This window comes from Pseudorca crassidens, chromosome 7, assembly GCF_039906515.1.
Source record: "Pseudorca crassidens isolate mPseCra1 chromosome 7, mPseCra1.hap1, whole genome shotgun sequence".
Lineage (NCBI taxonomy): Eukaryota > Metazoa > Chordata > Mammalia > Artiodactyla > Delphinidae > Pseudorca > Pseudorca crassidens.
This window is the reverse complement of record NC_090302.1, coordinates 109442653-109514741: the sequence shown is the minus strand read 5'-3', so window position 1 is coordinate 109514741 and position 72089 is coordinate 109442653. Positions and strand designations below refer to the sequence as shown.

Here is a 72089-nt window from a genome sequence, read left to right as displayed (position 1 = left end):
GGGTTTAAATGGGAATAAATGATGGACAGGTAATCCATTTTTTGATGACCTATGATGTCTCAGGCACTACTCTTTATTTAAATTATTTTACTTAATCCCCACAACAAGCATGTGAGAAATTCAGTTATAGGGGCAGGGAGTTCTTGAAACTCAGTAAATTGCACTCATTGTAAGGGCTACAGATGAGATTTTATGCTAGATATAAATAACTAAATATTCTGTTTTTCTAATATAGAAGTCTTTATGAATATTTCAAGCATACTATTTATTTTTAGTACTATTTTTTCAATCAACAGAATTTATTAAGGACTGAGTGTACACAGTGAATGCATTATGATGGCACTGGAAAAATGAAAAATCTGATTCCTATCTTCAAAGATGGGAATTTGGAGAAAACATACAATCCACGCCTTCGATGACCACACCACTCTATAAAACATGGGAGAGACAAATAGGGGTAAAGACAACTGGGTTAGTTCTTATCTATGGAAGAGGGGTGAATTACACGAGGCCCTCAAGGATGGGCAGGAATATATTGGCAGGAGGATCTATCACCAACTTGGGGTTGGCGCTCAGCATACTGCATTCAGGGGACAGTAGGAAGGTCCCCCCACTAGGGATGTACTCAAATCAAAGAGCTGTGAGAGGGTGGAGGGTATATGACCAATTTGACCAGGACTGGAACGATCGGTAGGAAGTCTGGACTTAAGGATATAAACACAGAAGGTAATATTAGAATTTTATGAGCACCAACGTACCTTAATGATGGAAGTATTTTAAAATATTATAGGTCCAAAAGGGACTAAAATGATGATGCAGTTAGGAAGATAATTGGGGCAATTTAGCCCCGAGGTGATAAAATCTGGTTCAAGATGATAGTGACATATAAAGGAGGAAAATAGAATCCAGTGATTCATTAAAACTATGAGATCCTAGTGGAAAATCCCAGTGGTAATTGTTTGATTTGGAAAGATGTTTTTGCAATTTATTTGATTTTACAGGAGAACCATGTTATCTAATCCAATTGGTACTGGTGTTTGGTTGCACAACCACAGAGTTAAAGAAAAGAATCATTAGGAAATGATATAAACATGTGGTTTGAACATTTAGTTATCTTGAAAACATTTATTGCATAGATGTTCATGCATTTACCAACATTTGGTGCAATTCCAAGCCTTTTCTTTGATGGATATGTCCTTTGGAGTTCTAAATCATCCTTCTTGTATAAATCATACCCTTAGGGCATTACTTACAACTTCAGGTTGTTTTTCTTCGAATGAATTAAAGACTGTTACAAACCAATATGATCAAAAAATTCACCTACATTTTGATTTCCCTCCCAATCTCTCAAAGTTATCTCACCTACACCACCCTTCAACAGCAATCATTTCAGTGACAGTTTTATTAAATCTTTCAAAACGATTCCCTTTAGTTTTCAAAGAAAGATATCTTTCTTTTTGCTCTGTTTCATTGATTTATTTGATATCTAACTACATTACACACATATAATAACAAGTACAACTGCCATAAATAGGTTTAGAAAAAACACAGCTGACTTTTGGTTTAAATATGACTCAACTAGAATCCACAAGAGTGCAAACAAAAGCTCCCAGGTGGGATGGGAGCTTTCAGGGGGCTCCCAGCAGCAGTCACTGTGTTGTTTTGGTAGCATGAGTCACTAGTTAATCCAGCAAGTTAGAAAAGAGAGACTGGCGAAGAGCTTGTATTGTTCTATACGGAACACAATCCTCTAAAAGCTAAATGGTAACATTTATCATAGTTACCATGTGCATTAAAATGGAGCCTGGCGTGAAGGGTTTCTCATTTTATAATGAGTATAGCTTGACTTTAAACATATAGACCTTTCACATTTTCTTTTGGGGAACTTCCAGTTCAACAGAGAGTAAATGCCAACTCTAACAATTTTTAAATTTGTAGCAAAATCAAGGCAGCAAGCAGATAAGAAATGAGATAGAACTTGACATTGTAAGGTAAAAGTTTAAAAAATGTTGGCGCTTCCCTGGTGGCGCAGTGGTTGAGAGTCCGCCTGCCGATGCAGGGGATGCGGGTTCGTGCCTCGGTCCGAGAGGATCCCACGTGCCGCGGAGCGGCTGGGTGCGCGTCCGGAGTCTGTGCTCTGCAACAGGAGAGGCCACAACAGTGAGAGGCCCGCGTACCGCAAAAAAAAAAACAAAAAAATGTGTTTAAGCCACAATTTTATTCATTTCCCACATTCTTTAGAGGTTAATCCACATGAACACCTATTGACTTTTTTAAACTATATCTTTTCCAACATTTAGAAAATTATGAAATATTTATTTGCAAGAACCACTTTAGGAAATTTTTTTAGAGCTTTCAGAAACATGAAATAAATCTATCATTCTGATTTCCCAAATAAGTGAAGTTAAGCTGAAAAGTTATCACTAATTTCCTTGAAGTCATCCATCAGGTTGACAAAAGCAAAGATTATAATGAAGCATAAGATACTTAATCCAAGTATACTACTTGCATTAAGTATCTTATGCCTCATTATATCCATCTTATCCTTTGACATGATACCCCTCTATCTGTTCTCCCATCTCACTCTCTTTTAAATCTAAGACTTTCACTGATAGATCTGAATGGCAGAGCCTCGGTCACATGCCAGCTCCTACTGCATGGCACGCTGGTTAAGTCCATTCCTGACTTCCACTTTGGCATTCCATGTCCATAAATTAGAAAGCACCCAAACACAGGGAGTTAAAATTACAGATTGCGACAATTGAACACTATAGCTGATTTCAAATCATGCCGTCTCATGCCAAAATGAATCTTTTTCAAGGGTAAAGGATAAAAATGTGAATATCTCAACTCTCTATTTTAAAATATAATCCAATTCAACAGACTGAAATATCTTAAAAAAAAATCAGTAGAAGGAACGTTGAGTGTATTCATCATGGAAGTGTATCTCCACCATAGTTCATCTTTCAAACCCCTCTATGTGATAACCATGTCACATCTAGTGTTTTATAAATTGGGTGATTCTCAGAAATCCATTTTAGTGGATATATGTCATTTAGTGAGCATAAGGACGGCCATTTATAGCTTTTAGGTCTCTCGGAGATTTTTAATTATGACAGGATGGGTAGGCATGCAGTGCAATGCCAAAACGCAGCCATACATTACTTGTACTTAAGAAGCAGGGGAGTTTGGAGCTGAGTACTTTAGCTGATAAAACACACATTTTTCACCTACCAGACCTCAGCTCCACTTGGCTCTGATTTCCTAACTAAATTAATTTTGTTCTATCAATGATGCTACCATTAGCTGATAATCCAAGAGGCATGCCATGCATATTTCACCCTTCGCTGGCTTCTTACTGTTTCTGAACATCGGCTGAATATAAAAAGGAGAAATGTTGGATGTGCTTGGAGACCCACTACCTTTAGCTTTAGCTCAGAAATCGTACAAGTTTGGTGAATGTGCCAGCAGTTTTGAGCAGGACCTGGGAGGTAGTTGGAGTGATTATTCTAATTTGTGTAAGGGGAAAAAGATATTAGCAGATTTAACTGAAGTGTCCCATGTTCACTGAATTGAGAATGAATTTGTGTTTCTAATATTAACGTTGTGAGGATACCAATTACTTGTGGAGTTCTAGTGTTCTGTGTTTGTCTCCCACTCGAGCCTGGAAAGCCCCTCAGGTTAGGATGAAAGCCTAACACCTAGTGCAGTGTTTAGCATGTAGTTTCTGCTTAAAAGGGGCGGGGCGGGGTGGGCAGGGGGCGGGGCTTGAGGTGGGAACAGAAGTCTCATGTTTATGAGGACCAGATGAACCCACTAAGAACATTATCAAAGAGGATTTGGGAGTTAATGATCAAACAACAGAATACAAGAATTGAGACTCTGAAAAGATAATACAAGAAGCTTTCCAGGAGTACCTCAGATAGACAAGAAGCTCATGCAGAAAGAAGAAATAGTCAGATGTCTGTGCTTTTTTCCTGGGCTGCTGACTGAGTGGGAGGCCGAGAGTGCAGGGCACATTCAGGTGGGTGCTTTTAGGGTCTACTCAAATACCCCACAACTCAGCCTGGGGAAAACTTATAACAAGTTCTTTGAATGTGGGAAATTAGGAAACTAAAAGAATAAGATCACCCTTCCAGGCATCATCATCAGGGAGGGAGAACCCAGCTGTGAAGGCTTTGGGACCTTTAATAACAGGTTGTAAGGACAGAGAAGGCCCCGTGGTCTACCCCAGTGACACACCCTCGCTACAGGGCTGGCCTTGCAAGGCCAGCAAGGCATTCCCAATCACAGGCTGCACTTGGGCTTGATCAGGAAACAGTGTGACTCACCAGGAGGGGCTATACTGGCTGAATGTGACATTAACCACCCATCATGGCCAACAGTGGTTGAGTGAAGAGAAGTTCCATGGGCAGCAGCAGGGAGAACGCGTGAGCCACTTGGATTCTATCTAGGAATAGGGATGGCCTTTCACGGGAAAGTCCAGTGATGCTTCTGGCCTCCAACCTGTTCAGGGCCACTTTTTTCATCTTAAATGATTGAAAGTCAGGAGGCGTCTTTAGGAGCAACATAATGATGCAATCATGTTTTAGAAGTTTTAAATAGTATTAGTAATTCTAATCACTTTATGTCAAAATATGTACAGCTTTGGGCTTCCCTGGTGGCGCAGTGGTTGAGAGTCCGCCTGCCGATGCAGGGGATGCGGGTTCGTGCCCTGGTCTGGGAAGATCCCACATGCCGCGGAGCGGCTGGGCCCGTGAGCCATGGCCGCTGAGCCTGCGCGTCCAGAGCCTGTGCTCCGCAACGGGAGAGGCCACAACAGTGAGAGGCCCGTGTACCGCAAAATAAAAAAAAAATTTTAAAAAAAGTACAGCTTTACCGAGTAGAGATATATAACTAGTCATAATTCGCATCTGGTCAGACATAGGTTTTAGAGAGAAGAGTGGTGTGACCGTAATAGAAAGCATTCTGTTTTGACTTGATTGTAAGAGACAACTTTTAGGAGGTCAGAGAGAAGAGATGGAAAAGGGATGTTTAATTCCTGAAAACGTTTCTGTCCTATTTGAGACCGTGAATACTAGCAAAAGGGGAAGAAAAAAAAAACTAGTAAAAGGCATGCTCACTTCGGCAGCACATATGCTAAAATTGGAATGATACACAGAAGATTAGTATGGCCCCTGTGCGACACACAAATTCGTAAAGGGTTCCATGTGTTTTTGGATTGGGAGTTTGGGGTTCGTAGATGCCAACTGTCACATATAGAGTGGATGGACAACAAGGTCCTACTGTATAGCACAGGGAACTATATTCAATATCCTGGGAAAAACCATAATGGAAAAGAATATAAAAAAGAATGTATGTATACGTATAACTGAGTCACTTCGCTGTACAGCAGAAATTAACACAATATTGTAAATCAATTATACTTCAATTAAAATAAATAATAATAATAAAAGAAAGAAAATAAAAAGAAAAAAGTTGATATTGATTACATAGTGAAATGAAAATGCTTGGGATATATTGGGCTAAATAAAATATATTAATAAAGTAAAAAAAAACTAGTAAAAGTCACTCTGCTAAAGAATGTAATTCACCTAAATCACAGCATTCCATATTCTGAACCCTTTTTAAACACACGGTTTGCAAATAATTAATAACATGGAAACTGTGACAGATTGTGGATTTTGAAAACAGAAAAACCCTTTTTAGACAAAAAAAATTCTTGAGTATTTCTCTATGTACTGTTCATATTATGTTTTCCTATCTATCCTGTCCCTGGTTGACTTGAATTGGGTGGCAAAAGGATATTTGATTATGTTAGATTTCTGCCCTAAGGTTAATGAGTAATGTTTGTGATCTGAAACAGGTATATCACATTGATAGTGTCAGGAATGCCCCCCGCTGTGCAAAGAAGGTGTCAAAATGCCAATAACCAAGTGTGTGGGGAAGGTGATAGGGACTATATCTGGCTACTTGGTGGGCAGATCATAAACTCTTAATTAAGTGGCACTTGGGCTCAGACAGCATCATAATTCGTCCACATGTCTTTTCCTCTGCACCACCAAACCCCATCAACTCACAGCCTGCGGCTTTAAACGTTTCCCTGAGCAAATCTCAAGGTATTTCTTTCTGACTCCCCTGTAAATAGGTGGTGAAGAGAGAAGTCTCCTTTGCTTTCAAAAGTCTATATTAAAACTCCAATGCAGCTCCTCCATTTTCATCTTCTTAAAAATAAATTACACCTATGAATTGAATATCTTTAAAAATGACATGCCCTTTAGATGCACTGAATCACGAGCTTGCATTTAAACCTCCGGAAGAAGCTCTGAATCACGATGGCCTTCAGAAGGAACTCATAGAATTTCTAATCCAGTTACCTTCTTGGCAGCTGCAAAGACTGCCCTGCTTGTCTGGTTTTAAAGTGGATTTAAATATTCTATGTGGCTTTTTTTTTTTTTCCAAATTAACTTTCATGATATTTTACAAAAATATTTCCTTCTTTCTCTCGTTCAATATTTATTTAGTGCTTACTACGTGTCAGGCAGAATTTTAGGGTTTGAGTTACTATAGTGAAAAGAACAGATGTATTTGAAGTCTGTTTTTGCAGAATGCACTAATGGATTTTCGCTAGTTTTATGCACGGACTATTTCCGTACCACTGGGATTCAGTGCGATCAGGAGATCACTGTGATCTTTTGTGAGAGGACAGCCATGACAATGAATCGCATTATTCTTGTCCAGCCACTGGGCATAGTGCTTCTTTTTTTGTGTTTTTGTTTTTGCTTTTTGCGGTACGCGGTCTTCTCACTGTTGTGGCCTCTCCCGTTGCGGAGCACAGGCTCAGCGGCCATGGCTCACGGGCCCATCCGCTCCGCAGCATGTGGGATCTTCCCGGACCGGGGCACGAACCCGTGTCCCCTGCATCGGCAGGCGGACTCTCAACCACTGCGCCACCAGGGAGGCCCTGGATGAATGATTTTTGACAGCAGTACCATCTCTTTGAATAGTCTGGTAAAACATACTAGAAATAAATTCAAGCAAGTTCATAAAATTGCCTTAAGAGCTAGAAGAGAGTATAAAGTATAATGCTTTTATTACTGTGTGTGTGAGTTAGAATCCAATAACATTAGTGACTGAAACCACGTAATCAGACAGGTGTATTTGATGAGTGAGTATTTTATTGGGGGGTTTCTGGAGCTTATCAAATAGATTTAGAACCTTTAATAACTTTTTCCACATACATATAATCTGGTATAAAACATGTACAAAATATTCTCTCAGAAAAGTAACTGCCAGTTTGTCTTGTTTCCTATTCTGGATTTTCAGTTTTCACCTGGACTACAATTTCAGAATAGCTATCTTACTGAAAATAAAATTCTGTATCAGTTGAAATCCGTGTATTCACAATATAGAAAGCTGAGATACTGATGCAGTAAAAATGGTGACGTCGTTTTTAAAAACATTGTGGCACATCATTTATTTCCCTATTACAGTTTCTGTCTCTCAGGGGAATGAATCAAAGTTGTGACTTAGTTAACTAAAACAGATTATTAAGTTAGCATAAACTCAATCGGTGGGAAACCTGGCAGCTGGCACACTTATTTATGATGTGTCAAATGTAAAATCATGTTCCTACTTTGAAGTTTTGCTAGCAAGTCACATTGCTAATACCAGGAAGGAAAAAAAAAAGTCTCTTCTAAAATATTTGGATGTGAAAATAACTTTACAGTTGTATTTATGAAAAGGTTTCAAGGCTTGTTGTATAAGATATGTTGGTACAGAATTATTTGGCAACCAATTTATAAAATTAAATAATTATACATTGTAACTAAAAAACAAAGCAACTGAGAAAGGGCCATCATTGAATTGTAAGAAACAGATTTTTAGATATTATTTATGAGGCATTTCAAAATGAACAGATTCTTACCCAACTTATTTTACTTATCTATAGTTATTTTTAAATTGTCTCCCTTTTCTTTTTTGCACTTTGTACTTATTCTATTTTTTCATCACTGAATTATGGAAATATTTCTAAACATTACCAGATTAATGAAGCCACCAGGCTTCTTTGTAAAGGTAGATTGTGAAAGTCAATTTTTCTGGTTTAATAACAAAGGAATAATAGAAAATATGAATTCGTGTTGTCTTTGGGTTCATTTAAAGTAGGAGATAAATTTTGTAAAAATGTCTGTGTAGTCATAAAAATATTTTATTATACTGTATTATTCTGTTAGATGATATAGATGATATCTATGCCTCAGTTTCATTATAGGGTAACATTTATTTTCAATAAAAACATGGACTGATTTTAACTGTTATAACTGGGAATTTAAATTTATAACTTAAAAACACTATAAAATATTTCTATGAATATCATTCCTACACTAAAATATGTATAGGTACTGCAGCTGGGTATAAAAGAAGTAGCAAAGGAAAAGTACACATTCAATGTAATTCAATGAGTACTCAGTAAGTCTCTACCATGCACCAAGAACTCATAAGAAAGCACAACATGTGGCACCTGTTATCAAGGAACTTATAATTTGTTAAAAATATAACTTATGCTTCTGTGAATAACATTTATTTATGACAGTACAATGTTTAATGCCATTGAGAGGATGGTGTATTGAAACTTTAGAAAAGAGAACTATAAAGTAAGCTTCAGTGTTTAGGGAAGTCTTCATGGACAAGGAAGGATTCAACCAGAAGGAGTAAGGACATTTTAGGTAGTACAATGAGCCAAGATGCCAAGACCAGATGAAGAAGAACTTGTTTAGGGAGTTGGTGTGAAGAGCTTTTTGCTTAAATAAGGAAAAGTCTAGGGAAGTAACGGACACTAAGCAGAGGAAGGAAATCAGGTTTTGATGCGATCTGGAGGATTTTAAATACTTTCATAACATGATAATTTCTATAATCTAGACCTAACTAGTTGGTTTCTGTCCCATAAGCCTTGGGAGACACGAAAGGACCTGAGGAATGTAGTGTTTTGGAAAGATTGATCCAACAGTAATATTTGGGATGTTTTAGTGGGAAAGATAACAGAGGCAAGAAGGCTAAAATAATGGAAACAAGTAGTTACTACCAGGACAAAGGTGGAAAGCAGAAGTGGTGAAAAAGAAATGGTTTTTAGAGAGGTGTTTAAGAATATTTACCCTCCAATTCAAAAGATGATTGTTTTTCTAGTCCTCTTATAAAACGTTTCTTTTACTTTCTGCAGCTCTGGTAGACTCCAGATGGCTGAAGATCCTTTGCCACACCTCTCACTAAGAAGAGGTGTTTAATTCTCCACCTCTTGAATTCAGGCTGGTTGTGGTGAGACTTGCTTGAACAATAGAATATCACAAGTAGTATTCAGAGACTTTGAGACTATAGGTCATAAAGGACTTAAGACTTCTGCCCAGGCAGAACCTGGCTGCCGGAGGGGTGGCCGACGTGGAGGGAACCAAGGCCTCAAATCAGAGCCCCCGCTGAGCTTTCAGCCATCAGCAGCGCCAGTTTCAGTAGCTGCTTTTTCATAGTCAGGGAAAGAATGTGGGAGAGGTAAGGTGGGCAGTTTAGGAGCTTCGCTTCACAGGCTGACTCTACTTTTGATGGAGGGCGATTACTTCTGCTTGTATATTTGGTTATTAGTATTTCATATTTCTACCCATCGTATCTGCTACAGACATATTACTTTCATTAACTCATTCAAAACATTTCAGTTTAGTCTTAGAAATTCTTGAGACACATGGCCACAATTTCACTTCCTCTTTCCATAACAGATATTCTAATTATTTCTTACTTTGATTACATAAATTCAATGCCAAAAGCAGATTAGAAGTTGATACAGGTCATCAGAATAGAATATAAGTAATAAAAAATTCACGTCATAAGAATTTCATGTGAAGTATTGTAAACCAAAGACTTTTAATAGCCACCATTCATTGAGCCCCTGTGTTAGACTTTCTCCCTTCAAACTAGCATCACTGAATTCTCTGAAAAATAATTTAAATTGTGATTCTGTTACAATGACAATCTAAAAAAATAGCATGTGCATACACTGGGTCATGTAGATGACTACGCCATGTCTGAGTTTTCTCATTTGGGGATGCACTTACAATCCCATTTGCACTCAGGGAAGGCCAGATAATGTCACAAAGTGCTGTAGGAATAAAAATTAACAGTATTCTGAATATAGCAAAATGGAGTGAGGATCAAATAATTATAGGATAATTGTTAATTATTTAATAATTATAATTATAGAGTAGACAGCCAAATGGAAAAGTCAACCCCTAACAATTATCAAGCAAAAACCTTATTTTGTGGCTTTAGGTACCGTACTTGAGCTATAAATGGACAGATTGGGCAATTCCTGTTTGCCCAATTTGCAACAATTCATTAGCAGTAAGTATAATGATAAATGAAGAGTAAAAATATTTCTGTCTAGGATCCGGAAATAATTGGTTTCCATATCCTTTCCATGTTGATTTCAATTACACTCAATTTCATCCTCACTTCAAGTAAACAATATAATTTTACAGAATTATCAAGAACTACCTTGTTAAAATGGAGAATGATTCTGGGTTGCTACCTTTCATTTTATGATTGTTTTTGTAAGTGACAAATAGAATAGCTATCACTTTATACATTAAATAATGTATCCAGCAAACTGGCTTTTTTAAAGAACTGAGTAACTCCTACATGCTCAAAACAGTAGGAAAAGTTAAGAAAACACATTTTTTTTATTTGTTAAATTGTATGTTGTATAAGTTATTTGTCATATGTAAGTAAAAAATTAGTAATTTTTAAAATTTAGTAACTTTTTTTCCTTATATATTAAGGCTTAGAATTTTTTCTTTTTTTCCTTTTAAAACTCCCATCCTAATGGGGTCAATTCCCTAAACACAGGTTTTATAACCATGGGAAAGTTGCATACTTCATGTAATATGTTTGTTTATGGCTCAATATGTCATTTCAGTTTTTTGTGTCTCTCCTCACACTTATAAAGGTACTAAAAGATGCCTCAGAGTAATCAGCAAATATACGACTTCATATCAACTAAAAGCACTTTACAGAAGAGGAGAGACTGCAAGGCAACAGATTTCCTATAGCAGTACTTTCCTAAGTGTGCTAAGGTAATTAGCCTCAATAGGAGATAATTTTGGTTCACAGGGGTTGCTGTTGCTTTAATCCTTTCTGGGAAATTTGGATTTTCCATTGATAGCAGTTTTAACAGGTCACACTGGAGCCAGAGTGAATTAAAGTGAAGAGCTACACAGTCTAAACAAACATTCCTCCCCATTATCAGAAGCCTGACAACATAATAGCATAAACTATAGTCATGTGGCCACATTGACAAGTAATGCAGGAACAATTAAAAATCAAAGAAATGCTACATTTCTTAAATCAGACTTGAGTTGGGGTAAGCATGTTTAAAATGACCACTTTCCTCCCCTCCCCCAGAAATTTTATCTTCTGTTTTAAATTGAAAAAATTATAACACTGTTTATTTGAATCATTCTTGTGATTAGTCTACCTCTCTGTTTTGTAAAATTAAGGCAGACTGTGGTAATATTGCTATACAATTTCAGGTATTTAAACCTTGAAAATACTACGTGATTTGGCATGCTTATTTTTTAAAAATTTTCTATTTTACCAAAATTGCACAATTAAACAAATTTAGAGCTGTAGTTCCACTACATTTTACATTTTCCCCAACGATGTTGATAGAACATGGTTTGTTTATATTTACTGTGAAACCTTTTAAAATATGTGATGGGTAATGTAGTTTACATGTTAAAAGTGAAATATTTTTCTAAGTATTTCTTTTTTGTTTTTGTAACTAGGAGATTTAAAAATAACTCATAAAATGGATAGACATACTTCAGTGGGCTCTAAGTGACAATATTTTGTCTATACTTTTGGTGTTCTAATATTACTTTATTACTTTTAGATGAGAGTTTTAGAGACACTAAAAATTTATCGAAATGCTTTTGCCTACAGAATGTTTGTGTTATAAAGCAGCAACAGATTTTTTTGTTGTTAAGGGAGATTGTATCAACTGTATTTCAAAAATCTTTTACTAGACTTTCTCTGTGTGTGTGTGCGTGTGTGTGTGTGTGAGATATTCATCCGCACAGGAGGAACTTACCTGCACGTGCTTTGAGCTTCATGACCACACAGCCTTCCCTTTCTAAGACCCTCGGTTTCAAATATTCTGTTTCCGTCAGTATATTCAGATTTGCCCAAACTCATTATTTTTGCTCAGAAAAGGAAATAAATCAATTACCACAATATTAAAACATCCTCAAGTGAGGCTTTTTGTTTCTTCTGCAGAAAATTCTTCAAGCAGTGGTCTGGCAAACAACTCACTTTACCCTTGATTTTATCCTGGTTTGGTGTCTCTGAAGAACAACTGACTATTGTTCTGAATTCAGGGTTTGGGGTCAAGTGAGTGAGCAGGAAATACCAAGGTGCACCAAAATGAATGACAGAAGGAATTCAAGTCATCTTATTTTTTAAATACCTACTGTATGCTTAAAACTGTGCAAGGTACTGTATGGGATAAAGAGAAATATCCAGCTCTGTCTTCAGAGAACAGACAAGTAGTGGGGAGACAAGCCACAGGAAAGTAATTACTATAGGAAAGCTATAGGCACAGTGTGAAAATGTTAGAAGAAAAAGTGCTAAGAAAACAACAAAGGAGATACAAGGGCTTGAAAATATCCCCAGTTCCGTGATTCCCAAGCCAGGCCACATGTGAGAAACACCAAGGAAGATCTTGATCAAAAATCAAGTACATTAGTACTTTCCTGGATCCACTAAATGAGAATTTCAGAGGTGAGGGGAAGGTGTAGAAACTAGTAATGCATATTTTAAAAAAATCTCTCCTGATAATTTCGAAGCACAGTTAGATTTGCAAACACTGTCCTGGTGTAGGAGATGACGAAATTTTGTGTAACTGTATGTTTAGCCCTCCTAACTGTTTTCTATTTGAGGCTCATTCACATGGAATGGACTCTTCTAAACTAACTTCCATTGGCAAAATTCCAAACACCCCCTAAGCAGCCCCATGAAGCTCCCGTCACTTCCTTTCTTCAGATAACATTTATAATTTTGTACAGATATTGGTTGACACATGCTTCCATTTTTTAATGCATCCTTAGCAATTTGTTCATGATTTTTATCTCGAGGAAACTATCATTTAAGGTCATTGTGAGAATTTTTTCTTGTACTTAAAAGAATGTATCTAAATGCACGCATATACAGATCTCCATATCATAGTTGATCATACGTGTCTTCACATTTCTACATTTTCCCCTATCAGCCTAGTCTTGTATTTTGTCTATGGTGGTTGTGAATGGCTTACTGATAGAAAACTTTGGAAGGTATTAGCACAGTACTCTTCACGAGCATGCTGATAAAGTTTCAGTATCAACATTGCCCCCCAACTCCAGACCCCTCCCCCCCACTGCCCCAAAGCAATCCTAGCTATAAATGATTTCTGGTAATGTATACTTGTTAAGCTTTAGGGCTATTGCAACCAGATTCTTGGAAATGTTAATGATCTGGGAGAGCAATTCCTGACATTAAGCTCAATATCTCCAGGAGAGTGGGAGGTGGGAACACAATGATTAGAAAGAGGACAACAAACAGAAGGGGACCCAGGAATTTAGAAGAATGGGATCAGTGGGTCATGCATCCTTCTCCCCCCACTTAACAGTTTGTAGACCTAACTTTTTTTTTTTTTTTTTTGCGGTACGCCGGCCTCTCACTGCTGTGGCCTCTCCCGTTGCGGAGCACAGGCTCCGGACGCGCAGGCTCAGCGGCCATGGCTCACGGGCCCAGCCGCTCCGCGGCATGTGGGATCTTCCCGGACCGGGACACGAACCCGTGTCCCCTGCATCGGCAGGCGGACTCCCAACCACTGCGCCACCAGGGAAGCCCTCATTTTATTTTAATTTGCTCAGAATATACTAATTCCACTAAACTGAGTAAACTTGTATAGGTAGTAATAAAGCAAGGAAGCAAAGTTTTCAGGAAAAGGTAAGTATCAGATATTTTTTCATTAATACGTACATGTGGCCAACACCCAATGCCAGTTCATGGAAAATGACAATATTTCATATTTTTGAGGCCATTAGACAAACGGATATAAAAGGATATAAAACATTTCCGACAGTATCACTGAGTTCAACCAGCTGGATTGCAGTGAGAGAGAGAAACTTTAACCAAGAGTTCCCTGTGGGAAATAATAAATGTATCTCCTTCTTGGGTTAAAAACAATAACAACAGCAGCAATAATCCTATGAGGCAGATGACGGGGGAGGGAGGAACAGACTGCCACTGCGGCCTCTGTGCTCCTTCTGTTGAGAACCTTGTGCCGAGGCTATTACATCCTTCCTGGCAAAAAGAACTCAAGTTTACTCACATCGTGCTTCCAGACCATACAGATTTCTGACCCAAGACAACTCTATTCCTGACCCATAACAAATTAAAAATACCTCTGGATCAAGGTGCAGGAAAAAAGTACCCGAGATGCAACGGATACCACATTCTGTAAAAGTTCTCCAACAAAGGAAGGTGCCAATGGAAAGCTGGAACTTTAAAATAGTTCAAAAGGTACATTGAGTGTTGCTAGAATATGCAGTACAGCTCTTAGTTTCTGAGGGTCACCCCTGGAGTAATGACGTTGACAACCAAGGAGATAGGAGTCCATGCTCATCTGATTTTACTTTAGCAGTTATTTCAGGTTTTCCCCTAAATACTACGTGGACAGAAAAAAAATGTTACTTTATGTATTGACTGACTTTGTAAGTTTCTTTTGGTGTTTTTTTGGGTGTTTTTGTTTTTGCTTTAGCCCATCATGAGAAATTTCCCCAGAAAATGTTGACCAGCTCAGGAAAAGTATTTACAGATTTAATAATCATTCAACAAACTTTCAACCAACAAGTATTTACTGGGCATTGGCTACATCCAACCCTGGCTGAAGGATTCTAACATACTGTAATGTCACCTAGAGGGATGGGATAGGGAGAGTGGGAGGGAGACACAAGAGGGAGGGGATATGGGGATATATGTATACATATAGCTGATTCACTTTGTTATACGGCAGAAACTAACACAACAATGTAAAGCAATTATACTTTAATAAAGATGTTAAAAAAAAACTCTACTGGGATTTTGATTGAGGAAAAAAATAAAAATAAAGTACTGTAATGTAAATTTAGAAGACATGGGCCCTGTCCTCAAGGAGTTTACAGTCCCACCAAGAAGATATATGACATGAAAAAGAATACTGTATATGAGGTACTTAGAATAATCAACATCATAAAGACAGAAAATATAAAGGTGGTTTTTGGGGACCGGTGGCAGGCTGCAGTGGGGGACAGAATAGGAAGTTATTGTTTAGCAGGTATAGCGCTTACTATTTTAGATAATGATGTCTTAGGTCTTCATACCAAATTAGAACCAGTTGATTTAAATCCCAGTATGTTCTCCAAATCAGGCAAGTTTCATAATACTTTAAGTTTTGCTATTAATAAGTGAAGTAAAAATGCACAGTAAAGCTTTATTTACTGTGGACAGAACAGCTACCAAGAAGGCCTTTGGACAGGATATTTTCAACTTCATTCGACCATGTACTGTACATATTACATAAATTGCCTGAGGGGTAGTGTGAGTCGGCTGCTACCTGCCTGCTGTGTTTTGGGGGCACCATAGATAACAGCCCTCAACAGCTGGTGTTGGTGACACAAGAAGCACCTGAACCCCATTTAGCTTGAACCTCCCCTCTCACTGCTTTTGTCCTGAAGCCAGTCACTTAGCAGTCTCTTAGTGCCTATTCCCTTAGCAGAAAATGGAGACGATAACTTCCCTCATTCATAGAGATCCTGGTGAGAGATTTAAAAAATGGGATAATATGTCTAAAAATGAGTTTTATTTTTAATCCTCTGGTTTAATTTGGAGCTCACTGAGATTCATTTACTACGTGCAAGGCTCTGTGCTAAATGCTTTATTTTTTTTGAATTCTATTTTATTTATTTTTTTATACAGCAGGTTCTTATTAGTTATCCATTTTATACTGTGCTAAGTGCTTTGATGGGTGTTATGCCCTTCATAGTCAAGGTCGTCTTGTGCATAAATGTCATAATCCTTCCTAAGATATGAGAAAACTGGGACCTAAAAAAGTTAGGTGAAATGTGTGCTAAGGTCACACTCGAGTCAGTGGAAGTGTTAAAATGTAGGTTTTTCTGAAGCCACGGAATGCACTCTTAACCAATATGCCATGTTGCCGTCGTTTTGGTGCTCAAGAAGCAATTGATTTCTAAAGTGTTCGTTATAAATTCATCTCTGAAATTCCTACACATACTCTTAGTCATTCAACATTGTGGTGTCTCTAGAATATCACTGTTGGTGTCTGTGCTCAGAGGGGGAAGAGAACAGGGCTGGCCTCCTAGCCTTCTCCTGTTACGAGATTGGCATATTAAATTGTATGATTTTCATATCAGAAGAAACAGGAAATGTGGTACTGAAGGGATGAAGTGTGTGACCTAAGTGCCCACAAAGAAGAGATGGATAAAACAGTTGGCCCCATAAGCCCCGGAGACAGGCTCCAAGCACCGTCCAGTAGATGAGGGAGCAGGCCTGGGCAGTGGTCTTAGACTTCGAGAGAACTCTCCTCCGTAATTGAATGCAAAGTAGGTACATGAAGAAGATCGACAGATGTGGAAAGGAGGTGAATTTAAAGTGGCCACAAACATTTCCCCTAGTTGACCCTGTGTTGCCTGTTGACGCCCAGCCCTGACTTTGTTATTAATTGGGTAGGGTCAATTACAAAGATGGGAAACGTAGCAAACAGCTGTATCACTTCCTTGGATTAGACTGAAACTATTCAAAATAAGTTTTGATTAAAAAACCCCTGTATACCAAGTTATACAAAAGTAAGGTCACGCAGTCATAGAAAATTGGCTTGTGCATAAAAAGGAGAGCCGTGGTATGTTATTTGTGTACGCTTGATAAATACTTGTATTTTGAGGTCATTGCAACCATAAAGGGATTCTAGCAGAGTGATTCATATGAAGTAGGTTAAGTAATAAAGTCACTACCATTAAAACTTGAATGAGTCTCTCTCTAGAAATTCCTAATGTGGGGCGTAATTTTGATCTGACACTGACCATAAATGATTTCCATTAAACAGTGAACCCCTTGAGAGAAAAGAATTTCTTTTTGGTTTTTTTTTTTATTTTTTTAACATCTTTATTGGAGTACAATTGCTTTACAATGGTGTGTTAGTTTCTGCTGTATAACAAAGTGAATCAGCTATACGTATACATATATCCTCATATCCCCTCCCTCTTGCATCTCCCTCTTTTTGGTTTTGTACAATACTTAGTGCACTTAGAGAGTTTAGTTTTATTAAAAAGCATTCGTTAGGCTAATGAAAAATTATTTATAAAAGGTATGTCTAACGGACATCTCCAGTGTACCATGGCCCAAGTTATATTCTTGATCTTCTTGCCAAACCTGTTCCTCCCGTACTTGGCCACGTCTCAGCAACAGGCAACTCCTTTCTACCTGAACTCAGGTTCCACACTTTGGAGTCATCCTCTCCCCTCTCACATCCACATCCGATCCCTCAGCACTTCTATGAGCTCCTATTAGGGTGGAGGCTAAACTACCCTAATAAGGAGACTGCACGATAGAGGCTTAAGGACCTTAGAAGTTAGTTCTTTGTCTCGTAAAAGTGCAAGAAATACAGTAATTATGATCAGGGCTCTGGGGCAGTGGCAGATCTGCCTTCCTCAAACATCCCAAGGTTCCCAGTCACCACCATTTCCAGAAAGAATGGAGAAAAGATGAGAAGCAAATGTGGGGCAACCGTCTCTAGGAGGATGGCTAGGAGCTGGCATGGAGCACTTCCACTTCCCATCCACTGGTGACAGCCTCATCATGTGGACGCTCTTGGCTGCAAAGGAAGCTTGGAGATGTGGTTTCTAGTTGGGTATCCATCTGCCCAGAAAGAAGGAGGGAACAGGTGTGGGAGGACAGCCAGTGATGTCTGCCACGAGTTTATATTTCCAAAATAAATTCATCTCCAGTTATCTGTCATCTCCCCTACTACACCACCTCTGCACTACTTGATGGTCCCACCATCAACGACCCCATCAAACTGGAGTTACTGTTTCTGCTCTTGCTTCTCTAAATCCATTCACATCGCAGTCTGTGGTGGTGGTCAAACTCACATCAAACCGTGGCGTTTTTCTGCCCTCAACCCTGCAATTACTTCCCATCTCACTGTGAGTAAAGCACATGGGCTGGCCCTGCTATTTCCTGAGCTCAACTCCTACCCACAGAGTGGACCATCTGGCTCCCACATGGCCTGCAGGTTCCCCCCCCCAGGGGACTGGGGTCCCTCAGCCCAGCGCTTCTTCCTCCAGTGCCCCAAAGTCTCCCTCTCACCTTCATCTGGATTCAAATGCAGCTCCTGGCAACACCTCGACAGCCCATCCCGTGTAAAACTGCAACTCTTCTGTCACCTGACACTCCCTATCCTTCTTCCTGTCTTATTTTTATCTTCAGCATCTTCTAACATATCCCATATTTTACTCATTCATCTTATTTTCTCTCCCCACCCACCCTTACCTCCCCAACTCCAGAAGGTAAGCTCTGGACAGTAGATGTCTTCGTCTGTTTTGTTCTCTGTATCGTATATGCGCCCTGACCCATACTAAATGCTCAGTAAATTCCTTGGAGTGAATCACAGGGAAAAAATATACAGCCTCAGGCATCCGCCTGCCCATTGAAAGTACTGCCTTCTTGTAACTACTAAGCAGGATATAAGGAAGCAATCTTATAATAAGAATTGATGTTGTGAGGCTCTATGACTAGGAACTAAATGTTGAATGAGCTATGGAAGGAAACAGAGGCTTGAAATTGGGAGATTTTATGTTTACGGCCATTCTGAGACTAAACTGTTCAGGAAATGAAACAACTAATTTCCACTGTTTGCCTCAGTTTTCTCAGTTCAGTAAGACATAAATATCTACTTTAGGCTTATAGGGATTTGGAAACGTAAATATGTGAAAAAGGCGATGCACTACCTCAAAAGTATTTGCATATAATTTAAGTTTACAACTTTTATTAAAGGAAAAGAGTACCAAAGAATTTGCTAATTTCAGTTTATCTTGGTAATGTGTACAGAACAGTCCTTTTCTATTTTGTGTTTCAGTCTCTATCCCAAAGTTGTACTGAATCCCAAAGATGCCTTGAATGTGTTTAATAAAATAGCCATAGTAATAGTTACTGAGAACGTCTGTATGTAACTTGAATATTTTTACATATTCTATTAAATCCTTATAAAAGCCCTATGAGGTAGATTCTAACAGGTCAAATATAATTTGATCATTTAAAAATACTTCAATTTTGACAATAAAACCCAATTAGCAACAAAAAAATGTGTAAATACACTAAAAAATGAAATTGAGTTATTTGTAGTGAGGTGGATGGACCTAGAGTCTGTCATACAGAGTGAAGTTAAGTCAGAAAGAGAAAAACAAATACCGTATGCTAACACATATATATATAGGATCTAAAAAAAAGAAATGGTACTGATGAACCTAGTGGCAGGGCAGGAATAAGGACGCAGACACAGAGAATGGACTTGAGGACACAGGGGAGGGGTGGGGAGGGGGAAGCTGGGGCAAAGTGAGAGTAGCATCGACATATATACACACTACCCAATGTAAAATAGATAGCTAGTGGGAAGCAGCCGCATAGCACAGGGAGATCAGCTCGTTGCTTTGTGACGACCCAGAGGGGTGGGATAGGGAGGGTGGGAGGGAGGCTCAAGAGGGAGGGGATATGGGGACATGTGTATGCATATGGCTGATTCACTTTGTTGTACAACAGAAACTAACACAGCATTGTGAACCAATTATACTCCAATAAAGATGTATAAAAAATCAATCAATAATAATAATAAATAAAATGAAATAAATCTATTTTTCTGAGATGAGTATTTACTTACATGGACTGCTCCTTCACTTTTCTTCCACAATTGGTTATTTTCTCAAGTTCAACCAACGAAGAATGTCTAGATAGATTTAAAATGTAAAAAGCAATAGCCTTCAAAATAATTTCCTCTTTTATACTCTGATAAAGATGCAGTGCCTAGCAAAGGTCACGCATTCAAATCTCATTGCTCCAGTTTTCTTTCCTAAATTAGAAAGAAAAAAAGAACATGATTTTTTCCCTACATATTAACTACACATGACCCCATAAAAACAAGTTTTTTGTATTTATAAAAGTGACAAACTTAGAAAAAGAAGTAAATCATGAATATAACGACATAGTTTGGAATTATCAAGGCAACAACCCAGATTCCTGCTAATTTAGTTTCAGAAGATGATAATAATGCTTTTTTATCTCAAACTTGGCTCAAGCTTTCGGAAAAAATATTTCCCCAGGAAATTTGAACCCAGCTGAAGCAATTGATTTTTACTGACTGTATCCAGGATCCTCATTTCTGAAGTTTGGTTACTCCCATGATTGCTCAGTCACACGTATACAAACGGTTATTCAGAATTGAATGGACAACTTTGACAGAGTTAATATCTCTGCTGGCCTTTCAGAAAACACCCTTGTTACTCCAGAAGATGGACAAGAACGAGAATAGACATCCCCAGTTTCCTAGCCACAGCATTTTATACAATCAGAAACAGCGCTGGAGTAGCCACTGTTAAGACACCATGGAGGGGGCACAAATTTCAGAGAGAACATCGTACAAATCTTCAGGGAATAGAATTCATCACATTCTAAAAAAAATCTTTAAAAAAAAAATCACATCTCAGACCTTTTTTTATTTTCAGGACAAGGCTGAACAGACTCACGAAACTTGTTATTTCTTCAAAATTCTCAACAGTGGTAGCCATGGTGAAATTCTTGACAGCATTACTCTTAACACAAACAACAGATAACTTCAAATTCATTGAAATAAAAATGAAAAAGGCTTCTGGATGTTAAAAAAAATACTGGCTTTTTGCAAACCTTCTACTTCGATAATTTTACATTGGTTATGGAAGTTTTAGTATCACCATGACTTTTGTTAAGTTTTATAATGGTAGCTAAGATAAGTACAGCTAAAAAATTTCCAGAGTGTTCTTGGGTTGAAAGGGTCACTTCCTTAATAGATTGAGGCTATGTCAAATCTACTTTAAAATGAGACAGCACATATAAAAATACTTTGAAAAGTTAAAAGCATCATATAAATGCAGGACCTTTCATAGATCGAGGCCCTGTTTTGGAAGCACTTAACTATAATTACAAATGCTGATAAATGAAAAAATAGGGCACCCAAAATGCTTTCAATGCCCTTTCCCCCCAGTGCAAATGCACTCACCGACGAGGAGAAATCTATGTCATACATTAACCTGGCAAGACCATTTAAATACCAAGCATGTAACTAATATTCAAATCTGAGGTCTCCTTTGAGCTAAGCCCCAAAATGTATGATCCCTCTTTCTGTTAGCCCTGTATAAATGTATGTTTGTTATAACAATATTTTAAATTATGGTAGTCTAATGAACATAATTATAAAAATTATTTGTCTTTTTAAAAATGATTCACTCTTCCAAAGCTGTAAAACTAATACATTTCTTTGAGACTCTTGTTCTCCTCAAAGGGTCGGGATGGTTATGTTTACTTCTTCACTTTTGTAGGAAAAATAATGTACAATAATTTAGTGTAGGGGTAGCATTAAGAATTAACTTCAGGGACCTCCCTGGCAGTCCAGTGGTTAAGACTCTGCACTTCCACTGCAGGGGGTGCAGGTTCGATCCCTGGTGGGGGAACTATAAGATCCCAGCTCCCACATGCCATGTGATGCGGCCAAAAAAAAAAAGAATTATTAACTTCATACAAAAAAAATTACTCCTTCCTTAGGCTCTGCCTTATAAAGCTGTGAGGTAGCCCTAGCTCCCTCTACTGGCTGAATCATCATCCCATTTTTCTGAGTTCTGTTGACCCAAGACTGACACTCTCCCCCCAGAAACCAGGAGGAAAACCAAGGAGAGCTCTTCTGGCCATGTGCTGGCCTTTCAGAAGCAGCCCTGAGCCAAACAAGCCTGGGAATTTTCTTTCCATCTTTAGGGGAAAAAAGTGATTATCACGAATAAAGAGCCCTCAGTGGAAGAAAGGGAAGTATTTTCCTTAAAAATTAAAAAAAAAAAAAAAAAAAAAAAAAGGACCAAGGCGATTTTTGAAGATGAAAGTACAGATGCACTGTGCTCTGTATGTATAGAGTATGACTTGTCCCAGGATAAATAAAAAGAGACGAAGCAATTTGGAAAATACAGTCACATCAAATCTCGTGGCTGCAATGTATGAATGTTAAAAATCTAATATTTACCTTCTTGATAAATGTCTCATTAGGGCCCTCCTACTAGACAGGGCAGAACTGGATTTGGGGTATTTTAAGTGGCATTACACATTTTCTTTAAGTTCAGAGGGTTAAACAGGTAAGTGGTTTCACATGTAGGTCCTTCCTAAAAAAATGAGGACAAAAAATGATGAGCTAGCCACTTTTTTTAGAGGTGGAAAAAAACGAGTCAGAATACACAATCTCTGGAGACCCAGCTCTGCAGTAAGTGGAACCTTCTGACGGTGGAGGCCAGCAAGGCAGCAGCTGGCTTCTGTCACCCTGACTGGGGCGGCCTTGTTAGTGTAGCGTGACCCCTGGAGGGCCCACACAGATAATACCGGCACCTCACCCCACCCTAATCTCCCACCCGTCTGAGCAATTCAACAGCAGATAGGGGCAGTGAGGCCATATTATTCCAAACAACATTTAGCTGAATGGTAGCTGAAGATTGTGACAGCAAAAGACAAATTCTCCCGGTCAAATACTTTCATTCCCAGAAAAGTTTCCTGTTTTAGTACTTTTAAGGCACAAAAATGTCATTAAAATGAAACCAAAATGGAAATCCCACAGCACCCTGAGTTGAACCTAGGAGGACTTTTTTTTTTTAATTGTATAGTTGCTTTACACTGTTGTGTTAGTTTCTGCTGTACAGCAAAGTGAATCAGCTATATGTATACATCTATCCCCTCTTTTTTGGCTTTCCTTCCCATTTAGGTCACCACAGAGCACTGAGTAGAGTTCCCTGTGCTATACAGTAGGTTCTCAGTAGTTGTCTATTTTATACATAGTAGTGTATATATGTCAGTTCCCATCTCCCAATTCATCCCACACCCACCCCGCACAGGAAGACTTTTAAATCTCAAACAGAATTTGGGGAGCTTCCTCTGCTATAAGGGGCAATGATAAACACCACCAGCTATCCAGATAAAGACTAAATCATTCCTTCATATATTGGCATATTTTGTGGACATAATGCCATACCTCCAGATATATGCAGATAGCCTGTTTTTACAATATGCATCCGAATTCTTGGTGGCCTGAAGCCGTTCTTCCTGGAATGAGACAGTTATGAGCACATAACCTGGGTCAAAACTCTGAAGGCCAGTGACATAGTACTGCTTCATTATACAACAGACCCTACATTTAGGTATCATCAAATGTGTTTTCTCACAGCACAAATGAGCAAAAGAAAAAACTTTCCTGAATTCTTACAGCTAATTTTTAGGGCTAGAACTGTACCCTGACATTATTTCATATTTCAAAGTGTGAACCTAAGCAAATTGATACTTGATGTATATAAGGAGAATTAAGAGCAGTGCCTCTGGTTGCTTTTTCTACTTCTGTAGTTTTTCCTTTCAAAATATACAGCTCCAGGATTTTGCTATGATGTTCTAATAATCCAATTTGGGTTTTAAATTCTGGCAATGGGACTTATGGGAAAAAAAAATAAACTCTCTCTCCGGTAATCTGCAATGCCTGGTGCTTTCAAATAAGATCAGACAGTGATCGGAGATGATGTTTTCCTGTGACAGGGCTCTGTGTTTTGGGAAAGACTGATTATTCTTTTCATTTTGCTTGCACCAAACATGACCTGGCTTATATGCTATAGTTTGACTGAGTGCTATAGCCAGGGTCTCTCACACCTTTGAGGTTCACAATAGCTATTAATTATGAAGGATGCTAATCATTTTTTTAAAATCTCTTTTCAGAAAAATATGCATTCTACACACTTCAGAGGAGGTTAATATCTCAATAAAGAGCTGTTTTCCATATCATTCTTTTAAACAATATTGACAGACTTGTTTAATGATAAGGATGATATTTCCTTTATTGAATAACATAGCTTTGAAATTCATAATTCATCTGAGAAAAATATATTTCTTTCATGTCAGCGGAAATTGATTCATTAGATGTTGTTATCTTGGTCAAAGAAAGTAAGCTCATTCTGTGTGGGTGTGTGTGTATAAAGGAGGGAAACGTTGGTGAGCAGTGGAGGTGGTTATTCACTCTTGTACACCAAAGTAATTCATTTGTTGAATCTGCCCATAAGTCTCAATAGGTTATGAAACAGAAATGAATGAATCCATTCTCATTAGAACAGTTTCACCAGTTTATTAAGAGCTATGTCTTTGTGTTCTTTTTGTCACAAAGACAAAGGGAGAATTTATTAATGATAAACATGCACACTATTTCAGCCTAATGAGAAGCATGTCACTTTACTACTGGAACTTGGTCATTTTCAAGTCAATCCCTTTATTTTACTATTTTGGAAACAGAATCAAGAAGATGAAATAATTCTTTTAAATTCACCTAATTGGTTGTCAGGGGAGTTCATAATCAAACCAAGACTGCTGAATGAGTCTGTTTGCAGTACCCACTTCCACCTGTTGTACTGGACAATTTTTAAACTATTCATTATTCATTATAAGTCTGTTAGTAAATAAATGTAGAAGTAGAAGTATGAACATCCTTCTATTATTAAAATGTATCCCAATAGGATTGTAGGAAGAGCCAGATTAAAAAATAGGCAAATCAGGCAATCTATATAAATCACTGCAATAAATCAGAACTATGATGCCAGGAAACTAGGGTTTCTGCAGAACACTTTGTACACAACTGATAAACTGCAACTTGGTTTGCTCTTGGTGAAAATAAAAGCATTCCTCACCCACACTAGCCTATCTCTGAGTATTTCATTTTGGCTGTGATTCACAAGTTGGCAGGAAGTGCCAGGGACAGTTAGCTAAAGTTCATAAACAAGTAATACAAGGCTTTACTGGAACAGTGATTTATTTTATTATTGAAATAATTATTTAAATTTTAAATTGTTTAACATACTTCCTGAGAAATTGTCTATCCTAGAACATTGAAAATGCAAACTGAAGAATGAAAAATGCAGATAAATGAGAAGATTTTACAGACATGAAATCCAGGAGAAAACAAACATTTACATTATTTGTAACAAAACTTCATAATTCTATCTATGCACAATATAGCTTCCTGTAGTTAGTGATGGAGAAATTTAGATAAAAGACAAATTCCAGACTCTTAAAATGTTATCTTTTTAAAGGATAAGAAAATCCCATTTATGATAGCAGCAGCATCAAAAAATGCTTAGAAATAAATTTAACAAGAAATAGTCTAATCCTACATAAAGAAAACTATAAAATACAACTGAAAGCAAAGTATTCTTGAAAATATGAAAGATATTCCTTGCTCTAGGATTGGTTGTCTCAGTATTAATATGCTACACCTTGGTTAGTTAATTTATAAATTTAATGTGACCCTAATGAAAATACCAGTGGCCTTTTGTAATAACAGCGTTAGATGAATTCGTACTTAAGTTCACACGAAACAATATGAAAGACTAGCTAAAGAAACACTGAAAGAAAGAGGGAGAACTAACGATAAGAGAACCTACTACAAAGCAGCTATAATTTAAAAAGTATGATATTGGCATGTGAATAGATAGATAACCAATGGAATAGAATGGAAAATCAAGAAATAACTGCACTATGTACAGAAATCCAGTGAATGGTGCAGGTGGTTCTGTAATCACTGGGACAAAGGCTTTTGTTTTGTTTTATTTTTAATAAATATGGTGGGATAACTGGATAGCCATTTGAGAAAAGATAAAATTAGATCCATTTCGTGCATTATATACAAGAATAAAAAAATTTATCAGAGATCTGGAAGTAAACATGACATACAGTGACCAGAAGAGAACGTGGGTAAATTCTTCTCTAATCTGACTGAAAGGAAAGACCTCACTATGATCAAGACTCCGGGTGCCACAAAACAGAATGATAAGATGGACTACATAAAATTAAAAATTGTATAGCAAAAAACCCCCCAAAACAAAGAAACAAAACCCAAACGCCTGGGAGACCCCACAACCCCACCCATTAGCAGAGAGGCTGCCTAAAATCATAATAAAGTCACAGATACCCCAAAACACACCACCAAATGCGGTCCTGCTCACCAGAAAGACAAGATCCAGCCTCATCCACCAGAACACAGGCACTAGTCCCCTCCACCAGGAAGCCTACACAACCCACTGAACCAAACTTACCCACTAGGCAGACACCAAAAACAACAGGAACTACGAACCTGCAGCCCGCAAAAAGGAGACCCCAAACACAGTAAGTTAAGCAAAATGAGAAGACAGAAAAACACACAGCAGATGAAGGAGCAAGATAAAAACCCACCAAACCTAACAAGTGAAGAGGAAATAGGCAGTCTACCTGAAAAAGAATTCAGAGTAATGATAGTAAAGATGATCCAAAATCTTGGAAATACAATGGAGAAAGTACAAGAAACTTTTAACAAGGACCTAGAAGAACTAAAGAGCAGACAAACAATGATGAACAACATAATAAATGAAATTAAAAATTCTCTAGAAGGAAACAAGAGCAGAATAACTGAGGCAGAAGAACAGATAAGTGACCTGGAAGATAAAGTAGTGGAAATAACTACTGCAGAGCAGAATACAGAAAAAAGAATGAAAAGAATTGAGGACAGTCTCAGAGACCTCTGAGACAACATTAAACATACCAACATTTGACTTGTAGCGGTCCCAGAAGAAGAAGAGATAAAGAAAGGGACTAAGAAAATATTTGAAGAGATTATAGTTGAAACTTCCCTAATATGGGAAAGGAAATAGTTAATCAAGTCCAGGAAGTGCAACGAGTCCCATACAGGATAAACCCAAGGAGAAACACGCCAAGACACATATTAATCAAACTATCAAAAATTAAATACAAAGAAAAAACATTAAAAGCAGCAAGGGAAAAATAACATACAAGGGAATCCCCATGATCTTCTGCTGATCTTTCAGCAGAAACTCTGCAAGCCAGAAAGGACTGGCAGGACATATTTAAAGTGATGAAAGGGAAAAACCTACAACCAAGATTACTCTGCCCAGCAAGGATCTCATTCGGATTCGATGGAGAAATTAAAACCTTTACAGACAAGCAGAAGCTAAGATAATTCAGCATCACAAAACAGCTTTACAACAAATGCTAAATGAATGTCTCTAGGCAGAAAACACAAGAGAAAGAAAAGACCTACAATAACAAACCCAAAACAATTAAGAAAATGGTAATAGGAATACACATATCGATAATTACCTTAAATGTAAATGGACTAAATGTCCCAACCAAAAGATATAGACTGGCTGAATGGATACAAAAACAAGACCCATATATATGCTGTCTACAACAGACCCACTTCAGACCTAGGGACACATGCAGACTGAAAGTGAGTGGATGGAAAAAGATATTCCATGCAAATGGAAATCAAAAGAAAGCTGGAGTAGCAATTCTCGTACCAGACAAAATAGGCTTTAAAATAAGGACTATTACAAGAGACGAAGAAGGACACTACATAATGATCAAGGGATCAATACAGGAGAAGATATAACAATTGTAAATATTTATGCACCAACATAGGAGCACCATAGGATACACAAGGAAAATTCTAACAGCCATAAAAGGGGAAATTGACAAGTAACACAATCACAGTAGGGGACTTTAACACCCCACTTTCACCAATGAACAGATCATCCAAATGAAAATAAATAAGGAAACACAAGCTTTAAATGATATATTAACAAGATGGGCTTAACTGATATTTATAGGACATTCCATGCAAAAACAACAGAATACACTTTCTTCTCCAGTGTTGATGGAACATTCTCCAGGATTAATCATATCTTGGGTCACAAATCAAGCCTTGGTAAATTAAAGGCAATTGAAATCGTATCAAGTATCTTTTCTGACCACCACGCTATGAGACTAGATATCAATTACAGGAAAAAATCTGTAAAAAATAGAAACACATGGAGGCTAAACAATACACTACTAAATAACCAAGAGATCACTAAAGAAATCAAAGAGGAAATCAAAAAGTACCTAGAAACCAATGACAATGAAAACACGACGACCCAAAACCTATGGGATGCAGCAAAAACAGCTCTAAGAGGGAAATTTATAGCAATACAATCCTACCTCAAGAAACAGGAAACAGGTCAAATGAACAACCTAACCTTACACCTAAAGCAGTTAGAGAAAGAAGAACAAAAACACCCCAAAGTTAACAGAAGGAAGGAAATCATAAAGGTCTGTTCAGAAATAAATGAAAAAGAAGTGAAGGAAACAATAGCAAACATCAATAACACTAAAAGCTGGTTCTTTGAGATGATAAACAAAATTGATAAACCATTAGCCAGACTCATCAAGCAAAAAAGGGAAAAGACTCAGATCAATAGAATTAGAAACGAAAAAGGAGAAGTAACAACTGACACTGCAGAAACACAAAGGATCATGAGAGATTACTACAAGCAACTATATGCCAATAAAATGGACAAGCTGGTAGAAATGGACAAATTCTTAGAAAAGCATGACCTTCTGAGACTGAATGAGGAAGAAATAGAAAATATAAACAGACCAATCACAAGCACTGAAATTGAAACTGTCATTAAAAATCTTTCAACAAGCAAAACCCTAGCAGCAGATGGCTTCACAGGCAAATTCTATCAAACATTTAGAGAAGAGCTAACACCTATCCTTCTCAAACTCTTCCAAAATATGGCAGAGGGAGGAACACTCCCAAACTCATTGTATGAGGCCACCATCACCTTGATACCAAAACAGACAAAGATGTCACAAAGAAAGAAAACTACAGGCCAATATCACTGATGAACATAGATGCAAAAATCTTCAACAAAATACTAGCAAACAGAATCCAACAGCACATTAAAAGGATCATACACCATGATCAAGTGGGGTTTATCCCAGGAATGCAAGGATTCTTCAGTATATGCAAATCAATCAATGTGATAAACCATATTAACAAAATGAAGGATAAAAACACTATGATAATCTCAATAGATGCAGAAAAAGCTTTTGACAAAATTCAACACCCATTTATGATAAAAAACTTCCAGAAAGTAGGCATAGAGGAAACTTACCTCAACATAATAAAGGCCATATATGACAAACCCACAGCCAACATCGTTCTCAATGGTGAAAAACTGAAACCATTTCCTCTAAGATCAGGAAGAAGACAAGGTTGTCCACTCTCACCACTGTTATTTAACATAGTTTTGGAAGTTTTAGCCACAGCAATCAGAGAAGAAAAGGAAATAAAAGGAATCCAAATCGGAAAAGAAGAAGTAAAGCTGTCACTTTCTGCAGATGACATGATACTATACATAGAGAATCCTAAAGATGCTACCAGAAAACTACTAGAGCTAATCAATGAATTTGGTAAAGCTGCAGGATACAAAATTAATGCACAGAAATTTCTTATATTCCTATATACTAATGATGAAAAATCTGAAAGAGACATTAAGGAAGCATTCTCATTTACCATTGCAACAACAAAAAATAAAATACCTAGGAATAAACCGACCTAAGGAGACAAAATACCTGTATGCAGAAAACTATCAGACACTGATGAAAGAAATTTAAGATGCTACAAACAGATGGAGAGTTATACCATGTTCTTGGAACATTGTGAAAATGACTATACTACCCAAAGCAATCTACAGATTCAATGCAATGCTTACCAAACTACCAATGGCATTTTTCACAGAACTAGAACAAAAAATTTCACAATTTGTATGGAAACACAAAAGACCCCGAATTGCCAAAGCAATTTTGAGAAGGAAAAAAGGAGCTGAAGGAATCAGGCTCCTGGACTTCAGACTGTACTACAAAGCTACAATAATCAAGAGAGTATGGTAGTGGCACAGAAACAGAAATATAGATCAATGGAACAGGATAGAAAGCCAGAGATAAACCCTCATACTTATGGTCACCTTAGTTTTGATAAAGGAGGCAAGAATATACAATGGAGAAAAGACAGCCTCTTCAATAAGTGGTGCTGGGAAAACTGGACAGCTACAGGTAGAAGAATGAAATTAGAACACTCCCAACACCATACACAAAAATAAACTCAAATTGGATTAAATACTTAAATGTAAGGCCAGACACTATCAAACTCTTAGAGGAAAACATAGGCAGAACACTCTATGACATAAATCACAGCAAGATCCTTTTGACCCACCTCCTAGACAAATGGAAATAAAAACGAAAATAAACAAATGGGACCTAATGAAACTTAAAAGCTTTTGTACAGAAAAGGAAACCATAAACAAGACAAAAAGGCAACCCTCAGAATGGGAGAAAATATTTGCAAATGAAGCAACTGACAAAAGATTAATCTCCAAAATTTACAAGTAGCTCATGCAGCTCAATATCAAAAAAACAAACAACCCTATCCAAAAATAGGCAGAAGACCTAAATAGACATTTCTCCAAAGAAGATATACAGACTGCCAACAAACACATGAAAGCATGCTCAACATCACTAATCATTAGAGAAATGCAAATCAAAACTACAATGAGGTATCATCTCACACCAGTCAGAATGGCCATCATCAAAAAATCTGCAAACAGTAAATGCTGGAGAGGGTGTGGAGAAAAGGAACCCTCTTGCACTCTTGGTGGGAATGTAAATTGATACAGCCACTATGGAGAACAGTATGGAGGTTCCTTAAAAAACTACAAATAGAACTACCATACGACCCAGCAATCCCACTACTGGGTACATACCCTGAGAAAACCATAATTCAAAAAGAGTCATGTACCACAATGTTCATTGCAGCTGTATTTACAATAGCCAGGACATGGAAGCAACCTAAGTGTTCATCGACAGATGAATGGATAAAGAAGATGTGGCACATATGTACAATGGAATATTACTCAGCCATAAAAAGAAATGAAATTGAGTTATTTGTAATGAGGTGGATGTACCTAAACTCTGTCATACAGAGTGAAGTGAGTCAGAAAGAGAAAAACAAATACTGTATGCTAACACTTATGTATGGAATCAAAAAAAAACATGGTTCTGAAGAACCTAGGGGCAGGACAGGAATAAAGACACAGACATAGAGAATGGACTTCAGGACACGGAGAGGGGGAAGGGTAAGCTAGGTTGAAGTGAGAGAGTGACATGGGCATATATACACTACTAAATGTAAAATAGGTAGCTAGTGGGCAGCAGTCGCATAGCACAGGGAGATCAGCTTGGTGCTTTGTGACCACCTAGAGGGTTGGGATAGAGAGGGTGGGAGGGAGATGCAAGAGGGAGGAGATATGGGGATGTATATATATGCATGGCTGATTCACTTTGTTATAAAGCAGAAACTAACACACCATTGTAAGGCAATTATACCCCAATAAAGATGTTAAAAAAATAAAAATAAAAAATCCAGATGCCATAAACAAACACAAAAGACAGGGCAAACTGAGAAAAAAATATTTGCAAAAATACTATTGAGAAAGCTAATTTCACTAATACAAAAAAAAGTTATACCGTTGAAGAAAAGAACAAAAATCTTACAGAAAAAAGAAAATCAAATGACATGAACAGACAAGTCACAAAAGTAGGTATTAAAAATAACCCTTACACATATGAAAACATGTCTAACTTCATTCAAGTTAGAGAAATTCAAATTAAATTGCACAGAAATATTTTTTCTCACAGGTTAGACTGGCAAAAAAATCAAAGCTTGACAAATGCACTCTTCTGATGATGATGTTGAGAAACTAACATTCTCATACATAACTGGTGGAAATGCACAATACTTATAGAATGGATTTTGCCAATATCTAACAAAACGACTTATTCATTTAACATTCTAAGAATTTACCGTAAATACACCTCCAACTACAGGAATAAAAAAAAAAATATATATATATACACACATATATATATACACACATATATATATATATGCATGCACAAGAGTATTCATTACAGCAATTATAATGACAAAATATTGGAAATTATTTAAATGTCTAAGCATAAGAGTTGGTTTAATTAACCATATTACAAACACTCAAAGGAGTACTATGCAGTTATTAATATATATACACTACTATATATAAAATAGATAAACAACAAGGACGTACTGTGTTGCACAGGGAACTATATTCAAGATCTTGTAATACCCTATAATGGAAAAGAATCTGAAAAGAATATATATATATATGTATACATATATATGTATAACAACCACTTTGCTGTACACCTGAAACTAACACAGCACTGTAAATTAACTATACTACCATTTTTAAAAAAAAGAAAAAGAAAATGAAGATGTTTGTGAATTCATATGCAGTGATTTCTAGGACACATTGTGAAGTGAAAAATACAAATGCAAAACAGCATATACAGTACACTACTTTTGTGCTAGAAAAAAGGGAAAGTAAGAAAGCATACATATTACTTTTTACCTTTAAAAAAAAGCATACACACACAGGAAGTGTAAACCAGCAGACAATGAGGTTGATTACCACAAAGTGTGGCAGGAACTGAGATGGGCTGCAGAAAGGAGTGACAATTCTCTGAGTTTTTGTAAATTTTGACTTTCTGGAAGCATGTTAATGTTGTTAGTAATCACAAAGTAAAACTAAATTAAGGATGAGAAGGGAGTTCCTGATATTAAAGCAAATAGAAATAAATAAACCAGGATCTATTTCAAATGAATAACACAGTCACACTGGAGGAGGGTACTGTCTTGGGCAGACAGACAGGACAGATGAGAGAGAAAACTGCAAACAAATTCTGAACTCCCTCTAGTATAATAGATTTGTTTATTGTAAGGATATAAGGGAAGCCATTCTATTAGGTATATCACAGGATTGAGCAAATAAGCAAATGTATTTACATTACTGGGAGCCAGAGATCTCAAGTGGGAGAAGGGATATACCAGCCAGAAATAGAGGTGGCAACCCTGTAGGAACTCACGATTTCTAATAACCATATATGTGTGCGTGTGTGTGTATTGGAGTGTGCGTATGCATACATATATACACATATGTCTGTGTGTATATATGTGTGTATGTATACATATGTATACATGTATATAAATGCACATGCTTTTTAGTTTTCCTAGAAGCAAAGACACGCAGAAGCAATCAGTAGACCTAGTGCCCAGATGTATTGGGGTCTAATGCCATTATGCTCTAAAAGAAGCCAGTGCTTCCTTGAGAAATGTTTGATTCTAGGACTGAGGCAGTGGGTAAATGAACAACAGGGAAAACCATGTTCCAGAAAGTAAGAAAGCACTCAAAATATGAGGAGGCATGTCACAAGAACACAGGACCCACCCTGAAGGGGCTTCAACTGGAGAAACCTGGAAAAATATGAGGAACACAATAATTAAGGAACAGCAATAGAGTATAGATAGTTGAAAAAGTGGAACCATGAGTCCATACCAATAATAAGTAGATAATAAAGTGAAGAAAGGAAAGAAGGAAGAAAGGAGGGAAGGAAGGAGGGAGGAAAAGTGAAGGGAGGGCTCTTATAGAATATTGCAAGACAACTGGTAAATGTGCAGGGCGTGATAAAGAATTGGAAAATCATAATTTTTCAGCCAAAGACTAGTTCAGGCAAAAATCATCAATGGGAGCTAAATCAAGAGGAGGAAATTTGATGCGGAGCAGAGTATTTGCATGGACTTGAAACTCTTCTCCACAAATTGCTATTACTTGCAAGGAAAAAAAAAAGTAATAGGGTCTTGCAAGGTAAGAATGGCAGGGCCTCTCTGCAGGACTCTATTTCAGGATCCCAATTCTTCGCCATCCTAACCGGGAGGGTATGAAGTCAACAACTGCAGGGATCGGACACTCCCAGGGCCGTTTGGGGGGGCCTCCCAGACGCTTCATTTCTCTCGCTTGGGTTTAACGGTGGGGCACGAAGAGCGTGGGATGGGATGCTATAGAGGCCCCGGGGCTGCGGTTGCTCGCCACCCTCCGGGGCTGGGGAAACAGGGCCCCTCCAGGCATCCCTAGCGGGCCAGTGGGGCAGCAGGGACAAGGGCGGCTGCACGCGCTCCGATTCCTGGACCTGGGTTCCAAAAGACGACGCCGACCTCGTCTCCGCCACGTTGTGGATTTGAAGCTGAGGACAAATGCAGTTTTTCTCATCTTCCCACGTCTGCGGCTGGAAGTCTCCTGGGCTTTGCACTTTTTTCAGTTTGGCCTGAGTTTGGGCCATCTGTGTGTGTGTGTGTGTGTCTTCCCCTCCTAAACCGAATTTCTTGAATGAGACAGTCTGATAAGAGCAAAAGTCCTGAAAGCAAATGGTTTCAAGTTCCAGCCTCACTGCTCCCTGGCTGGGGAGATTGTTAAAGCTAAGTCTAGGATTTCTAATTCGCAAAAACAGAAATAATGGAATAGGGACTTGTGACCACTAAATATATGTAGCAAACAAATAATAGTTGTGAGATATATTCAAATCGTCAAGAAGGTTATACTGTATTGGGGAGACAACCCAAAAGTTAACTATGAATGTTGCTGCAGATGTGTGGCGATTTGGAGGAAGGCCTATATCTTATAGTGGGAGGGATGAAAAGGATGTAGAAAGAGGATGAGAACTTGTAGTCTGGTAGGCCTATCGCTGTATAGCTATGAGATAATTGGTGAAATGCCTTTTTAAAAATATATGTATTGGTAGATGGCGGGTGAAAATGCTGAGAAGCCAGATACTAAGGAGAAAAAACCTGAAGCCAAGAAGGCTGATGGTGGTGGCAAGGTTAACAAGGTGAAGCAGGGGAAGCCCCGCTGCTGCCAAAACCCTGTCCTGGTCAGAGGAATTGGCAGATATTCCCTATCGGTTATGTATTCCGGAATGGCCTTGTACAAGAGGAGGTATTCAGCAGCTAAATCCAAGGTGGAAAAGAAGAAAAAAGTGAAGGTTCTTGCTACTGTCACAAAACCAGCTGGTGGTGACAAGAATGGTGGTACCCGGGTGGTTAAACTTCGCAAAATGCCTAGATATTATCCTACTGAAGATGTGCCTCGAAAGCTGTTGAGTCACAGCAAAAAACCCTTCAGTAAGCACGTGAGAAAACTGCACGCTCACATCACTCCTGGGACTATTCTGATCTGCCTCTCTGAGCGCCACAGAGGCAAGAGGGTCATTTTCCTGAAGCAGCTGAGCAGTGGTTTGCTACTTATGACTGGGCCTCTGTCCCTCAGTCGAGTTCCTCTGCGGAGAACACACTAGAAATTTGTCCTTGCCACTTCCACCAAAATTGATATCAGTGGTGTGAAAATCCCAGAACAGCTCACTGACGCTTACTTCAAATAGAAGCTGCGTAAGCCCAGGCACCAGGAAGGTGAGATCTTCGACACAGAGAGAGAGAAATACGAGATTACAGAGCAGCTCAAGGTTCATCAGAAAGCTGTGGACTCACAAATTCTGCAAAAAATCAAAGCTGTTCTCAGCTCCAGGGCTACCTCTGCTCTGTGTTTGCTCTCGCAAACGGAATTTATCCTCACAAAGTCGTGTTCTGAACGTCTTACAAAGAACCTCATTAAAAAACTGTCCCATTTCAAAAAAAAAAAAATAATAGCTATACAATGGAGAAATGAGACAACACCCTGATAGGATCATCAAAGTTAACGCCACCAATGAGAGGCAGATGGGCATGATGTCTTGAGAAGGATATAGCTTCCTCTATGTGATATTTCAGCTGAGACTGTATAACTTCAATCGAATAATGAAGAAACAGTAGACAAATAAAAAATGAAGAGTGCTCTGTCTTTTAAATGGGGGATTATACTTCAAAAATGTCAATGTTGTTAAAAGATAAAGAAAAGCTGTGGAAATGTTCCAGGTCAAAGGAGGTTAAAGAAACATGAGAACTAAATGCTATATTAGATCCTAGAGTGATCCTTTGCTAGAGGAAAAATAATGTTATATGGGAAATTATTAGGTCAATTGACAGGTTTGAATACAGCTGAGGAATTAGACAACAGTTAAATACATTACAGAACGTGGTTACATAAATGAATATCCTTATTCTTTTTTAAAAAACACACCTAAAGTATTAGGGGTAAAGGGCCATAATACATGAAATATGCTCTCAAATGGCTCAGAAAAATATGTAAATAGATGATGGACAGATTAGATTGGCAGATTAGAGGTATTAAATGATAGATGATACAGATAGATGATAGATTGACAGATAACAAATAATAAAGCAAATGGGGCTAAAAGTTAAGAATAGGTGAACCTGGGTAAAGGCTATCCAGGCATTCTCTATATGATTCTTTTTCTTGCAACTTTAAGTTTGAAATTATTTCCAAATTAAAAGTTAAAAAAATATAGCTTATAGATGGCACATTTAATACATAACTTTGAATATAAAGATTGAAACATTTTTTATATAAAATCAATTTATTCACCCCACTCCCAACCAAGTAAATACTGAACAAATAATTAGCAAATGTTAATTTGAGGAATACCAAACAGGGGCCTGCTTGGAATCCATGTCTCAGTGTAGCTCTTGATATTAAGTTGTATTAAGTACAACTTAATATCAGTGTTAATACTGTTAACAACTTAATACTGTTAATACTTAATACTGTTCAGTGTAGCTCTTGATATTAAGTAAGTTAAGTTGCTTTTGGTATCATTTGCACCTCCCAGAAATTAGAATAAAAAACCAGTAGGAACAAACTTCTGCAGCAGTTCTTACCAATATGAAAAACCTGCTTGGTTATCAAAAAAGAAATGTTAAAATCCCAGAAAAAAAACAAACAGTAAGTTCATCTTAGAGTCCTTGACAGCCAGCAAGTGAAAATATGGAGATGGTTACATTTGGTACCCAGAGAGCCAGAAGAGCAGAGTTCAAAAGCATTCAGAGAAAAAATAAATTTGACCCCCAAACATGAATTTCTGGAAGAGAGTCTAAAATGTTTGAGAAGTTATGAAGGCCCCATAAATGCAATTCTAGTTGATGAGGAATAAAAAGGGAGGTATAAATAGGTTAGGATTACAATGTGTAATAATACATGACCTCAACAAATTTTAATATAAGCATAAACATTGAAAAGAAACCCAACTAGGTGTATAGCCAAAGATGAATGGAAAGGGTGATGAGGACATATAAAAATAACGTCAGGAAGACTAATTCTCTAATAAATTTGGGGTGCTTACCTCGCCCCACCCCGAACAGAGCAAAAGGAAACAAAAAGTTTTCTGCTGCTGTATTTGAAGCAAAAAATAAAGGAATAGAGGACCTTTGCTCAGCCTGAGGGGTCATGGATGAGACATTGCCTGGGCTGAATTTTGCAAGAAAAGTTTCAGAAATAAGAGAATCAGGAGGGCTTTCTACGCAGAGGATAGCCACCAAGAATGCTGCAAAGTTATGGCGTTAAGAAGGAGTCATAAGGCTTCTATTAAGAGAGGCCGAGGAGGATCAGATGTCTGAGACAGAGCCAGGGATGAGAGCCTAACGTGTCACACCACAGACTTGGGAATTTGTGCTTCAATTGTAGGAGATGGAGACCTTAGGAAAATTTTAATATTAGCATTTATAATCATGTAGTTCCTCGAAACACTGCTTTTGCCACATCCCACAATTTTTCTTTTTTTTTTTTTGCGGTACGTGGGCCTCTCACTGCTGTGGCCTCTTCCGTTGCGGAGCACAGGCTCCGGACGCGCAGGCTCAGCGGCCATGGCTCACGGGCCCAGCCGCTCCGCGGCATGTGGGATCTTCCCGGACCCGGGCACGATCATGCGTCCCCTGCATCGACAGGCTGACTCTCAATCACTGCGCCACCAGGGAAGCCCCCACATCCCACAATTTTAATATGCTACATTTCCCTTATTATTTTGTTCAAAATATATATTTTTTCCTTTGTGATATCTTTTTTGCCCCAGGAATTATTTAAAAGTGGGCCACTTAATTTGTAAATATTTTGTGTCTTTCTAGGTAGGGCATTGTTATTGCTTTCTAAGTTAATTCCTTCATCATCAGGGGACATTCTCTGCAAATTTACATCTTTTAAAATCAATTTGGAAATTATTTTGTTGCCCGGGATGTGATCTAACTTGGGGAGCATTCCACATTCACTTGAAAAAAACTATGTATTTTTTAGTCGTTAAGTGTGATGTTCTATGACTGTCCATTTGGTAATGGTTGGTCATTTAGATCTTCTACATCCTTACTAATTTTTTATAGGGCTGTTCTGTCAACTACTAAGAGAAGGGTGTTAAAATCTTCAATTATAATTGTGGATTTAACTATTTCTCCCTTTTTGTCTGTGAGTTTCTGCTTATGTTTTTTTATTAGTAATATATTTGCGCTTATGGCTCATTGTGTGACTAGTAATCTCCTGTCTTGAAGTCTGAAGGGGCCGTCAACTCCCAGATTCACCCAGTGTACTTTGTCTTTCCAAGACAGACTCCTCTCCCGTTTCTGCCTGCTGTTTCCCGAGCCCCCTGCAGTAATCCCCACACATGTGTAGATGCAGTTATCCAGGAATTTGAGGGAGTTTATGCTCAGGTTCCGTGAGTCATCCCTTCTGCAACTTTCTCATTTCCAGGATTTCGCTCCTAAATTTCCAGCTGCTTTGTCAACCCTAAACCCTGTCTGTTTGACAGCTAGGTGCTAGGATATGACTTAGAAGCTCATCATTAAGACTTTAGATACTGTTCTAAATGCGATGGGATGCATTGCAGATTTTGAAAGAGGGCCGTGATGTGATGCAAATTTTATGGCAATAAGATTACTCTTAATGCTCTAGGGAGAGTGTGTTGTCAAGTAGCAAGAATGAAAGTTGGGAGAGACCAGCTAGGGCGTGATTGCAGTAGTCCAGACATGTACTCTGAGCTTCATTGTCGACTGGCTATCTGCAGGAATAAACACACACTCTGGGAAACTGAAAGTAACATTTTTCACAAGGAATCAATCTTTGTAAATGTCTCTGCTTCCGGGTATGTCAGGCCTGATTCACTATATATTGGCTTATAAAGAGTAAGCAAATGAGCAGTCCTTTTAATGAAGAAAGAAGCAGTTGAAAATACCATATTTCATTTAACAGATATTAACCGAGGGACTGTCAAGTGGCTGGCAGGCTCTGATCTAAGTCAGGGGACATACTAGCCGAAGTCCCCAGCTTCAGAGAGGTTACAGTCTAGAGGGGGAGATGATAACAAAGAAATAAGCTAATGGACCTGGATTTGGCAGGTGGAGGTAAGTGTGCTGAAAAAAAATAATGAGGGGAAGGATTAGAGCAAGTGGGGTTTAACTTCAGAGTACTCAAGTAAGTCTTCTCCAAGGAGGTTACATCTGAACAGTGACCTCAGTGAGGGAAGGACAGAGCCATGTACAAATCCAGCAACAGCGGACATCAAGATGGAAGAGTGCTTTGGTGTCCAGGTACTGCAAGGGGAACAGAGTGCTGGATTCAGAAAGATGGCATCTGAGACACAGCCAGGGCCAGGGAATGTCAGGCCTTGGGGGTCACGGTTAAGAGTTTGGATTTTATTCGTAAGCATGACTGGTAGTCATGGGAGCAAGGAAGTAACATGAGCTGATTTATATTTTGAAAGTATCACAAAGAGTTCGTTAGGACAATCCTTCTTGATCAATTCCTTTTGGGGAGAAAATGATCCGTGGCTTCTTGCATTTCTGTATACCTTGAGAGTAGAAGTACCTGCCACCTAGGTTGCAGAGTATCTTTCTAGGGATGTCTGGGTGAAGAACAGCCTTGGGGGTTAGAGAGAGCGTCTTCCTCTGGAGCACGTACCTTAAGCACAGATTCCTCCCCTGTAACGCAGCCCATTGTGTGTATCTCCTGGCTCTCTTTGAGTTTCCCCGGAGGACTGGGGGCTCAGGAAACAAGAGCAAACATTGATTTTGGGGCTCCTGCTATTTCCTTGAGCAATGAAGTTCTTTGTCTGTGACTCGGGAGAACTGTATCTTTTTCCAGCATCCATGAAACGGCGGCGGGCTAACTTATTAGCTTATAAGTCAGGTCAAAGCTCATATCCTTCACATTTCTTGACCTTTTGCGCAAGGAGGATGGAATGCTGCCAGGATGTTCTGGAAGAGGAGAGGGGGAGATGCTCTCAGCCCAATTCCCAGGAACGTAGGGAGGGAAGTCTGTGGGAATCAGAAGTGAACAGGACCAAATCCTACAGTCGACTTGACAATAAATGGTGTCCTTCTCTTCACTGCTTGTTAATGAGGGGAGATTGGGGAGGTGGCTGCAGGTTGACCACAGGGAACTGGGTTTAAAGACAGACTCTAATCCCCAATTCCCCTTCATTAACAAGCAATGAAGAGAAGGGCAGCATTTATTGCCAAGTTGACTATACGATTGGCGGGGGCAGAGGGGCAGGGTGACAGGAAAGGAGGACTTCTTTCCCATCTGGCCATCAGTTATGTGTTTGTGGAATGTGGAACCTAGGACCAAGATTCATCTTGGGTGGGTGAAGTTTCCACCCGCCGGCAGATAGCAGTGACAGTGATACTCACATTTAGTGTGAAAAGTGGGAAATTGGCACCCAGTATGAGCAGAAAACAGGCAAATTGTAGACCTTTGGCTGGTTCGGTGAGAGAGGAGAGGTGGCAGTGTGTAACACTCAAAGAAGAGGGGCAACATCTGGTCCATCGTACAGCTCCACCATTTTGCCGTCTACTGTGCCAGCCTTGAAAGCCTTTCAGAAAGGACAGTAAAACATCTCAAGAGGGTTGTTTCCATTGAGTCTTAGCTGCTGTGAGAGAGATTTGGCCCCCTGGGAGAAATTCCCAGGAGACACTAAACTCTAGTGGGAAGCCATAGATGAGGCATCGACTAACATTTGGACTCACTGTGGCTGCAGATTTTTTTTTTCAGAAAGATATCCTTTGAGCATCTATTGAAGTATAACTTTATGGTAGACCCTTCAATAAAGTAGTTGTGCTCAAGGTAACTGAGTGACTCTCTAAATAACACATTGCTATTAATCACCCAGGGGGCCCTCATCCTTCCTCTTCCCAAAAGCCATGTCTCTGTCCATATCCGGTCTGCATTGCCAAAAGTGTGAAGCTACATTATTTCTTAGAGATGCTAAGTAAGAGGCCAGTTAAATGTTGGGGGCACATCCAAGAAAATTATGACTCTGGCTTTGAACGAGTCGATCCAGAGGTTTGCTTTCATAGGGGAATTTCATAGAGAATTTTCATAGAGAAATTCCTAGAAATAGAGAGCCAGTTATCTTTTGAGGCTAGTCCTAGTTTATTATAATGCAACCATATCATCCTATTTTTTCCAGTACACTATGGTGGGATGGGAGGAAACAGGACTTGATACAGTGTTTGATTTCTTGATTTCTCCTCCTCTTAACTCTCCAAGGAGGTAATAATTCCATTTGGCTAATGGGTCCTGGAAGGGAAGGAGACTGACCTATTGTTGCAGTCTGCAGCCTGTGGGTTCCTGTGATGCAGAACAGGTGAGAACACTTCAGGCCCACCTGCTGCACAGTTTGCAGAGTGTTCCATAGAGAGATGGTGATCTAACGCCTTGGTAAATTCTGGAGTGAAGACAACTAACCCAGTGGATTCCTCAGGAGGTCCAGCTATTCTGAGTAATTCTTAATAAATATTATGATGTCTTGCTTACTTGTTATACAGACTCAAGGGAGAAACTTTCCAATGCTGCTGATACGGCTTCTTTTGAATAACTCTTCCATACTGAATCGTTGCACTCTTATAAAACCAGGACGACAATCACTCTCTAAGGCTGAACTTTCCTGAGAAGTGCCACAACCCACTGGCTCCCTAGGTGCTGCCCTCTAAGTAAGAAACAGATTTGTAACTTTTATTTCCCCATCTGCTCACCCTCCACTACCAGGCTTTCCTATAGACAAAGTTAAATGAGTTCAGAAGAAATAAATAACTAAGATGTTCCTCATTGGCCTGGTGAGTATCAATGATAATCAGAAAATGAAAAACGACCAAACATTTAAGAGTAATCCACACTTTTAAGGATGGAACTGAAATTGAAATAGTTAGAACACATAGATCCCATTGAAATAGGGGAAAGTTTTATGGCAGTAATGTAATGAAGGAAACAGGAAAGAACTAAAAATAATTCAATGAGATCTGAGGGAGAAGTTCTACAAAAAAAGAGAAGAAATCTTAGAATGATAAAGAATTTTTGCTAGTAAAAATTGTAATAAGTTTAATTTAGAAATTCAACAGAGGCAGTAAAAACATAGAATGGATACTGATGAAAGCCTCATTAATAATATGGTAAATGAACTGGAAATTATCTTAAGATAAAGAGTAGTAATTAGGAGAAAAAAGATAAACATAATGGAAGAATCGACCCAGGAGATCAAATAACCCAAGAATTCAGAAACAGATAAAGAAATAGATGGGGAAAGAGAAATAGTCAAAGAAATAATAGAATATTTTTCTGACTTGAGTTTTTAGATCAAGTCTCCTGATTAGCAGGCCAGATTAACAACAACAAAAGACATTCTTCATAACCTGGACATTTTTGTGAAACTCTAAGGATAAAAAGAAAATCTTTCAAACTTCCACGTAGTGAGAAGATTTACCAATCATGAGTCAGAAAAGGGAGAGATATTCCCGCTGCAACTCAGGAAGCTGCAACAGAGTAAAAAAAAATGTTTATGGCTTTCTAGAATTCAAGGGTCCTACAGGTAGCCAAGATATAACTAAGGGGTGATGGAGAGAATGTAAAACTTATCTCACAGAAATTGAGTGCAGTGATTAAGATGACAAAGTTATAGAAGCATATAAAGAACTTAAAGAATATAAGGTGATATATGAACTGTCTACATCATAAAAACTCAGAAAAGTCATTTTTTCTTATGCCCATGGAATATTTTTTTTAAATGGATATGTATTTGGTCACAGAGTAAATCTTAATCGATTCCTGCAATGCATATTTTATGGCAACATCTCTGGACTAAAATAAAATAGAACAAAATGTTAAATTTCTGGTTATTTAGAGATAATAAGCATAAGAATACTCTACAGCAAAACCCACAGGATATAGCTTAAGGGAAATCCACAGCTTTAAAGGATTTCACTATGAAATAAGAAAGATTTAAAACAAATGGAATAGCCATTCAATTTAAGAAAGAGGAAAAATACAGGAGCTGGAAATTAATAAAGATAAAAGCAGAAATTACTGATTTAGGAAACGATAATGAGTTAACATTTATAGAGCATTTGCTATATACCAATTACTGAATAAGTGCTTTGTGAGCATTGTGTTATTTAATCTTCATAATAACTCTAAAAGATAATATTCATCATGAAAATTAACAGTCATAGATCTTTATGAGGCAAATAACTACATCAGACTCTATAAAGAAAAATAGAATTACAATTGTCGCAGAGGTCTTTTAAAGAGCTCTTTCAGCCTTTGATGAGTTTAGAAAAAAAAAGGCCAACACTCCCTGAAAAACTAAACAAAACCAAAACAAAGCTCAGAGAATTTGAATAAGTAGACAAGGTAGAGTACATGCATATTTAGATCTTTCTCTTATAAACCTGCTGTATGCTTGGAATTAATAAATATAACTGAAAATTAAATCTGAAAAGCTGAATCTCGTACAGGTCACTGTCTTTGTCTAGAATTTAATATATCAAGGAATTAATAAGCATTTCTCAATAGAAACATCTTGAAATTTTAAATATATCCTCATCTGAAATCACATAATATTAAGCAAATAACAAATGAGGATTTTTTTTTCAAATATTTATGAGATGAGGCCAAATCCATCCATACAAGCAAATTTTAACAGCCTGAAATATTCTGAATAGTAAACAAGAAAAAGTTGAAATAAATAAACTAATTGTTCAACTCAGAAGGTTCTGATATGTAAAAACTAAGGAAAACCAGCAAGGGAGGACTTCTGAAAACAAAGTAAAACAATTATTTTAAAAGACTTAAAAAGAATTGTTAAATCTTTTTGCTTACTTTTTATTTCTTTTGTCTATTCTGATTTATTCAGAGTAAACTCAAGCTTGGATCATAACTGTATTTTGGATCATAACTGAAATTCCTTCCTGTTCTCTCCCGATCTCATTCAGCTATCTTTTCATATGTCCTTCCTTAGGACCATATGACGATAATCTTTCGTGGGCTCTATTGTATCACAGGCCTGTTCCTTTCCATGAATTGCCTACTCCTTCAAAGAGGTTGCACTAGGAGTTGGCTGGTTTGCGCCAGATGAAAAGTGGGGCAAATCAGTCCCTTTTCCCTGAGGGCAAGAGACCAGTTAGGCTCTATCTGGGTAGGTGGACCTTTAAACTGTAAACCCTGTGTGTGCTTCTGGCCACCTTCCACGCCACGTGGCCTGGTCTGCCTGCACTGAGAGAGCAGAATGAAACTGATGCACGGACCAGGGTGGGGGCGGGGGGGTGGGCAGAGGGCAGAATTAAGAGAGAAGCAGCCTGGGCAGAGCTCACGGGGTCCTCTTCCTGCGCGGTTCCGTCCCAGACCTGGTATAACTGAGCTGCCCCAGCATCTCTCTCTGTCTCTCTATTAACCCCGTTTTTGGCTGGCTGGAACCAAAAGAATCCTTTATCAACACATTGTCTTTTCTTGCGTTTCTTATTTTGTTTCTAGTCATTATTGTTCAGTGACTTTACTGAAAAACACAAAGCAGATTCTTTAAATATCTCGTCTTGCTTTCTTTAGTCAATCGCCTCATCTTTCTTTTAATAAGCTCCAGGGAGGTGCTTTTTAAAATTTTTGAAGTAATGAGTTCTTGAAGAAGGACAGGTCCGTCCAGCTGTGGGTGGCTTCTCTTTGATTCTTTCTACTTTCCTCAGTCAGCTATCTGAAGGGTTCTAACCCTTTCTCCCTGTGACTCGGCTGGCCGGTGTAGGACTCCGCCGGACCTCTCACTGTGAGCAGTAGAGTTCACTTCCAGTCCTTCTGAAGCAGCCTTCCACCTTGTCTTGCCAGAATCAGCAGATGAAGAACCATAATCCCTACGTGAGCCATTTTCAGCTCTTCCAGGCTCAGCTTGTTCTGCAGCTGATTTCATATCTTGGAATGTCGAGTGCTACTCCCTCTCCAGCCAGCCTCCTGAGCTTCAGTGCATCCTGGCAGTTCTTTATCCTCCCTCTAGTCCTGGAGGATAAAGGTTCATGTCAGGCTGTGCTTGTTTGTAACACAATGATACACTTTGCCAAAACCACTGGTTCTACATGTCAGAGACCACAGATATGGAAATAGGCGGTTTCAATACAAAGACTGCATAGTATGGAAAATACATAGTGTTAGAAAGTATAGAACTTGTATAAAGAGAATAAATTGCCCTATGGAGACTTAATATGTAGGTCCCTGTGCATCTCAGGGTTAGTATTTTTTTAGGGAAATAATTATAAAAGGGATTAGAAATCAATTGAGGAAACTGGATAAAAGGCTATAGGGAGAACTAAGGGAGAGGTCCTCCAGCCTCCTGTTTGCAGTGTGAGGTCTCTCTGTTGCTGTCACTCTCTGTACTCATGCTTTTTGTAGGTCATTATAAAACCTGAACATAAAGCACAATATCAGAGAAGAAAAAGTTAAAATGTGTTAACGTATAGCTAATTAAAAGTGAGATAAGAATAATGTATGGTAAAATGAGAAGATTTAACATTGTCTAAAGCAGTCACTATTTAGCATAAGAGAATTTAACTACAATGCAAAAAATCAAAACCTTTTAACATTTTTAAAAAGATTAATGGGATAAAGATTGTTTCTATCACCACATCAACATGAAATGAATAGTATTCTACAAGTGTTTAACTGGAAGACGTTTAAAGAAGGGTCAATGACAGAGAAATGGGAAGAGAACCAGAGGGATTGGTGAAAAGTGGGGACCACGACCACTTCTAGACTTGAAAGGGGAAGGAGTGTCTTAAAAATTTTGTCTCCTGAACCCGTGAAGGTCACCCTCCACGGAGTGGGGGTCAGCCCAGGGAAAGGAACAGTGTGGCCAAGTGAAAAGGGAACTCTCTCCTCCACCACCCCACCTTCTTCCTCTCAGGGCACAAAATGGGGCAGAGGATAGCAGAGAATGAACCTGGAGAGGCAAACAGAGAAAACCAACCAGAAGAAAAATTAAATTCTTAAGGCTAGGAAATGATGACAAAGATAAAACCATGAAGGTAAAGGGGGGAATTATTGATAAGATTAATCAATAAATTTAAAACACTGAAGCTCTTTAAATAAAAACTAAGAGAGAGTAGTCCCAGTGGGATTATAGACTAAGAACAGAACTATAGAACTAAGAAATCTGAGTAAAAGTATGAAATAATTTGTTTTAGAAAACAAAACCAAGGAAGGAAGTTTGAATGTTAGAAAAAGATGATAAAAGTAGAATGCAACAATGAAAATAAATTAACATAAATCAAGGCAATAATATACACAAACAGGTAACCTAAGTATGAACATTAGCAGAATTACTTTCATTAGTTTTATTTGTATACTTTATATATTTTCAGATTTTTGAAATAATAACTATGGCTTATTTTTATAATCAAAAGGGGGGAAAGTATTTAGAACATAAACACACACACAGCCCACCTGGCCAAATTATATTCAGAGTGATACAGCAATTAAAAGAATGTATTACAGATGAGGAAACTGTTCAGAATTAAGTAATTTGCCTAAAATCACATTAGTAGTTAGTTATCGGTTATTTATTTGTATGAATAAAGCTTTGAAGGAAAAAAAGTAGTGAGGAAGTAAAGTTTTTCTACTGTGCTGTACCCACTCTCAGCTACATTTAAAACTCAATGGCAGTAGTGCCTCTCTCTCAAGGTTTCTGCCACAGTTATTTTGCCTTTTCCCCTCTCAGGTAGAGAAGAGGCAGGAATCTCTATCTTTTATTATATGCCATTTCGGAGAACTTAGGGAAGCAGAAACAGTACATTTGGTAAATCCCTAATATGAATGTTCTAACATTCTAAAACAAATGTAAGAATGTCATCATATTACTTTCCCAAGGCAGCCAATTGTGTGATACCAGCATTGAATGGAAAGAGGGAATATGATGGAGATAAGTATGTTCTTGCTTCCCCTCCAGCGAGGGCGGTACCCTCAGCTTCCCAGCCCCACAATTGCCCCTGCCTCCCACTCTCTTGGGATTCTTATATTTCTCCCACTACCCACCTTATGCACCATGGAAGACATGTCTGTTGAGAATCACCACACTTTTTTGTATATTTCAACCCCCCAATTTTTTTTTAAACTTTACTTTCAGTAGTTTAAATGATAAAATCAAGGGTTTTGTCTTCCTTCTAATATAATAAACAATGATTCAATATTTTTAGAAACTGTGCCAGTTACACTGCCTGAAAGTTACAGAAAATTCTCCTAGCTGAGAAAAGTAGTGCCTATACTGAACTTTCCTGTCATTGTCATCTCCACCAAAGCACCCCAGAGAAGCCACAGTCAGTAGCTTTTTTTGTATGGAAGCAAAGGGTATTTCCACTGCCCTGTACTTCTGCTCTTGACATTTTACATTAAGAGAAAGTCCAGACATCAAAAAGAAATATAAGGGGAAGCTGAAAACTGAATATGGATAAATGAAGGAAGCCCTGACTAATGGGAGTTGTTGATGGTAAATGGTATAATTGGTCCTTGCAACTTTATGGAACAGATGGGATTCCTAAAAGATCTTAAGAAAAGATAACTGGAGGGTGGCATATATTATATAACTGTCATGTTCTGAACTCAAGGAGAGCGCTGGGGGAAAATAACTAAATTAGGAGCATGTAAAACAAATGTGTTTATTGTTATCTATTATTTATGGCCCTCTGGATAGCTGGTAGCTCATTTGACTATACTTCTGCCTAAACCAAGTTACATTAATCTAGCTGGCAAATTGAATAATGTTGTATCAACTGCTTTGCTGCAATCAAGATATATTGCATAGAACCCAACTCTCTTAATCTAGTAACCATATTTTCCAATGTTGATGGATAATTGCCTTTAAGTGCATCCCCTGCTCCCTCTGCTTTTAGGTCTGGCTGATAGGACCATTACTGGAAGTGGTGTGTTCCCAGAACCATTTTGAGAATGCAATTTGGCTTAATTCTCCCATCAGTAATATCAGTATGATCTGAGAGTTCTAAAGGCTATTAGCTTTCTGTGATGGTCTTGGACTCCCTTAAATAGTGATCCAAAAGGATCCAACAGACAAGAGGAAACAAACTTCAACTCCCTAATATTTTCTCCGTTTCAGTCATTTCAGGATGAATGTTCACTGTAGTTCATAAGCACATACTCCTAAAGGAAAAGAGCACCTCTGTAAAGATTTGTGTGCTCTCTCAGTGACTACAGAGCATACAGCTAATCGAATCTGTCATTTCCAAAAATAAATTTGTCACTGTTGTCCATCTCTTTCCAGGTATACTTTCCTCGGACGTTTGTACTGTGACATATCAAGAAGCTATGAAGAAACAGAATGTTGGTGAGTCTTGCTTTGTAGACCTGTATTAACAACTAAGCTAAAAACATTTCAGTAGTGCACAAAATCCCAAGTCTCTTTCACCAGTAGGACAGGCTCAGAATTATGAGTTATTTGCACTTCCTGTTTCCTTTTAAACAGTTGGTAGATACTAAGTTTGGCTTTAAAAATCTCAGCTTGCGTACGCTTCTATTCCAGCCTGGAAATCTTTTCTTTTAGTTTTTATCAGTGATTACTTATTCTTTAATGTTCCATATTAGAGCTGTGATTTTGTGAATTTAGCTTAGATGTTGTCTTCACTTTTTTTTTTTTTTTTTTTTTTGCGGTATGCGGGCCTCTCACTGCTGTGGCCTCTCCTGTTGCGGAGCACAGGCTCCAGACACGCAAGGTCAGTGGCCATGGCTCATGGGCCCAGCCGCTTTGCGGCATGTGGGATCTTGCCGGACCAGGGCACGAACCCGTGTCCCCTGCATCGGCAGGCGAACTCTCAACCACTGCGACACCAGGGAAGCCCAGTCTTCACTTTTTAAGATTAGGCTCCCAGTCTTCCAGTGGTCATGATTATCGATAACTATAAAGGTAGACTTGAAGATGGCCCTGTTTCCCCACGGTGGGGCGAGCCCTGGAAGGGGTTTTCCAGGTGTGGGTACAGCTAACTGTGGGTCCACCTTTGTTTGCTGTTCCCCTTTGTGATCAGCGAAACTAAATGTTGGCACAGCATTTAGTTCTGGCAGTGTCGTTCTAGACAAGACAGAAGGGGCTGCCTGTTTTATATCATAGAAAAAACTAGATGTTTCCAAGAATTGTCCTTTTCAGTTGAAGAATAAAGGACACCCAGAAAACCTTGGGGGTTAAACGTTGTGAAGATAATCTCTAAATGATCATACCTTAAACTCTCATGCCAAGGGAAAAACAAAATATATAAACAGACAAAAAATAAATGCTTCTGTGTGTTATATTTCATCAAATGAAACTGTTAATATATGAGTATATTCTGTTTTATCTTGATATGAATGTGTAATCTAGTACATGCATATGTAATAGAAATATATTTATATGTGTTTGGACCAAAATCAAAATGAGATCATATTTGGGAAAGTACTTTATGCTTTGCAATACATTTAAAATATAAGATTTATTATGCATAGAATTAGGTAGTCCTAAGGAGCAAGATGTTCCTTCACTATCGCATTGACTTATCCAATTAGAAGTACGTTATCTGATTCTTCACTGACATTTTTAGGTAATCATTTGATCACTGTATAGTTTCCCAGCCCCAATCCTTCCTTAAACGGAAAACTGTAAATCAGAAAATATTTACCAGAGGAGCCAAGATGACTGTCTCAAATCATCTCTGGTTTTCAGATGCATGTGTTAGGCAGTATTTCAAAAGGCATAAATATGTATAAATGCTCTGTAAAAATCCGCTTGAGTTATTCATATGTTAGCTAATTCTCTATCTTTATACACACAAACATACATACATACACACATACATATCCACACATACACATATATATGAGTTTTTAAAAGAAAAAACTAGGTATAGGCTTTGTACAGTGGCCAGTTTTTATACCTTACCCAAAAAGTCATTTTAAGAAACAAAGATGCTTTGCATTAATTTTCTGACAAGTGTTCTAACTCACACTTGAAGCATATAAAATACAAATGAATTCAACTGTACGTACCTTGAGGGCAGAAATTATGTCTTTCGCTCCTTGCACAATTTTACTACAGATTTTAGGATACTGCTAAATCCAAAGTGGGTATTTAATAGAGGTTTACATTGAATGGCTGACTGAAAAATATCTTTCTAATATATTCCCAAATAGAAATCTGTGTTTGACTAGGTTCAGTCACCTCTAATAATAATGAGAGATATATGCTTACAGCATACAGAGCACTGGTCCAGGAAGAGCTGAGAAAAGGTAAAGTCAAGCCATAAAACCATCAAAGACCATCCAACCATCTGTAGACTGAATAACTTGGAGTGATGGAGAAGCACTTCTCTTTTCCCAAAACAGACATGAGTTGTAAAGCGATGCCTGTTTATCCAGGTCACCCTTGTTTTATTTCAGAGTGTGCACTTACTCTTCCCCACTGCTGCCAGACGTGACTAGCATGTGATAGTGACAAATCAGTTACACAGCATCTGAAGTAACGAGACACTCTTGTCAAGTAGATCTTATGAGTCTGGAATGTTCCAGATATGGAGCCATGATATTAATCCAGTAAATGCTCTACTTAGACTCAAGTCAGCAGATTTTTATACAGTGACACTTACATACTTAGCATTTTGATAAGGATTTCTGAGGAGTTTCTATCCCTGGGGATTTGCTCTTGTTGGGGAGGACAGAGCTATAGATTAAAAAACCAACAACTAGAGAACAAAACAATTATATGACCCAGTAATAAAATGAATGGTACAGATTATAAGTGTCTGAGGAATAAAGAAATCAGTGTGAACAGCTGTGCTCAGAGGTAGGTTTATGAGAAGAGTGGGTCCTGGGAAATGAGCCGAATTGGGGTTGGTGGAAAAGATGGTAGAGACTTAGGGAGGGGTGTGGCTCATACAAAGGCGTAACTATGGAGTGTGAACATCTGAGTGCCTGTACTACAGCGTGATCACAGCAGGAGCAGTGGAGTCAGATTTCCTGCTCAACTCAGAGCCTGACCCTGGGTTACCTCACCTGACTTTATCTCAATTCTCTTACCTGTAAAATGAGGGAAATAATAGTATATATGTATAAATTTATACCGTATATATTATATGAATAATGTGTATAATTTTATGGCTTCTAGATCTCTTATCTCTCTGAGGATTTTTTTTTTTTTTTTTTTTTTGGCTAAGTTGGGTCTTCGTTGCTGCGCACGGGCTTTCTCTAGTTGCGGCGAGCAGGGGCTACTCTTCATTGAGGTGCATGGGCTTCTCATTGCAGTGGCTTCTCTTGTTGCAGAGCATGGGTTCTAGGCACGCAGGCTCAGTAGTTGTGGCTTGTGGGCTCTAGAGCACAGGCTCAGTAGTTGTGGCGCATGGGCTTAGCTGCTCCATGGCATGTGGGATCTTCCCGGACCAGGGCTCGAACCCGTGTCCCCTTCACTGGCAGGCAGATTCTTAACCACTGTGCCACCAAGGAAGTCCCTATTTTTTTATTTTTATTTTTTAAACACAACATGATTATCTTTTAATACACAACCAAAACAAAACACCATAGTAAATTGATGGCAATAAAATATGGTATTTCATTTGCATTGCATGACTAATGGTTAACATTTTTAGTCATAAATGAGTTCTTAGAAACCAGCAACAAAGACATTGGTATACCAAGGAAAGTGGGGAAAAAAACCCCAAAAAGCAGAAGACAATGAAATAACACAAGTGACTAGTAAGGATTAAGCATATCTGAAGATGACTGAGCTGAACAATAACAGAAGAAAAGCAATTTCTTTGTAATATCATATTACAAAAGATTAAAAATCTAACATTTATACAGCTTTAGGAAACAGACCCACATATACTTTTAGAATCTTTTCTTCTCTGCCCTCCATTATATCCGTTTCCTCCAGGTTTCTTTCATCTGTTTGGTGTTTGTTTATTTCTTTAGTGTTTTCCTTTTTCATGTTAGACTTTCCTCAAATATCTGGTAATCCTGAGCTGCCTAGGTCTAGAATGAAGTACTTAAAGTTCATTGATTCAGTATTCAATAAATATTTATTGAACGCCTATGATGTGTCAGGCAGTGTTCTAGGTGCTTGACATTCTAAAATTAAATAAATTAAAGCTCCCTCATTACTATTATAGTTCAACATTTTACTCACGAAGAGCAAAGAGTTTACCCTTCTTTCGTAATCCTAATATATACCAATGACTAATATATGTTTATAATTATAAACATATATTTTAAAAATTATTTTTCCATCCTCTAAGTGTATGTTTTTGCTCCACTGCACAGTACATTGTTTCTTCCTATACATCATTCAGTAAAATCTTTGCTGAGTAATTAATATGTCCCAGGTGCCCATTTCAGCAATATGTAAAACAGAAAAAAAGATTTCTAAACAATAACAAGAAACATGGCCTATCTCCTTGAAAAAAGGAGGTGACATTCTGGTTGCAGAAGTGGGGCATCAAAAAATACTTAACAGTATAATTATGACAGAAATGGTGTGGAAATTATTATAAGGCAGCAAAGGAGATGAACCATAAGCTGAGCAGGCCATGAAGGTGTGGCAATTCTAACTCTATAGTGTAGTAATTAAACCCTCCATGCAATAGAGTCAGAAAGAGCTGGACCCTGACTCTGCTACTATTAGCTGTGCAACCCTGGGTGAGTTACTGCAACCTTATAAGCTCCAAGTACCTTGTCCTTAAAGTAAGTATCAGAATATTACCTAATTTTTACAGTGACGTTTGAGTGTCTACCATAGGCCAGGCTCCAGGGATACAATGGTGATTAAGACAGCTTTGGTCTCAGCCCTCATTAAACAACAAACGAGTCAAAATTGTGATAAGTATTCTGAATGGGAGATACGAGAATGCAGCTAACAAAACAAACCCTAAAAGAACTGGTCCTCAGAAAGGAGACCAAAGTTCTGTGCTGCCTGTAGTTGACCTGGAGGGTTAGAAATGACCAGAAGGCCTGTGGTGAAGGGGTACGTGCAGAGATGGGGGCATGGGGAGGGGGGCAGAGAGGCAGACAAGGATTTTGACGGACTGTGGATTACAGAGGACCGTAAACCACATTGAAAGGTGTAGACTTTAACCCAAGCATGATGAAAATCTATTGAAGGGTTTTAAATATACTTCACTTAAAGAAGTGTTACAAGGATTACATGAGAAATTGCACGTAAAATCTCCTTCCTTCCTTCTTTCCTTCCTTCCTTTTGTTCTTTTTATTTCTTTTCTTTCTTTCTTTTTTTTTTTTTTTTCAAATTATGGGCCTTTTCTACTTCAGGGGAAGTAGTACTAATTTACATCTCACTCATTTTATGAAGAGCTTTGTGGTAAGAACCTTAAGTTATTAGACTGGCCTCTTTCTGATTCTTTCTGTGCATCCATAGGGCTGCATTCCCCAGAGAGTTGTCCAGATGACTCACCCCTTCACTCAATTCTCATGGGAATAAATTGAAAACACTATTTTAAAACAAATATGACATTTTTAAAGAAATACATAAGACACGCCCCACTCCCACCCACCCTTGGAATAGCTTTCATTCTTCTCTGATAAAAGGAAGACCTTGGTGGAAAAGTTTTACAAGCTCTGATGGTGTGAGCTCTTCATAAATGTCCATGTTATTATTATTTAAAGGAAAGAGAGAAGAGATTGAGAGAGGCCTTGAAGACACAGGGCAGAAGGAACTAGGGTTTGCAGGAGGGGGAGGACAGATGAATGGAGAGAAGAGAAACACGTTCCAGGCTGAGGACTCACTTATTGTGAGTGATGGAAAATTCACAGCATCAGTTCACACACAGTAAGTTGGAGGGATGAACAGCAGAGTAATCTGGATAGGACAGGGTCAGGGCCAGGGGGCGGGAGGGGTGGAGAATCCAGTGAGATCCAGAGAGAGAGGCAGAATTAGGCTACAGGGTGATAAATAACTCCAGGGTAGAAAGCAAACAAACAAACAAACCAAAACTATGATTTTGATTCATTAACCTCCCACCCTTTCGAAGATACAAAATAAATTTTTTCAAAGTTGTAAATATAAAAAAGTAAGGAAATCCCCTGGCAGTCCAGTGTTTAGGACTCCATGATCTCACTGCCGAGGGCCCAGGTTTGATCCCTGGTCAGGGAAATAAGATCCCACAAGCCCTGGGGTGCAGCCAAAAAAGAAAAAAAAAAAAACTAGGCTCAGACATTCAATAAAATCGCTAAGTAGATTAAATGCATTTCCCCTCCTACACACGGATGAAGAAAACAGTTAATTAATACAGATGAATGCTGTTGCCTGCCAAACCAGCTTCTGTTCGACCAAATGGGAAAAACGAATCTGGGGTCAGATCCCTTCAAATGAAAATGCGTGGTTGTGAGCTTCTTAATAAGCCTGGAAGGGGGAGAGTACATTGAGTAATTAATACAGTACATGGTAGCAGAAATAGAGGCACAGATGTAGAGAACTGACGTATGGATATGGGGGTGGGGGGTAGGTGGTGGGGAGCAGGGAGGAGGGGGTGGTGGGATGGATTGGGAGATTGGGACTGACATATACACACTACTATATATAAAATAGATAACTAATGAGAACCTGCTGTTTAGCACAGGGAACTCTACTCAGTGGTCTGTGGTGACCTAAATGGGAAGGAAATCCAAAAAAGAGGGGATAGATGTATACACAGAGCTGATTCACTTTGCTGTACAGCAGAAACTAACACAACATTGTCATGTAACTATAATCCAATAAAAAATTTTTTAAAATACAGTATGTGGTATTGTACTGTATAGTACATTAATTCATATCATATAAAAATAAGTTGATCAGTTATACAGTGGTTTGTTCATTTATAGAGTATTAAGTCAGTCTGAAAGAACCTAAGATAATCATAAAATTAAATGAATGATACTAATAAAACAAACAAATAAATCTATTAAAAGAAAACTAGCAGTGATCTACTAACAGAAAACTAGCTCCATAAGTTTAATAGACTTCACACAACTAGCACAAAGGTAGTTCAGTGTTAGAGTGCTATTTCCCCACTTGTATTCTGGCCTGAAATCTGAAGTCAACCATGTTAATTTTTTTTAGAAAACTGGAATAATTTTCTTGTAACTACAAAAGTTATTAGATGAAATGTTTCCCATATTGCCTCTAAAATGCTAGAAAAAGAGCTGCTGTGCCATAGATAATTTGTAACTGTCTTTGCTTATATAAATTCCGGTTTAGCGATCTTCCCCTATTTTTGATAAATGTGTTAAATTTTTGAATGTGAAGTTTTAGGAGAAAGCATTTGTCTTACACTATTCTTAGTTTATACATCGTTGTGAAAGCCAGTCAAAAGAAAGACAACAGAGCTATTTTTAGGAGGTTTTCCTACATTTTTATTGCCTTTTAATGAAAGAGATCCTCACGTTTTGAGGAGGAGATGATGAATGGTAGGGAGTGTGAAGTTTAAAAGAACATATATCTCGGCTATAAATTCCATAATGTGGATACAATCCCTTTTGTTTAGATCTCTTAACTTTTCTCCAAGCAATGGATAACCCATTTGGGAAACCTTCACGTATTTAAGCTATATTTACATATCAGAATCGTGTTTTGGTGAAGCAGGTGATAAAGACATGGGAATCTTCCAGAATGTAAAGAGGAAAAATAAATAAATAGGAATCAAAAAACACCCCGAGCTTGTAAAATATTCACTCATACTCAGACTGGGACAGCACACAAAAGGCTGAGCACATCCATCTTGATGAAATTTTGTTAATTGCAAAAAATAAAGAGAAAAACTCTACAAGCTTCCTGGAAGAGAGGGAGGGAAGGAGGGAAGAGAGAGAGGGAGAGAGAGAGAGGGAGGGAGAGAGAAAGGAAGAAAGAAAGAAAGAGAGAGAGAGAGGGAAAGAGAGAGAGAGAGCCTACAAAGAAACAAGAATCCAAATGCATTAGATTTTTACGAGTCAGATGCTAGATGACAATGAAGCAACTTACTCAGATATTCAGATTTTCAGGGGAAGTATTATGAATCTAGAATTTAAAATTATATATAGTGCATATATATTATGTGTACATATATGTGCAATTTTGTTTTTGAAGATGTATGTTCATATGGTTCAAAAATCGAAATAATATAAAAATATATAACATACAAAGAGAGGACTCCCACCTCTGTCCCTTCCTCTCCTTCAAAGGTGGTAATTTTATTTTTTTTGTGTGTGTATTCTTTTAATATTTCTTGGTAAATACATAAACAAGTGTGAATATATACATATATTTTCCCTTTTCTTACACAATTTATAGCTTTATGATAAATACAGTTCTATTAGTTTTTAATCACTTAACCAAAAATTTTGGAGACTTCACCTTTTTGGTACCACTATCTTGGTCAGGTCACTCTTTTTTATAGCTTCCTAGGACTGTGCTGTGTGGATACATCAGAGTTCATGCCACTAGTCCCCTATTGCTGGACTTTAGCAGTTTCCAAACTTGTAGTGTTATAAACTGAGGGGATGGAAAAAGCTATTCCATGCAAATGGAAATCACAAAATTCTGGAGTAGGAATTCTCATATCAGACAAAATAGATTTTAAAATAAAGACTATTACAAGAGACAAAGAAGGACACTACATAATGATCAAGGGATCAATCCAAGAAGAAGATATAACAATTGTACATATTTATGCACCCAACATAGGGGCACATTGATACATAAGGAAAATGCTACAGCCATAAAAGGGGAAATCGACAGTAATACAATTATAGTAGGGGACTTTAGCACCCTACTTTCACCAATGGACAGATTGTCCAAAATGAAAATAAATAAGGAAACACAAGCTCTAAATGATACATTAAACAAGATGGACTTAATTGATACTTATAGGACATTCCATCCAAAAACAGCAGAATACACTTTCTTCTCAAGTGCTCATGGAACATTCTCCAGGATAGATCATATCTTGGGTCACAAATCAAGCCTTGGTAAATTTAAGAGAATTGAAATCGTATCAAGTATCTTTTCCAACCATAACGCTATGAGACTAGATAACAAATACAGGAAAAAAATCTATAAAAAATACAAACACATGGAGGCTAAACAATACATTACTAAATAACAAAGAGATCGCTGAAGAAATCAAAGAGGAAATCAAAAAATACCTAGAAACAAATGACAATGAAAACAAAACCTATGGGATGCAGCAAAAGCAGTACTAAGGGGGAAGTTTATAGCAATACAATCCTACCTCAAGAAACAAGAAACAGCTCAAATAAACAACCTAACCTTACAGCTAAAGCAATTAGAGAAAGAAGAACAAAAAACCCCAAAGTTAGCAGAAGGAAACAAATCATAAGGATCAGATCAGAAATAAATGAAAAAGAAATGAAGGAAACAATAGCAAAGATCAATAAAACTAAAAGTTGGTTCTTTGAGATGATAAACAAAATTGATAAACCATTAGCCAGACTCATCAAGAAAAAATGGGAGAAGATTCAAATCAATAGAATTAGAAATGAAAAGGGAGAAGTAACAATTGACACTGCAGAAATCCAAAGGATCATGAGAGATTACTACAAGCAACTATATGCCAATAAAATGGACAAGCTGGTAGAAATGGACAAATTCTTAGAAAAGCATGACCTTCTGAGACTGAATGAGGAAGAAATAGAAAATATAAACAGACCAATCACAAGCACTGAAATTGAAACTGTCATTAAAAATCTTTCAACAAACAAAACCCTAGCAGCAGATGGCTTCACAGGCAAATTCTATCAAACATTTAGAGAAGAGCTAACACCTATCCTTCTCAAACTCTTCCAAAATATGGCAGAGGGAGGAACACTCCCAAACTCATTGTATGAGGCCACCATCACCTTGATACCAAAACAGACAAAGATGTCACAAAGAAAGAAAACTATAGGCCAATATCACTGATGAACATAGATGCAAAAATCTTCAACAAAATACTAGCAAACAGAATCCAACAGCACATTAAAAGGATCATACACCATGATCAAGTGGGGTTTATCCCAGGAATGCAAGGCTTCTTTAATATATGCAAATCAATCAATGTGATAAACCATATTAACAAACTGAAGGAGAAAAACCATGTCATCATCTCAATAGATGCAGAAAAAGCTTTCAACACAATTCAACACCCATTTATGATAAGAAGTCTCTAGAAAGTAGGCATAGAGGGAACCTACCTCAACATAATAAAGGCCATATATGACAAACTCACAGCCAACATCATTCTCAGTGGTGAAAAACTGAAACCATTTCCACTAAGATCAGGAAAAAGACAAGGTTGCCCACTCTCACCACTATTATTCAACATAGTTTTGTAAGTTTTAGCCATAGCAATCAGAGAAGAAAAAGAAATAAAAAGAATCCAAATTGGAAAAGAGGAAGTAAAGCTGTCACTGTTTGCAGATGACATGATACTATACATAGAGAATCCTAAAGACACTACCAGAGAACTACTAGAGCTAATCAATGAATTTGGTAAAGGAGCAGGATACAAAATTAATGCACAGAAATCACTTGCATTCCTATACAGTAATGCTAAAAAATCTGAAAGATAAATTAAAGAAACAATCCCATTTACCACTGCAACAAAAAGAATAAAATACCTAGGAATAAACTTACCTAAGGAGACAAAATACCTGTATGCAGAAAACTATCAGACACTGATGAAAGAAATTAAAGATGATACAAACAGATGGAGAGATATACCATGTTCTTGCATTGGAAGAATCAACATTGTGAAAACGACTCTACTACCCAAGGCAATCTACAGATTCAGTGTAATACCTATCAAGCTACCAGTCGCATTTTTCACAGAACTAGAACAAAAAATATCACAGTTTGTATGGAAACACAAAAGACCCTGAATAGCCAAAGCAATCCGGAGAAAGAAAAACAGAGCTGGAATAATCAGGCACCCTGACTTCAGACTATACTACAAAGCTACAGTAATGAAGACAGTATGGTACTGGCGCAAAAACAGAAATATATATCAATGGAACAGGATAGAAAGCCCAGTGATAAACCCACACGTATATGGTTACCTTATCTTTGATAAAGGATAAAGTGCTCTAGAGCCTGCAAGACACAGCTGCTGAGCCCGTGCACCACAACTACTGAGCCTGCACTCTAGAGCCCACGTGCCACAGCTACTGAGCCCATGAGCCACAACCACTGAGCCTGCGTGCCACAACTGCTGAAGCCCACGCAGCTCAAGCCTGTGCTCTGCAACAAGAGAAGCCACCACAATGAGAAACCCGCACAACGCAATGAAGAGTAGCCCCTGCTCACCACAACTAGAGAAAGTCTGCACGCAGCAATGAAGACCCAACGCAGCCAAATAAATAAATAAATAATCAATGAATTAAAAAATATTATTCCACTCAAGATCACTTTGGAAGACCATTTTCATCTAATGGATGGGCCACAGGAAACCAAGTGGAAAGATGGAGTCTAGCTGGCTCTCGAGGGGACATTAGGATAAGGAGAGCTTCAATAAAAGAGTCGCAGCAGGAATACCCTAAGAAACTCAGTTCTACATATTTCCAGCAGCAGGGCCCCCTAGGCCTGATCACACGTGTACAAAGAGCAGTTAGCGAGTGGAGAAGGAAGTGGGCGAAGAAGAGGACAACCATGCCTTCCTTCCCACACTGTGGTATTCTCCGCTTAGTCAGGCCTTAGCTTTGGGAAGGAGAAATTTAAATTGGGTAAGAGTTTAGAATTTTGAATTACCCTCTACTGGGCCAGTCTTCCTATTTTCAAATAATGTCCAGAAGTTAAGGAATCAAGCCTGCAAGTCATCCCGGGAGTAGGGAAAAATAAGTTGTGAAACTGATCTGAAAGAACAAAGGGAGAAAATACATAAAGTTCGTTTCTGGTTATCATTCCAAAATCCAATTTTTAATAACTCAGCAACAAATATACACCTCTTTTTTTAGGTCTTTTCTACATATATGTACATTCCAGCAAAACTGAACCAAGGTTCCTATATTTAATGAAGACCCTATTGGCATTTTGCTCAGAATAACTCATCTTTTGCAGGGTTGGCTCATGTATTGCAGAACTTTTGGCATTCTACGTACTTGCCCGTTAAACATCATTTAAGCTCTCCAGTAATTTTGACAAATGTTTCCTAAGACCAGTACCTCCACAAATTGAGAAACACTAACTCAGGGTAAATGCATTAATGCTGACAACCTAGGTATCTTCAAATGACATGGTAACCCCCAGGCACATATGGCAAAAGGTGAACCTTGGGTGGAAAACTGTAGATTCTCTCCCCAGTTCAGATCTCACAGATTTAATAATTTACATCTCTGTAGGAATAAAAGAAGAATTCACTGAAACCAATTAAGTTCTTTGGGATGCACTATACCCCTTGAAATGGAACCTACGGCCCAACTATGAATCTAGAATAAATTCCATGTTGGAAATCCTACCCAAACATAATATGCTACAAAAGTTTATGATCCCAAAGTGCCATCTGCAATAATATGGTGAAAATGAAATCCAAGAGAGTTATCAACTGTGCACAGTGGCAAGTGCTGATTTGTCAGAGATCATATTTGCTGCAAATATTGCCAAAGAATTTTGAACCTGTAAATAAGAATGTCTAAAATACAACTCTCTACGACATTAAGAATTTACGATGGGACTTCTTGCAAGTGGGGCCTGAAAAGATGGCATCGTCAAAAAGAGGGATTCAAATATAAGAAAATTAAATAAGGAAATAAAAATAAAACACGTCGCACTGTGTCAGGAACATAGATGTTTAAATAAACCAAAACACACACAAATGCACACACATACACACACTCACACAAACTAAAGAAAGAGGAGGTCTAGGAGGAGGAATAGATGAAGGAAAAGGAAGAGGATGAGAAAGATGAAGAGGAGGGAGGAGGTTAAGTAGAAGGAGGGAAGGAAGGGGAAGTAAAACCAGCAATTATACATCAAAGAATTAGTCCTCTGTCTCTCAGGGATTTGAGAGATGACCTGCCATCGGTTATCAAGGAGTGAGAATCTGAAAATAAAGGGGATAAGATCAGCACTGGCTATATTAAAAATTAAAATGGATCCAGCTTGAAGGAAATAAAACTAGAGGCAAAAGTATTCTATGCAAGAAGTTCTTGAACCGAATCACTCAAAGGTAAATAGACATCAAAGGCAGATGTTGAAAAGTATACTTAGCCTCCAAGTTCCCTCAAAATAGCAGGTTTATGACAGTCACTAAATAAATAAATAGATGCAACGGAGACCGTAAAATAAGTGATCCCAGGGGACTAGTCCTGTAAGCTAGAGCTTTGTCTACAATAAATGCACTATGGCCGAACGTATAGAGACTCTTTTGACAAAGTAGAGAGATGAACTATTTACGTGAAATACAACATCTAAACTACTATGACATAAATACTATAGAAATAAGAAATTTTAATAAAATACACCTTTAAAAGTCTCTACTCTCATTATTTGGTGGAAGTGCACAATGCAACAGCCTTCACTCAGCTTACTCTTCTCCCTTTAAGAAAACAACTCTGGGAAAATAACAACGAAAACATGATTTTAAATTAAAATTTTAAATAATGAAACGAGCCTCAGCATTCTTTCCAAAACTGAGAGTGTAAGACTTAGCAGACGGGTTGGACCAAGAAAGGAAGATGGAGTGTACATATCAGCCAGTTGTTGATACTTTTTTGCTTGTTTCCTCTTCATTTCTTACTCACAGCCCCTGAAATCTTCTCATTCTGCCTGTGAGGATGATTACACAAAGTGCTACGTCTCCCAGAGATGTCTTTGAGCAAGCTAATTCATGCTTAAGAATCGCTAATGCATCAATAAAATAAATTTTAAAAAAAGAATAGTTAATGCAAATCAAGCACTTACCAAACACTCAGCCCCTTACATGTAGCAATTTATTTAATTTGCACAACACTCATATGAGATTGATATTCTTGTCAGCCATATTTGACAAATGAAAAGTTGAGAAGACTGAGTTACCAGGAGATGAAATAACTTGCCCAATGTATGCAGCCAGGAGGAAGGGGGAGAGCCAACTTTTAAATCTGTAATGCCTCTCCACTCCCAGGCAAAACAACTAACTGCTGATGTGCTTGCATGAATAGAAAAAATGAGACACACCTAGTGTCTTTCATAAACAAGCTTAGAGACTTGACTTGGGGGACCCGTGAAGGAATGAAGACCCTCAGAAGGTAGAGAGTGTTGACTTGGAGAAGAGAGATGCGATGTGTAGAACACGTGGGAGGCTCCCGGCTGTGTGGAGTGGTTGCCATGTCATTTCTCATCAGATGTGTAACTTCCAACCCTTCTTTTCTTCTGACCAGGAGGTGTAGCAAGGGGAGAAATAGTACTGAAAACGGAAAATCAATTTTGAGAAGATAGATGGTCGTTTTGGGGCACAATTATTACACAGATTAATTAAGATAAATCTGGACCAGCTGAAAAAATAAAAGTTAAAAATATTCTAACATTTCTTACTAGGAAGAAAATTTTGAAGGACAAAAACCCATTCTAGAACACCTCTATGCTACACTTTTATGCAGATGTGACATAACACAGTCTTTGATTGTTTCTAAATTGTCGTATCTCTAATGACTTTTGAAATTACTAAAAGAGGTAGAAATAATTTATTTCTCATTTTACAAGTTTGTAAATTACTCCTTAATTTATCTTACAGAATTGTAATGATCAAAAAATAATAATTTTATCTGTAAATTTATTCAATTAAAACCCTTGAATTCTTTTTTCATTGATTTCCCAATTTTCAAATTTGCCAAATGTAGCATTTGTTTATATTATATACCTTAAATATAGATATTGTTTGCCTGTTGATATTTTAAAGATGCACTAAGGAAGGAATCTATAAGGCCTGAAATTGTTTACCCCCAGAAAAAATAAATAGGTAAAACACTAGATTGATCAACCAATGTTTTATTGATCATTTGTTAAATGGACATTTTATAAATGTTCACTGAACATTTTCTATATGCTAGATATAGGGTGGAGTACAAGATTACAGAAGGCATGCTGGCCCATGCTCTCCAGAAAGGGCTATAATAAACACACAGTCATCATAGGAGGAGAGTTGGTTTTTTTTTAAAGATTTATTTATTTGACTGCATTGGGTTGCTGCTGTAAATTACTGCGCGCTAGTTTTCTCTAGCTGCGGCGAGCAGGGGCTACTCTTCATTGCGGTGCATGGGCTTCTCATTGTGGTGGCTTCTCTTCTTGCGGACCATGGACTCTAGGCACATAGGCTTCAGTAGTTGCAGCACTTGGGCTCAGTAGTTGTGGCTCGTGGGGTCTAGGGCACAGGCTCAGTAGTTGTGGCATGCAGGCTCAGTAGTTGTGGCTTGCAGGCTCACTAGTCGTGGTTCGTGGGCTCTAGAGCACAGACTCAGTAGTTGTGGCATGCAGGCTCAGTAGTTGTGGCATGCAGGCTCAGTAGTTGTGGCACACGGGCTCAGTAGTTGTGGCTCACGGCCTCAATAGCTGTGGCACACGGGCTTCAGTAGTTGTGGCACACAGGCTTAGTTGCTCCGCGGCAGGTGGGATCTTCCCGGACCAGGGCTTGAACCCATGTCCCCTGCATTGTCAGGTGGATTCCTAACCACTGCGCCATCAGGGAAGCCCCAGGGATGAGGTACTGACAAGTACTTTGAAAATGGTATACAATGGGTCAGAGAACAGGGAGGAAGTTATTTGTGCTGGTGGGCAAAAATAAAAGAAGACAATCTGGGAGCTAAAACTAAGGAATGGAGGAGGCAGAAAAATAAATTTTCCAGATTCGCTGAACTATAGATTATTATTTGGGGAAAATGGAAGCATAAAGAAAAATGTAACTTGGATCAAGGTGATGAAGGGCCTAGAAGGCCAATCTAGATCTATTTATATTACACAGATAAAACATCTGGATGACTGATCTTTTCATCCAGATACGTGGCATTATTCCAACACTTGACTAGGAATTTTCAAATAACAAATGTCAAGAAAACATAATCCTTGGGTAAAGGTCAAGGAATATCTGAATTTGATTTTGGAATTTTTTCCCAAGGGGAAGTCTTACTACTATCCCTTGAGACTTAAAAGAAATCAAGGTTAAGAAAATAAATCCTGACAAGATGTCAAAAGAGTCAGATGGTCTGTAACATAAAATGGGTCTACTCCAATTCTCACTGACATAATTTTATGGACATGAATATTTTAAATGGTCTCTAAAGTGGTATAGTACCTTCAACCCACACACAACCAAGACGCGAGGTTGTTGCATTGGCTATTCCTGGATCAGTATTTTAAATGGTAAAATGCACACTGGTGTCCCCTGAACTTACTTTGAGGTTCAGGAGTCTTTATTTATTAGTGCATGCACTTAAATCTGTAAGCTGGAAAGTCGTGAGTTCAATCATAAATTCTGGAGTCATGAATTTGTAGGCAGTCTAGAGTTCAATCATAAATTCTGGAGTCATGAATTTGGCATTGGTTTCAGTCTTACCAAAATGTATCTTCCTAACTCTAATCCAGAGACATCACTGTGGCCTCCAAACCTTAATCCCTAAGTAGGCACAACTCCAACTATAAACACTGGGAGTTTTTCACATTTTAAACTGTAAACCACATATAACCAAGAGTTTGCTTGTGACTTTAAATGTGTATGAAACTCAGATTTTGACCCCTATAAGCATAAAGTAAAAATAAAAATTCTTCAAGCACATATTTTAGCAAAAAAGACTGTTTTTCTCTTTCTTGAGTGGGGCATGAGTTAAGGATAATCTGTCACCATAACTTTGAAGTACTTGATCTTGGTATGCTTTTTTGGTCTAGTTTTAATGTTTCTTAAACTCAATTTCTCTTGTCTCCTTTAAAATGGACTAATCTCCAATCATCATGGAAATAAGTCAAGTAAATGAAAAATCATAAATTACATTGGGACTCACTAATTCAGTCAGTTTATTTGGAAACAAATGCCTGGGGCTTCAAAGAGAAACAACTGCCTTAGCTCCAATTCATTGTATTCATTGGCCAATTTAACTTGCCAGGGAAATGATAGATGATTTAGCAAAGTGAGTGGTCAATGTGACTTTCTGTTCCATCCACAGAAGTGTCAGGGGTGGGAAGGAGGTGGGAGTGGGGAGGATGGAAAAAGTCTGGAGCATTCATTCTACATCATGGTTTTTATGAAACATTCAGGTTAGTTACATCTCCACCCCCCCCCCCCCAAGGAAGTATCCTAAAACAACCCCAACATTTTCAAAGTTAAATGCTTTCAATTCAATTCTTCTTTAATTATACATACTACAAAGCATTTTTAGGAAGGTACGAATCCCCAAAGGCTATGAAATATCAAATGAGATATGTACCAATCAGAAAATAATTGAACCCCCTTACAGTTTAAGTTACATTGTTAGAAACGAAAACCAGAGGATATCAACAAGAAGAACAACACCAAAATGAATTCAAGAAGTAAATGATATTTCTCTTATAGCCATATTGTGGTTTCTAGGTGTAAATGTATGTCTGTATTATGACCTAGTCATCTGAGATCTGAGAGAGATTTTATTGTTCCCATTTATCAGAAAAAGAAAACTGACAAATGGAAAGATTTAATGATATATTCAAGACCACACACTTGATAAATAGAAAACAGATATCCATAATTGATGCAACTTTCCACTATAATTCACTAATTATTAAAATATAAGTGAGGGAAAAGAGCTATAGACAATGAGATATTTTGTAGAATCCAATATAATATTTATTCATTCATTTGTTTAAAAATGATTTCATATATTCACTGTCTCACACTTTATCATGAACTAGTGAATAGGTAAAATGCAAAATAAAATATAGTTTTGAAAGAAACAGGTTGTCAAATATAGAATTTCTAGAGTGGCAACTAGTTAGATAAAACTGATATTTTCTCATAACTTTTGCCTCTATACCATTTAGAGAGTTGTTAAATTCTTCCTTGCTTACCCCTTTTTAATTTTTTCTGCAGATATTTGGAATGAGAACTCCAAAATAGAATTCCACTTTGAATTTCAAAGTTTCATTATAGGAGATTTTCTACAATTCTTAGCTCACTATCAAGTAGTTTATTTGAAATATAGTAATGTATTATTGGGCCAAAATACTTAAAAAATTAATAACTGAATTACGGTGAATTGACAATAGTGGAATCAAGGTGGAATTTTAACTTTTGTTTTTAACTCCCAAATTCTGGGTGAATATAGTATGGATTGGCAAGTGTAGACTTAGCCTAAGGGGTAATTTGGAAAAAGATTCCTGAATCCTTGTATTGATATACAGGAAGTAGAAAGCAAATGTCAAATATAAATGTAAAACAGGACGGAATAAACTATGACAGCTGACCACGAAAGGGGCTCAGTTCAAATGGGCTTGTCTGGGAATTTTGTGCTCTCCAGATGGGTCAATTTGATACATGCATTTATATACATCCTACGAGAATCAACTAAAGTCTCTTATAACTGGAATGTATCACAAGCTGACAGCTTATGAAATTCCAAAGTATTGAAATACAAGCATGGTGTGATGAAAATTAGAATAACATACAAAAAATCAACTTTAATTAAATTGTGCATTAATTGGATCCAAATTAGTTGTATACTCACAAGTCCATTTGGATGGATGAGTGGACATCTGCTAGTTGTGTAGGCAAAGGCCGAAAGATAATTTTATTTTTAGTCACTTTAGGAGGGAAACAGAGAAAATACAGCAAATATGACAGGCTGATTAAATAAAATAGATATTTTCAATTACCGTACAGTGAATTATCATGTTAACCAAAGAATGACCATGTTATTTTGAGCAAAGTCATTAGAAAACAAAACAAAAATTTTAAAAATATATAATAAAATAATCACGAAGACAATGTGTTTTTAAGTAAATACATAAGTCAGAACCTTGGGAATGAAGATTAAAAACTAAAGTGGAATAAATATAAATAATGAAAAATTAAAATCTATACATTTTTATGTTTAAAGGAGGGAGGGAAGCTTTCTTATCTGCTGTTAGCAATTGTTACGTTAGTCCACATAGAACCAGAAAGATTACTAAGAGGGATGGCCACCCTTAGCTAAGTTGTAGATAATTAGGTAAATTAGCGGGAAGGAGGCTGCTTCTCTCTGCATCTTTGCTCCTTTCCTTCCTACCATCTTCAGAAATATAGAATTATCATAGTACATGCCCCAGAACTTTATTCTGTTGGTACTGCTTTTGTGTTGGTCTATTTCTGGTCATTGTAAGTTGAATTTACACCCTGACCTACAGAGCTGGATAAAATCCATTTCGTTAAGTCCCTTCATGTTTAGGAATCCTAAATAAACTACCTTCAACAGACTATTCCTGTGCTTGTGTCCAGATTTAAAGCCAGGTAACACCTGGACTTTGTGAGCTTAACCTGCTGTGACAAATAAAAATAAATAAGAAAGTTTCCCGTAGTTGACAACCCAGGTGGAAGTTATACTACAATTTCCATCAGTCACGGGGGCAAGGCTTCAAGTGAAATAAACTGTATTTACACACAAGTTTGCTCAGAAAGGTGGCTGTATTATAGCTTTATATAGCCTCTGAAACTTGCAAAGAGACACATGGATATAAATAAAAAGTGAAAACAAATTCCCTCATCCACTTGAATTTTTTTTATGTTTACTTGAATCTTTTCTGTATCTAGACAACTTGCACCAAGTGAATTTTGCCCTAATTCAGGAGGAAGAAAAATGGGCACTCTACACGGAATGACATAATGCTTTGGAGGAAAAAAAAGCCAAGTATTACATATACTCATTCAAGTCCATATCACAATTGATTCTGTGATTTTCATTTCTCTTTTATTCTGATTTACTAAACTGATAGGGTAGGTAACTTGTGACAATTAAAATTTTGGAAAATACTGTATAAAGACAAAAACCCCCAAAACTTCATGCAACTACAATCTAAGATAGAGCACTGGATAAAGGAATCAGAAAGTCTAGGATTTGGATCAAAATCTCAAAGGTATTTTTTTTGACTAACCAGATTTTTTTAAAGCATATGATGTGAAAATCCAAGACAAGTAAAAAAGATTTATGAGAGGAACTTGCAGTAAAATATTAAAATGTTATAAAGGTACTATACTTAATAAAGTATGGTGGTACCGACACAAAAATAAAACCAAACTAGAGTTCAAAAAACAGAAAACTCTATAGAAAATAAAAATATTGTATATTATGAGGATGACACAAAGTAATTGGAAAAGGATGATTTTGCCGTTAGTTAATGTATTTAGCTTTTCAAGAAAAAATAAAGTTATCCTTCTACTTCTACCAAGAAGCAACATGGTTTAACCATCAAAACCACTTGGATGGTTTAACAGTCTTGATATTTACGAAAGAAAGAAACCATAAAAGATGAAGAAGAAAATATGGATGAGTGTTTACTTGATATTGAGGCATGGAAAAACTTAAGCATAGAAGCTAAGGAATATAACATCAAGGCAAAAGCAGAATGTTTTAAAACGTAAAAGTAGAAACCCCTGAATCACAAACAGAAAGAACATTCAAAGGAAATGACAAATTAGAACAGCATTACAACACACGTGGTAAATTAGTGATCACAGTCCTAACTAATAAAGAACTACAAATAAAGTTAAAAAACCAAACAGACCAATAAGATTACACACAAAAGAAAGGAACAGACAACTTTAAAAAAAGGAATAAAAAGTCATTCAACATATCAAATAAGGTTCATTCCATTTTAATCTAAGAAATATAAATGAACATGAAATAGCACTTCTCACTTTCTCTTTGGAAGGTCTAAAAAATAAACAATAATACCCAGTGTTATTTGGGTAAAGTAAACAGTCCTATACTTCGCACAGGAGAATAAATTAAAGCATTTTGAAAAGATAAGTTGCCAATATGGATCAAGATCCTTAACAATGTCTATGCACCTTGATTCAGCAATTCCATGTCTGGGGATTAATCATATGGAATTAATTTAGAGATATACACTAAGATTTATGTATAACGATAGTCATAACAGCTTTATTTATAATAGGAAAAGTTACTTAAAAACTCAACTAAAAAAAGATGAGCTGAATAAATTACAATACATACATTAAATGCAATCTCCTACAACCATTATAAATCATATCTTCAAAGAATATTTAGTGACATGCAAAATACTCATAAGCAAATTTGGGTACAAAATTCTATATACACTGATTCAAATTTTGTTATTATACACAGACACATGCAAACACAAACAAAACACAGGAAGAGACTACATCAAACTATATCAAAATGTTAACATGGGTTAAGTATCAATCTTGGATGTTAGTTGATTTAAATTTTCTTCATTACACATTTCTGCATTTTCCATGAGTGCATATTGTTTTTCTAATTTAAAGGTAAGAACTTTATAAAATTCGGTGTTTGACCGTAGCTTCACCAGCTATGTGAAAGCCCCTGGGGCACCTGATCTTCTCTTAGGATCTTCATTTACAAAGTGCCCACCATCCTAGCTCTACTTTTCAGAGGTAGATATCTAATGTGTTTAATAGTTTCAAAAATAATAATAAAAGGATTCCACATATTGAAAGTTGTTTTAGAAAATAAGAGGGCATTTCTGATCAATCTCTGACACCTTCTGGAAAATTAGGGACAAAAGCTCAAAAATGGTTCAGGCTTCAGAGTCAATAGAATTATTGGGGATGGTATTTCTAACTGTAGTTTCCACACTATGGTCGCTGATGGTAAAATGCTTACACCCTCCACCGATTAATAAAATAAAACCAAGTTGAAAGAAAATTAGAGTGTCGGCATGAAGAAGAAAGCTTTTGGTTAATATGAAATATGAACACCATTAAGGAAAATAGATTTCTGCATTGCCCGCATTGGGTACATCATTTCTGAAACATTGAATCATGATGGATTCTGTCTCTCAGTCAGGAGTCAGAGAATACTGATGTCTAACAAGATTTGGTGTTTGGTAGACCCTCATTGCTCTTTGCCTATATCTAGCCAATGTGAAAGTTTTAAAATTATTATGTTGGTGATAAGAAAGGGGTAAGATAGGTGACTGGACATAAAGGATAAATGTGATATATGGAAACAGAGCAGGTGGGACCGTTGTGCTTCCAAAAGGCAACAGTTGCATTTAAGTGGAATAATAATGATGTTACTGATAGCAGCCAACAACATGTTTCACCCTACTGAATTTCAGTCACCTTGACAATGAGTCATATGCTGAAAATTTTTAAATGTATCCCTTCATTATACTGTTCTAATGTTTTTTAATTTAATACTTAAGGCAAAGCTTTTACTATTTAAGGAAAATATTTAAGGTTTAAGGTTTTTTTAATATTTAAGGAAAAAGATTAATCATCGTGGTCATGTTTATAATCTACCAAGAATCGTCTTAGATTTGAGGTGAGAGGGTCTACCATGGGGTAGAAAAAAATCAAAGACATAGAAATTTCTGACACTTACATTTTTAGGTATGGAATTACAGAAACTAAATTCTGAAGTTTTGAGGGTTCTCCAAGCTTCGATTTCATGGAAGATTTAGAAATGTTTACATTTCACCTTTGTTGAATATCTAGTCATATTGTATCTTTAATAAAAATTGGTGAGATGTTTTGCATGCTGGAGAAAAGAATAAGCCATTTCACTTTTATCATCCTTTTTAACAGTCTGTTATTCAGTCAGTAACTTAAAACAGCAGTGATTTTGAGTGGCAGTGACTTACAGTGGGAGTTACGCCTTTAATCCTACTTGGGTGCTCTGGTGCAAGGTGGTCATCTTTGTTTTTAGAAAGATCAAGCAAGCCATGCTTTATTATTATAAATTCAACCTTAAAGTATATTTCTTTGATGAAGATGTTTGAAAGAACAGGAATAAATTCTATGGCTCCATGTAATAACTTCTCGCCTTTAAATCAGTACATTTCTTCATGTCTTTTCTGAAAGTTGAGAAAAAGCTCTCCCAGGAGTGACTAAGATGATCAGAGTATCAGTGTATTTTCAACAAAAGCAGCAGAAAGTTCATTGAGCTCCTTCTTTTCAGAGCTGTCCTCTCAGTCACCTTCTCCCTGCATTTTTGTGATCGGGTCACCCACATGCTGCTTCTCTCATCCACAGTTTGGAGACAAGTTCGACAGTTATTTTGCACAGAGTTACACACAGTATATATAAAGTTCATGTTGCTAATGTACTCAGCTTTCTTTTAAGAGTGAAAGGATATTTGTTCTGCAGACACCTATGCCTTTTTAAATATGTAAAGGTGGTAGAGGCTTGTAAGTGTGTCCACCATTTGCATTTGGCAGGACTTGGTATTGCATGTGTAGCAAGTTCAGAGCAAATTTGCTAAGCACTTAATCAATTGATGATAATGATATTCAATGATAATGACCTTCAGGGATAATGAAAGGAGTTTTTATTACTTAGCATTATTGAGATGGACTGTTGAGAGACAATAATGTTGCAAAGAATATGGACCTTGGAGCCAAGTAGTATCTTAATTTAATCTCAGCTCTAATTTACAGGCTCTGTGATAGGATGCATATTACTTAACCATCTGGTCCTCTGTGTCTTCATTAGTAAGTAGCTACATTTTGGGGGCAGGGATTAAATGTGATAAAGTATGATGGAGAGATCATACATAATATACACTCAATAAACGGGAATGAGCTTTTAAATTCTTGATTAA

At 37.6% G+C, this 72089-nt stretch overlaps 1 long non-coding RNA gene and 2 pseudogenes across 2 annotated transcripts; 2 read left to right on the top strand and 1 right to left on the bottom strand.

Annotated features, from left to right (window-relative positions):
* Window positions 1-5115: 5115 nt before the first annotated feature.
* LOC137228435 (U6 spliceosomal RNA) lies at window positions 5116-5216 on the top strand (annotated as a pseudogene).
* Window positions 5217-17212: 11996 nt separating this feature from the next.
* Window positions 17213-50721, bottom strand: LOC137228215 (uncharacterized). Of its 2 annotated transcripts, XR_010945202.1 has the most exons (4): window positions 33579-34480; window positions 32703-32790; window positions 20009-20197; window positions 17213-17991 (listed from the first exon to the last, which is right to left on the bottom strand). It is a non-coding gene; the product is annotated as an uncharacterized lncRNA (long non-coding RNA). The 2 variants fall into 2 exon arrangements; XR_010945201.1 differs by lacking the exons at window positions 32703-32790; window positions 33579-34480 and adding an exon at window positions 50385-50721.
* Window positions 34927-35768, top strand: LOC137228214 (large ribosomal subunit protein eL6 pseudogene; annotated as a pseudogene).
* Window positions 50722-72089: the final 21368 nt, after the last annotated feature.